The 72,089-nt window shown below is 44.6% G+C and overlaps 2 protein-coding genes across 4 annotated transcripts in view; both read left to right on the top strand.

Moving 5' to 3' along the window:
- Positions 1-8,398, top strand: part of ONECUT1 (one cut homeobox 1) — a 19,181-nt gene extending 10,783 nt beyond the window's left edge. The window contains exon 2 of the mRNA XM_083474903.1: positions 7,314-8,398. Coding sequence (XP_083331029.1) covers positions 7,314-7,597 — 284 coding nt within the window. The 3' untranslated portion in view covers positions 7,598-8,398. The remainder of the gene's footprint in view (positions 1-7,313) is intronic.
- Positions 8,399-39,914: 31,516 nt separating this feature from the next.
- SORD (sorbitol dehydrogenase) lies at positions 39,915-63,867 on the top strand. 3 transcript variants are annotated; one of them, XM_083475967.1, is made up of 10 exons: positions 39,930-40,229; positions 44,625-44,658; positions 46,707-46,839; positions 47,681-47,845; positions 50,466-50,625; positions 52,221-52,339; positions 54,398-54,463; positions 56,008-56,183; positions 59,771-59,892; positions 61,734-63,867. In XM_083475967.1, exons 4-10 carry the CDS (start codon positions 47,695-47,697, stop codon positions 61,897-61,899), a joined length of 960 nt encoding a protein of 319 aa, XP_083332093.1. In that variant the 5' UTR covers positions 39,930-40,229; positions 44,625-44,658; positions 46,707-46,839; positions 47,681-47,694; the 3' UTR covers positions 61,900-63,867. The 3 variants fall into 3 exon arrangements, with proteins under 3 accessions (XP_083332092.1, XP_083332093.1, XP_083332094.1); XM_083475966.1 differs by lacking the exon at positions 46,707-46,839 and having other exon boundaries at positions 39,915-40,229; XM_083475968.1 differs by lacking the exons at positions 39,930-40,229; positions 46,707-46,839 and adding an exon at positions 40,666-41,112.
- Positions 63,868-72,089: the final 8,222 nt, after the last annotated feature.

Here is a 72,089-nt window from a genome sequence, read left to right as displayed (position 1 = left end):
TTGTGTGGGATTCTGGAGCATCTTGTAGGGCACATAGCCAGCTCATCTCACAGAGCCCCAGTTACCCTCATGGATGACCTTTACCGGGAGAGGCAGGTGGGGAGTGAAGCCATGTCACTGTTGCTTGACCTCTCAGTGGCGTTGAATACTGCTGATCATGGTACCCTGATTCTGTGGGATGGCAGTCCAAGGTGCCATCCTTCTGTGATTCTGCTTTTACTTATGGATGCAGTTTCAGAGAGTGGCATTGGGTGGCTGCTGTGGGCAGGATTCCTGCGTAGCAGGGATGGCCCTCAGGGTCCCTTCCAACTCTACAGTTCTATCATTCTAGGACAACAGAGCTGTGGGGTGCTGCAGAGTATCTTCTGGTCCCAGTGCTCAGCCCCAAGTTGTTTAGAGTTCAGTATTCTAACTGCAGAACCTTAAACTTGGCATAGCAAACTGACAACCGTTGTTCTAGCTAATGCACCAGGTATTACCATTCTTGGGTTAAGTGTCAGGGACTGGGAAGAGGAGGAATGGTGGAGACTGCCTCCCCAGCCTGTGTCGGAGCTTGCGTATGACCGAGCTGAAATGGCTCTCCTCCACGTTGTACTTCAGAATCCATCGAGGCTCTGCTCTGACAGTGATTAACGACCTACACTTTTAATGAGGCTTCAGGCACACTCCCATTACGCAGAGTATCTAAACAGCAGCAGAAGGAGCTGAAAATATGTGCTACATCGCTACGTTTATTTCTAACTATGCAGGACAGAAAGAACATGCATCTGCTCTCTATGAGAGTCAGTGAAAAACTAGAAGAAAGAAACAGGAAATCAGTAACATCAACATCTGTCTCCCATCTCCCGTGAGACTTCCAACAGTCTGGAATGTAAACAGAGTCATGTGACTCCAAAAACTGCACAGTGGCATAACAGAAATCTAACAGCTTGACCCTTCCAGAGAAGAAGAAGAAGACAGTTCAGAATTACAACAGGGGTTTGAGGGAGGTCACTTCTCAGAGGAAGATGAGGGGAAAGGTTGAGAAATAATGGGAGAGGAGGAGGAATAAGCACCAGAGGGGGGACAGCTGATGGGACGCAGTGTCTTTAGAAAGCATTCCAGACCCCCCACTCCTTCCCAGAATCTGGCAAGCATTGAAAGTAGGAGAGCAGAGAGCTCAGAGGCAGAGGGTGCATCTCAGCACCCGCAGTGATGACACATGAAGGGAGAGAGGGAGGGGTGGAGACTCACTCGGGGCAATGCCATATTCAATAAAAAGCAGTTGGTAAGAACTTTTCCTTGTCTTATCCATTCCTGGCGACCTGCCGTGGAAGTTGGATTCACTGCCGCCAGACATTAAGACAGCTTGACCAGAGTGATTCAGGCACTGCACTAGTACAATACACTCTGTGTGGGGCTGCCCTTAAGGTCATGAGGCCATCACTGAAGAGGCCCTCCTGCAGCTGCTACAAGAGTGGGGTCTTTAGCGCAGAGACACCCACTGTATGGCACATCCCCCCCCCTGCTGATATTAGACATGTGCTGATAATTTTCAGTTTGGTAAAGACCTTTTTGGTTTGTGGGGAGAGGAGGAGGGGTATTTTACCCAACGCTTCCTCCTCTCATCACCCACTCCTTAGAAAACCACATGCAGGCCTCCTTCGATGCTTTAATGGCAACTGCGCTGATGCCAGAAGGGACTCTGCAGTTGCTTTTTGGCAGCGTCCTTGTGGCTGGTTGATTTATAACCTCCTCTCCTTGGGCTCATTTATTCTTTGTTAATGTTTGTCTACAAGTGAGGTTGGACAGTTGTTGCCCAGTAGTGGGAACAAGTCACCGGGGCCCTAATTCGGAACTTAGATAAGCATCAGTGGCAAATAAAACCCAAACCTCCAAATTCTGAGTGGTGGTGAAAAGAGACACTTCTGCTCCCACCAGGCTGCAAAAGGACCCCCAAAGAGGCTCCTCGGTTGCATGTGACTCCCCAAAAGACCACTTTGGAAACTGCTGCCAGATGCGTTGCTTGCAGCCAAATGCCATGGATCTCACCGTTTCTTACTTTGTTGGGGAAATGAGGGGGATCAGACACACCTTCATTCCAGGCAACGATCCAAAATGTTCCTTCTCCACCTTGCATTTGCCAGAGTCTGCGATGCGCATATGGCTATGCTTGACCTCTGAAAACCTGTTGCTGGGAATGGCAAGTGGGGCAGAGGACTGTGGGGGGAGGTTATTGTTATTGTTATTATTACGTATTTTGTGTTTTTACCTTGTATTTTTATGCTGTGAACCGCCTTGAGATCTATTGGTGAAGGGCAGTATACAGATTTAATAAGTAAAAATGGATGATACCAAGTGTTCCCCTGGCTGGCTACTGGGAGAACAGGGTGAGGGATTATGATGGGCTGCCTTCAGCCCAGCGGCAGAGCATGTCTCCAGGTCACCCAGGGGTGTGTGTGTGTGCGTGCGTGCTTGCCCAGGCCCTCACCATGTTTTATTCTGCAAAGAGAGAGGCTGTTTCAGACCAGAAGCAGATCTACACCTGGTCAAAGATTGTAAGTGACACGCAGGTGCATGGAGGAAGCAGGGGAGAGAGTTGGTCCCCAAAATGGAAAGAAAACAGGTGATTGGCCATTGTGGGAGGAAGCAGGAATTCTGGGAAGAAAATGATCTCTACTGCCACCATCCGTGGTTTCTTCAAAGGTGTTCCAGAACACCTAGCAATGCTCAGCAATGGTTCAGGTGCAACATCTCTAACCTTGAATCTGCACCACATGACTAAGTTTTCATTTCATCAAGCTTGAAATCAGGTCAACTCAAAATATTTGAGCCTTTGTTGTTGTTGTTGAAAAGAGGAACTTTTATGCTCCTCCCTCAGTGCATCAGTAACCATTTAGAGTTATTGGAGGTCAGTCGTTTATCTCGGTTCAACCGAAAGAGGCAGATTGTAGTGACATTGTCAGTATTTCTACTTCCTCTTACCTGGTAGAGTATGCCAGCCAGCCAGCTCCATTACCTGTTGGCAGAAGTTTCAATTCCATTAAATTGTTTGCCTATTTTCCGCTTGCCACATTGCCGGTGTTTCAGAACAGAGCTCAGAGAAGGCAACTTTGCCAGCAGCTATTATGAGGAAATGATTCGTTTAGCACATGGGTAGGCAAACTAAGGCCCAGGGGCCCAATCACCTTCTCAATCCGGCCCGCGGACGGTCCGGGAATCAGGGTGTTTTTACATGAGTAGAATGTGTGCTTTTATTTAAAACGCATCTCTGGGTTATTTGTCGGGCATAGGAATTCGTTCATTCCCCCCCCCAAAAAAATATAGTCCGGCCCCCCACAATGTCTTAGGAACAGTGGACAGACCCCCTGCTGAAAAGGTTTGCTGACCCCTGGTTTAGCATTTCCTACTTCTGGCACTAAGTTGGCCTCATTCTGTACACTTCACTAGAGAAAAAGAGGCACATGCCATTACTCTTTACATCTGTTTGTATGTATATGACCTTTTAAACTGTGGGTTTTTTATTGTTTAGTTTGTTATTATGTTATGTATTTTTGTGTTTTTGTACTGTAAACCACCCTGTGATGCTCAGATGAATGGCGGTATAATGATGATGATGATGATATGCAGAGGGCTGCTAGAATATTGCTGTTCTGACACCTCCAACATCTACTCAAATGGGAATAGATGAGTCACATTGAGCAGATGCCTCACTTTCCCTCTTTTGTTTGGCTGTGCTCCTCCTTTTATGCAATGAGCGTGTTCCATCTAGTGGACGACAGCAGCTAGCACAGGAAGCCAGAGCCTTTCATGCAAAGCTGTTTATTCTCTAAGCACTTGAGATGTTGCAACCAAAATTTTGCATGCTGGTTCCTGACATCAAGGACCATGTTTTTGTCTATGTCTGGATAAAATCAGACACCATTTCGAATCAAGAAGGCAGACTGAATCTTTCAAAAGTGCACTGATTCTGACCACTGATTTCAAGGCTGCGCAGAATTTTTTGGGTTTCTTATAATTCCCAAGCAATGCTAGATAGGAGGCTGGTAGTGCTGTCATACATTTGGTTTATTGATTACCTTGACTGCTTTGTGCAAACAGGTGGGAGAAATATACATGAAACTGATGTATTTTGGCTCAAAATTTGACCCAAAACACCCTAAATGAAGGTGAAAAGATAGCTGTAGATTTGCAATTGTAGATGGATGTCATTATCCCAATATGTGGCTCATGCACTGCTGTCTATAACTGGCTCTGCTCCATTTCCCAAACCACTATTTTGTCTCTGGCTTCCATGGGGAAGGGGTGGTACTAAAAAAAAACCCAAAAACCCCTCTAAGCATCCTAAAGTCTGCTCTGCCTCCATGGCCAGTGGTGGTCATGCCCTTGTGTTCATCTCCTGTTTGCTGGCTTCCCACTGTGCAAATAGGATGCTGGACTCAATGGGCCCCTGGCCTGATCCAGCAAGCTCTTCTTACTTTCTTATGCCCCATAGACAAATGAAGCTGTTCCTCCATTCATGCAAGTGCCTGAAGGGCCTTTTCAGTGGTGGCTCCGACCTGGTGGAATGCTCTGTCCCAGGAGACTAGGGCCCTTCAGGATTTAACCTCCTTCCGTCAGGCCTGTAAGACAGAGCTATTCCACCTAGCCTTTAATTTGAATTCAGCCTGATCTTTTATTTCGCTTCTCTTCCCTCCCCTTCCCCTTTTATGAAGATTACCTGCTCTGAGACCCCACAGCTAATTCTTCCCTGGCCTCCTCGCTGGCCCAAGTAGGACCAATTCAGCCAGCTAGCCCTGGTGATTATCTAATGCTTATTAGATGGATTTCCCCTAAATTGATTTTTGAACTTTGAATTTTATTGTTATTCATGTTTTAATACTGTGTTTTATGCTGCTTTTACAACTGTTTTAAATTTGTTGTTAGCTGCCCTGAGCCCGGATTTTGAACCGGGAAGGGCGGGCTATAAATAAAAAAAATGTTATTTATGATGATGATGATGATGCAAGCTGCTTGGTTCCTATATGGAGCTGCATCAAGCCGTGATCAAAAATGCAGGAAGAGAAAAAATTCTTTACTTGTTCCTCACAGTGTTTTTAAAGAGAACAAACTTTGCATGTCTAGAATCTGTACTTATGATAAGGAATCCTCTGGCCTCCAAGGAAGATGCTGCTTTGGCAGGGACAGCAACAACACACGCCTTGGAGACCAGATCTGCCACCTCCTTGGCAGCCTTCTCCCCAAATGCCATCTCCACAGCAGCACTACTGGTCTCCTTCCACCCCAGGGAGGTGGGGCGCCCTCCGGGGGTCTCCAGGTTTTTGCACCCACCCATGAAACGGCCTTTTAGTCACACTTCAACCGTTGAGTAAGGTTGATTTGACTCCCTCGCTTCCTCCTGAAGTAGATATTCACACCCCTCTTGTCCCTGATGTAGGTCTCCATTCACGCCTTCTTCCCTGGAAGTGGGGTGGCATTTTGTGTTTTCACCTCAGGTGCCAAAATGTCTTGGGCCGGGCCAGGGTTTGCGGGAGCAGAGCCTGCCAGTACAATCAGGTGGAGCTGAATGCTCCTACTTTACTTAAATATTCTTCATCAGTAAGAACAAGGCCACCACCTAGTGACCACCAAAGGGAACAATCATGCAAAATTATGGGAGCAGCTGGCTGAGGATGTTTATCATATTTATGCTGTCTAAAAATCATTCCTGGCCCCAGAAATTGTATGGAGACTGGGTGGAATGGGGAGGGGAGGGGGAGTCTACACTTCATAAAGGTAAGGGGTAAAGGGACCCCTGACCATTAGGTCCAGTCATGGCCGACTCTGGGGTTGCGGTGCTCATCTCGCTTTATTGACCGAGGGAGCCAGCGTACAGTTTCCAGGTCATGTGGCCAGCATGACTAAGCCGCTTCTGGCGAACCAGAGCAGCACACGGAAACACCTTTCACCTTCCTGCTGGAGCAGTACCTATTTATCTACTTGCACTTTGATGTGCTTTTGAACTGCTAGGTGGGCAGGAGCTGGGACCGAGCAACAGGAGCTCACCGCGTTGTGGGGATCCAAACCGCCAACCTTCTGATCAGCAAGTCCTGGGCTCTGTGGTTTCACCCACAGCGCCACCTGCATCCCTACACTTCATGACCACTTCCTAATCCTGCCAAGCCTGCAGCAGCCAGGGCAGAGGGTGGGGTGTTTCCCCCCTTTTGTAGTTCACTCCATTGGGAGGGCAAACAGCCATACTAGCTCCTGGGGCTGGTGTGGTTTTTCTCCCCAGTCTGGTAGATCTCTGAGGAATAGCAGGGAGAGCTTTAGCTGCTGTGGATCTAAGGCCTCCCTGATCTGCCCTCTGCAGAGCAGGCCCCAACCACTCAGCCACAACATCAGAGAGCAACTGAAGACCTCCTGAGGCATTTATCTTCCACCAGCCTGAAGGCTGGGCCATAGATACCAGGAGCACAGGAGTTTGGTAAACTGCTTGTGCCCCACCCCCTTACAATCAAGCTATATATAAATTTTATGGGGTGGGGGAAACAAATTTTGATCCCAAAATATCAAGAACTATTGTAAATGTCAGCAGTTACCACATTGCCGACATTTACTGTGGGAGACAGGGATTGAGAAATTTAAACTTCCTATCCCACATGTGTGGGAGAAATAAAGAAAGTAAATGGGCTGTGAAGCCTTTTGAGCAGAGTAAAGCAGTTATACATTTTGCAGTTTCCTAAAGCTTAGGAATAAGGCAATTACACCATTTTATGCCTTCTATTTGTGGTCTGTTGACCTCCCCTTCTTCACCTCCGTTGCAGAGAATGAACCACATGTTTTTAGTAAGATAAACAAAAAAGATTTACAGTGGTACCTCTAGTTATGAAGTCAATTCATTCCAGAGGTCCGTTCTTAACCTGAAACTGTTCTTATCTAGAGGCGTGCTTTCGCTAATGGGGCCTCTTGCTGCCGCTGCACCGCCAGCACACGATTTCCGTTCTCATCCTGGGGCAAAGTTCTCAACTCAAGGTAACTCTTCCAGGTTAGCGGAGTTTGTAACCTGAAGCATTTTTAACCTGAGGTGTTTGTAACTCGAAGTACCATTGTACTTACATTTCAATGCAGACAGCAAATGCAGTACAGGTGAGAAGTATCAAGGATTATCTTTTTGTTACAGAATTCCTGCCCAGAGGAGGAGGGGAAGTGACCACATAGAGAGTCCTCTCTAGGAAGTTCAAGAACTCTCTGTGTACTGGCCTGTCTAGCAAAACATGCATTTGTGATTTGGCTGCAAACCCCACACTTTGCACCGAAGTCAAGCCATAGTGTTGTGTTCTTTTTCATTTCAGCTTGCAAACGGAAAGAGCAAGAGCATGGGAAGGACAAAAGTAACACCCCCAAGAAGCCCAGGTTGGTCTTTACGGACGTCCAGCGCCGGACTCTACATGCAATATTCAAGGAAAACAAGCGCCCTTCCAAAGATTTGCAAATCACTATTTCACAGCAGTTGGGTCTGGAGCTCAGCACGGTCAGTAACTTTTTCATGAACGCGCGGCGGAGGAGCCTGGATAAGTGGCAGGAGGAGGGCGGCTCCAGTTCATCTTCTTCATCAAGCACTTGTACCAAAGCGTAAAGAATTGACCACAAACTACTCTTCGGTGGAAAAGCTTTAAAAATAACTGAACAGGACTTCAAGAAAGCAGGTTTATACTTCAACTCTTTTTAAAAAACGTTATTTATAAGCCCCAAAGAAACCAAAGACTTAACTTCACCTGATGATGACTTGGCTAGAAGAAACACACTTTAGTGGGATGATGGCTTGCAAAATGAAGAGACTGGGGAAAGAGGACAGGCTGCTGGCTTCACACCTTTACACCATGATCTCTTGTGCCCTATGTGGCCGGTTAGTGATCTGGAGGGCAGCCATTGCTTCTTACCAGTGATGAGGATGCTCTCGGATACGGCTCTTTGTTTCTACGGCAACACCATGGAGGTGAAAGATGTACATAGGATTCCGGGTGCCCACCAGCAGCGAGGAACATAGCCAGAGCTGGTCTCAGAAAGTACAACCATAACAGCATTGAGTCACATGAGTTCGTTTTAAAAAGTAGTGTGATTTTGCTCTTTTAATTGTTTGAACTTTTCCAGTTCAATACCTGGATACAAGTTCAGATAAGAAATTCGAATGCTTCCTGAACCAGTTGCATTCTCTTTGTTTGTTAAGGGATGTGTCCATTTTAAAAAAACCAAACAAACAAACAAACCAAAACAACCCCACAATTTCATTGTAAAACTATCAGGTAGGTACCAAAGAACACATTTCTAATTATATTGCAGGTATATTGTTGCAATGCTTTTAATACACCAAAGCTATTTTTACACAAAATTTTATGTAGAGATGTAAGGGTAAACACCTCATAGTTGTCAGGCATCCAGCTTTAAGCAAGACAAAGCGTTGTTCCAACTGTGGCAATTTCCTCTGCAGACAAGTGATACAAGACAGTAGTGTAGAGCCGATAGGATGGTAAACTACACTTTGTGGAGGACCCTGCATTTGTTGATGTGCAAACCCAGGGCTCCAGTAGGAATACTTGATAGTCGCCCCAAGTCAGAAAAGAGGCGTATACTACAGAAATTCAGGTTGCCCATGTGTGTCAAACTACCTTTTTTATTACTAGAAATTCTAGGCAAACAGCTGCTATGTCTCGCTTCTAGACAGTGTGCATTTTATTTACATATATATTTATGCTTGTAAAATTTAAATTATAATTGTTTAAAATACAGGCAACACCTTTTCTGCCCTAGCTAAAGTGAAGCCACAAGGCAACCGAGAGTTGTTGGGGTTCCCACTATCTCAGGGTAGAATCCTAGTCCATGACCTTAAACCAATGGAAGGAAGTTATTTTGAAGTCCGTGCAGATATTTTTTAAGAAGATATGGTTAAAACCAGGGAGGAATGCTAATGATATTGAAAGTAAATGAAGAAACCTCTGTTGCTTCCCTTAGGAAGCAGGCCTCACAATGTCTTCTTTTAGGATGGCAGGGGCAGAGGCAGTTTGGAGTGCCACCAGTTGTATGAAAGCTTAAACCAAATTTAACTTAAACCCACTTGACCTATTGCTCAAGATAAGCAACCCAGTGTCAACAGCACCATGACATTTCCCTAGTGTTGCAGGGATGACAGGATGGCATCGCAGTAAGCTCAGGATTTCATCACCAGCTGAAATACAGAATCTTCTGGGCTATGAATCAGATGGTGTATTTGTACTGAAGCCCATATAAGCTTGTCATTTGGGAATTATAGAGACCAAGAGCAAACCTCTTTTAGGCACCGCGAACAACTGAATCTGGCCCATTCCTCTGTTGGCACTTACTAAGTTGTTCCCTGGGTGCAGGGTTTTGTTTTTGTTTTTGCACATCTCTTTCTTATTTATTTATTTATTTATTTATTTATTTATTTATTTATTTGAGAGAGTTCTAACCAGATAAGATTTAACAGGCACATTGTTTTGTGAATGAAAAGTTTTGAATGCATGGTTGCAAGTAATTGTTCACCCATCTAATGAAAACTTCCATTTTACATGTAATGGAAGCAGCAGTGTTTACATTTGGTGACTTGGCTTGTCTTACACTTATTTATTTATTTATTTATTTATTTATTTATTTGAGAGAGTTCTAACCAGATAAGATTTAACAGGCACATTGTTTTGTGAATGAAAAGTTTTCAATGCATGGTTGCAAGTAATTGTTCACCCATCTAATGAAAACTTCCATTTTACATGTAATGGAAGCAGCAGTGTTTACATTTGGTGACTTGGCTTGTCTTACACTTATTTATCTATTTATTTATTTATCAAATTTGTATTACGCCCCCCCCCCCCGCCCCTTGTCCACAGATCTCAGGCCCATCCACAGCATAAAAAATACAAGATGAAAAACACAAAATGCATAGGACAATAGATATATAAATGTGCACGTATATCTCTTAGATCCTGGGATATTGATATGAAACACTTTCTTTTAGTAAATCAGGGTTGTAGTTAAGAGGATCAAGTTACAAAAACTGTCATGTTAAATCCATATCCCCCCAGCCCCAGCCCCCCCCCCCAAGGTAAACTCCTGTGAAAGGAGTGTGGTGAGGCCTACAGGGTGCAATGCAACAGGGCCAGACTTTGACCATATAGGTCATACCTTGGGTTAAATGTGCTTCAGGTTTAGCGTTTTCAGGTTACACTCCGCGGCAACCTGGAAGTAACGGAGTGCGTTACTTCCGGGTTCCGCCGCTCGCGCATGCACAGACATTCAAAATGACGTCCCACACATGCGCAGAAGCGGCAAATCGCGACGCGCACATGCGCAGACACAGGTTGCATTCGCTTCAGGATGCAAATGGGGCTCCGGAACGGATCCCGTTCGCATCCAGAGGTACCACTGTAAAATAAGCTTGGGGTGACTCTACAGAGACCGAGGAACACGTAAATATTTTGGAAAGCTCTTGACTGTGGGAAACTGTACCAAATACTCCACTGCCAACCTTTTCTCCCTAAAGAGGCTACTTACTGGCAGCACTTAGTATAACTTATTTTGAAAACAGGGCTTACACTTTGTTCCAGAGCATCAGGGTTGCTCACTGAGTATCTGAAAGAAGCAGATTGAGGGTTTCATCTTAATCCGAAGAAGTTGCGGTTCTGCCTTGCAGGGAGTTGTCTCTTCCAAGTCTACGATTCTGTGATTCTATGAGTGTTGAGGCCTGCAGTCAGGTCTTTAAGACTGCAGTCCCATGTACTCTGACCAGTCATACTGATCAGATGTGCACAGATTTCTGTCTCCAAATATGCTTTCAAAATATATTATGCAATAGAGACTGCGCACATTTCAGGGTATGGAATAAACTAAAACTTAAGTAACTGAATCGCAACTTAGCTTGATATTTCTGTCTGCCCCGCCCCACCCCCGTTGGGTTCATTAAAAAAAAAAAAGACAAGCCAGTTTTAACTTGCAATATGATTTGTGACTATTTCACTTTATGATTTTAAAATTTAGGAAAATGTTGCTTTTGTTAAACCTCGAAAATTCAGAAATGGAGGAATATTTAAACTACATTACCACAAGCTAGTGTTATTTCCTCTGTTATGTATTTTGAGACAACATGCTAAAACCAAAGAGAATAATACCAGCATACGCTTTTTACCCAATTATGCAATTTCAGTATCTCTCGCTAGATGTTTATATTTAGAATTCATTGACTTTCACAAGCGATTATTTGATTCGCCCCAAATTCTCTGTTCAAGATACAAGCCATCCTCTTTGGACAAATGTAATATGTGAACTGGGCAGTTGTGGATGCAGCCGTCAGCAATTTGTACCTTCGTAACAACTGGAAAAGGATCACAATGCCAGAAATTGCTGCCATACAGCTTATCTCTGTATCCATGTACACGCAGAACTGCCAGCTGAGGTCTGGGCTGCTTGTATGTATAAGAAAATGTATTTTGGAGAAACACCCCATATATTTTATAGCCTTTCTCACACAAATAGGTCTTAGTTATTCCTTTGGGAGCTGGCTTCCCTAGGTATGTCCTTCTGGGTGGCAAATGGGTTCTGCATGCATCATTCCCCAACGTCATTGACGTCATCTGCTGCGAGAATCTGCTCTTGCAACTTGCTTCCCCTCCTGCCAATCAATGCACTTCCCAGGTCTATGCAGGCACATTGGTCGGATCAGGCCCATAACGTTGTACTTTCCCAAACCCCGCTTCTCAAGTTGCCCGAGGCAATTTGCCACTGTACAATTTGAATGGCCATGTTTGCTTTGGTCAGCCAAGGGTCTTTAGTAAAGCCAAACCTGAAACTAGAATTTAACCCCTAAAACTTGAAGTGGCCCATTAAGTGGCGCAGGCTGGTTATCTCATTTTACTCTTGCAGAAACCTTTACAGCCAGCCTCTTATAGGCTGCTCCCACCCCCCACAATCCTTATAAGCCCCTATAATGTTGTACCTCCAAATTCTTATCATCTTGGGGGTTCTGTGAAGACACAGGCCACTAACACCAAAACATATAAATGGGTTAAAGTTGAGGTAGGTGGTTACTTTACACACATCAATATGCTTCTGAATACCAGTTGATGGGGGAGCAACAAGAACTTCAGTTTTCTTATGTGATAACTTTGCTGAAATCAGAAACAATGTAGAAATGACTAGCCACACTCCAGCTGCAGTAAAGGATTTAATTTACTGCTCACCAAAGTGTTAAAAGTTTGTTTTGAACTCAAATTATATCTCAACCCACACAAAAATGCTTTAAAAAATATATACCCCAAGCATTGCAGCAAGGACAGGCTTTCATTTTTCTACATACATGAAGCAAAACAGCAGAATTTCTTCTTTATTTTTAAGTTGCCTCCCTAGCTCTGTATCTCAGGCGTCGGCCCACGCAGCACATTGCCTTAACCACATGAATGGCCCCACTAATGGCAAAGGGAACTTTCATGACGTTCAATTCTATTGGGTGTGTGAGGTGTTTATATACTGTCAGGTGTCAGTTGGACTGGCCTTAAAGATTGCAGAATCTGGTCCAAGTCCACACAAACATTTTGCCCAAATGGACTGAAAGTCTATTGCTGGCTTTGCTTATACCAAAGAGTTCTAAGACACAGCTCTTCACCAGAGTTGAACAAACCTGTTCCTCACAAAGGGATAGACCCGTCTCCTCATTTTTTCTTCCTTTGGATGTGAACACTATGCATTTAATGAACAAAGAGAAAGCAACAAGCTATCTAACTGTGTTTGGGATGCATTCAATGGCCCTAGAGGCCAATTGGGAGTCTTTCTTTGGCTTTATGGGTTATTTATTGTGGGTTAGTTTTACAATGCATTTTGTAACTATTTCCTTTAAACAAAGAAGCAGAAAGGAAGGAATACTTACACTACAATTTAAAAAAGAAGAGGAAAAAGTGTGTTAAAGCTCTACTATTTATAGTGTGAACCAAAGATGCTACCTCACTCAATTTCCACTGGTGATTTTGATCGCATTGATGAAACCAAAGAATACCAAAGATTTTTCATGCACGGCCTGAGTCTGAAAAGGGAACTCATTCTGCTAAATCTTCCGTTTCAATTTACTTAGTGTGTAAATTTGTCTTCATTCATATCTGTAATAACCACACTGGCTTATCACAACCATGATGGCAACCGTGACAATAGAGCTCTAGGCAACCGTGTTGCAAACTTTATAAACTAGGATGAGTGCCTTGCTTGTACCAAAGTGTTAAACCGCTCTTGACCTCTTTATATCTCACCTTTGAATACCTCAGCCTAATAGAAAGGCCACTGATTAAAAATAAACGGAATAATTCTTCACCGTGGTGCTTTTTGCCATGCTATCATGCAATGAAACTTTCTTTGATACCAAAGGAAAAATACTTGTTTTGATTTCCACTTCCTTGCTGACAAACCAAAGGTTTCTTCTTTCCCCTTGCAAGTAGCTTGAGTCCTCTACCTAGACAGGCCGTGCCTTACTTTTATCAATTCCTCCAAATACCTCATATAATAATAAATCATTAGGGTTGTGTTGTATAAAGAATCTATGTGCTAAGGCAGAAGTTACTCGTTTGCTAATTGTCAAGGTTGTTTTGAAGGTTTTGTCTTATTTATTTGGGAAGTTTGATTTCTTTGTATGGATTATTTTGCTTGAGCTGGGGTTTTCATTCCTCCACCTGTTTTGCCAGAACTGCTCAATAACCCAACAAAGATCTTTCTTCAAAATGGGTTTGGGATGTTGAGGCTGTTGTTGTTGAATAGTTTAAGAAAGGGATTCCTCACCCCACCCCACCCCCCAGTGGTTTGAAGACTTTTTGTCAATGTCCTTTTTACAGGGTACAAACACAGACGTGTTCCTATTTTTTCTAATATTGTATGCTTTTAATTGAAATTATGATTTATATATGTTTATTAAACCAGAGCAGCTTATGACAAACTTGTATATAATAACCAATATTTTATGTTACAATATTTTGTGTTTCTGATGTTATGACCATCTGAAGTTCCATGTGCTTCACAAGACTGTTTTTCCCCAACTGGATCTTCAGCACAGTTTTAGCAAGTGCTTCAATGTGCATTATTCTGAACACTGCCAGGTTCCCCTCCCTTCCTCCAAGATAACTTGTACATGCCAAAATGAGTGTTTCAAGGTAGTACTTTTGTCACATAGAATGCAGAACAGCACTCTTAATGAAGTTTCCCCTCCCTTTAATTTATTTGCATTTTCCGTTAAAGGTTATTTTGCGGGCAAGACCTGCCCATCCAAAGAGCTTGACATTTGTTCCATTTTTAAAAGCACACACATTTGTGAGAGACTTTGCTTTTTGTTGTTGCTGTGATGGTGGTGGTTGTGTTCTTCTTCATTCATACAGATAAGAATAGCAGAAAGCAGGAAACTAAGCCAACGTGAAATTAAGGTGCTACTGGAAGGAATTTTTTTATTTTGACTATGGCAGACCAACACGGCTACCTATCTGTTAGGGGAATTGGAACTATCCTTCAGTAGACGAGTAACAGCAAACACCTTTAACAGGGCAAAGGCAATGCACTCAGATTTTCTCTGGCCATTGCAGGGGTCCCAGGAAATGCAGCCCACTTGTTATTACTAGATGGGTATCTCAGAATGAGGGAGAACATTCTTTCCCTTTCATCAGCTTGTAGGAATGTCCTGGAAGAATAATGTATCCATCACAAACTAGCATGCAAAAAATGCGGCAATATTTTGCATGCTGGTGGTGGGCTGTCCACAATGTCCTCTGGGATTTACATTCTGCCTGTGGGCTGTGTGCAAGCTCACATCTAGGGTGTGCCCCAGCTGCATATACAAGATGCACTTAGATCCCTCCTGGTGCCCATGCCAGGCCTGTGATCTCTGTCTCCTGGGTGCTGCTACACTGGAGGAGGAGGCTGAAGCCTGTATAGTCCCCTTAAGCCAACTCCTTTATGCTGAATACACCATGGCTGGACTCTGGCCTTTCAAGGGAGAAAAATTCTCCCAGGCTCAAATAAGGCTAAGGATTAGGTGCTCCCAACCTTCTAGGGAACAGACAGCTCATTTCCCTCCATTGACTATTTAATCACAGAAGAAGGCAGGACAATGAACACCGCACACCAGGGTACATTTTCACGAAAGTTTTCAAGAATCGGCTTGGAATGAAGTACAGGGATTTCAGAACTTGCCTCAAGTGGGGCAAAACTAATATAGACTGTAATTCATTTCAGATGTTGGGCATTTGGGAATACTGTGGGGGTATACTACACCCTCCCAAAGGCTGTCACCAGGCAAGTTTCTGCTGGATTGTGGCGCAAGGGATGATGACCACTATAGCTGGGCTGTCAGGGATAACATCCCCTCTGTCTCCTTTCTGGCACTGAATGAACTGTGGATAAATACCCCTTTAAATAACATGCCAAACTACCACGGAATACAAAGATTTACTTAGCTGGGGTGAATTCAGCTTTAAAAAATTTGAATGCCTATATAGAAGGTGAGAGGTGTGGTTGCAAAGAATAGGTGGGAAAGGAACAATCGCTTCCTTGCCTCTGATCAAGGAGTTATGTTTATTTGTATATTCTGTTTTCACCATTCTAAAGTTTGCATTGCCTATACAGTTTTAGGACTATAAAGGCTGATTGCTTTTAAAGAGCTGGTCTTGATCATTCTAAGGTATAAATTGAGTAAACATGCTTCCATTAAAAGGTCGTATATCAACTTAATACGAAATTCACATAATTAGTGTTCTTTCCCAGTGCATCTCATGCAATATATTGCTTGAATTAAACGGTGGTATGACTGGAACAGGATTGCAGCCTTAAATGAACATATTATGCTACAGTTAGTGAAATGGAGCAATAAAGTGGCTCTGACATTCATTACCCTAGAGTAATCTCATTGTTTTGTTTAATCCTTAAATGAACGCTGTGCAATGAGCTTGCTGTGGGTGAGAAAGTTTTAGAGTGCAATCCTATGCACACTTATGTGAGAAGAGGTCAGACTGAACTCAGCGGAACTTACTTCTGAGTAAACATGCATAGAATCAAGTAGCCAGTCCACTAGTCCAGGATTAGAACTGTACAAAGTAAAATACTGGCTGTGTTCCTGCTCCTTCCATGTACAGAGAGCCCAAGTCTGGATCAGCTCCTTATATCGTGCAACTCTCTTTTCCATTCTGCCCTTATGCCAAGGTGCCAGATTGCCAAAGGGGGGCACCAAGGACTTCAGGCAGCAGCAGGGCCAAAAGCAAATGCTTTCAGTTTGCTCTTGTGGTTGGTGCAGGCAGAGAGAAGCGGCCAAATGTTTGCTTGGGCTCTCCTGCGAGCTAAAGGAGTCGTGCATCAATGTGGAAATGAGAGCAACCCCCAGCCACCCAGCTACCAGCAGCCCTGCCTTGAGGCCCTCAAGTGGTTGAGGGCACACTTCACAACCCGGCAATACACCATTGGCATAAATAGGCTGAGTGAAAATGATGTGCTTTACTGAAAAGATTACCTCAGCCAGTTCTGCAGCCAGCACAAAATTCTGGCAACTGGCTCAGAAGTATAAAATAATAAAACAAAACAAGATAAAATACAGCAGCATGGTTTGATTTTCCTGATTGTTTGACACAGTAGAAGCAACATTGATGCCATAGGAAGGCCAGGACGTAGACAGATTCACGCAGTCATGGAAAGGCATTCACTAGCAAGGAAGGGCGATGTGCAGTGACTCCTGCTGTTACTGGCAGCTGCTGCAGCAGCTGAGCTACAAGTCGTGCAGGACCGAGGCCTCTTTCCACATGTTACTATAAAAAACTACATTCTGCACCAATGCACAGCCATTTTAGGTCCATTATCCTAACCCACAGAACTCAATGGGACTTATTTCAGAATAGACCTACATGAGATTGCTCTGTAAAAGAATAAACATTGTCCTTGCAAGTTGGGGTTGCATTGTTCATCACTTTTGTGTTTTGTGTCCAGCCAAAAGACATCCATCCGTCCATCCATCCTTCTGCCTTCAAAAGCTTGGATTTTGATATTCTCTTGTAACTTCATTGCATTTTCTCTCTTCAACAGCCTTTTTCTTTTCTATTTGTTTCTCTACCCGTCAGTTTCCATGCTCAAGTTAGTTTGATTGTTTGAAATGTATAGGAAGCCAAAAGACAATCAACAGATATAGTATCAGTCAACCCAAGGGAATTTCCCTGAATTAGAGAATGTTCTTCCATAGCAGTGAAAAACAGGAGGAAGTTTTTAAAAAATAAAAAAAGAATAAGTTGTCTCTTTTCTTTATAGAAAACAACTGTCATTTATGAATTGCTGCTGCATTTCAGTTTCAAAAGATACGGCTCTTGTCCCCAATTATTGAATTTCCCCTCTTTGCCAAGCATTTGTTCCTGTACTTCCATGTGCATCAGGAAGAAAAAGATAATGTACTAGGCATTGTTTTGAATTGTTTCCGTGTACCTCCTGCACTGTTTTCGGATTTATTTTTGTTCCTTTTTAAGCTTTGCTACTGATTTCACTTTATGACTTACAATATCATTGGCGGTGTTTGCTAAGCAAAAAAAGAAAGAAAGAACAAAAGCAAATGATGTCATTATGCTTTTCAGTGTTAAAAAAAATGTTTCAGCATTTATGTAGTCACAAAAATGTAGTAAATAAAAGGTTGGAATTTCCAGCACTTTACATTTAGTGGACTCTTGCGTTCTTCTGTTTGCCTAGGATTGGAGCACCTATGGCTACTTCTATGGTCAATGACGATAAAGGGTTGGGAGAAAAGTGACTCAACCCCCGTTAACAGAGGGATGGTGGAACTAACCACCCAGAATCTGTAAATGTTTGCAAACTTTTTCCTACCCTGCAGGGATGCCCGCCTTAGAAAACACTCTTGTCAATGGCATTCGTGACCGAAGATCTGTAAATGAAAAGAGGCTGCTCGCAATTGCCTGAGTCCTCCAAAATTCCTGGAGAAACAGGTGTGAGTGTGAACAGTGCCGGATTCACGTATAAGCTAAACAAGCTATAGTTTAGGGCCCCACTCTCTTGGGCCCCCCCAAAAACTAAAGAAAAAAATCCTGGATGTACATTTCCAAGATATAAGATAAAAAACAAATAAAATAAAACCTACATACAGTTAAAGCTTAAAAATTATTTCACTATTAATATACTTCTTCTTAATTGTAGTTTGCTATTAATATACTTCTTAATTGTATTTCAGTTCAACAATTACTTTGATAAAATACAAATTTTGTTATGTGCAAATGGCTTTAGATACCTATTAGGTCCATAAATTACCATACAGCATATATTCAACACAAAATAAACAGCGACAATTTGTTGCTGACAAATGGCAGCTGGACATATAAAGGGCCCCATTACCTTCAGCAGCTTAGGGCCTCATCAAACCTAAATCCGGCCCTGGGTGCAAAAATGACAGACCTGACCCAAATTCATTCCCAGTGAGACACGGGAACAGAAACACAAACTGAAATGGCACAAGCCATCACAAATTCAACAGAAAGGCTAAATTAGACGAATGAATTGTGTGAGGTGCCCCCTTAGAACCTGGACCGCCTACATGTCTTCGGACCGCTAGGTGGGTAGTGTGGGCCCAGGATGCAGAATCCTGAGGGGGGGGTGGAGAAAACCAGGTGCCCCCTGCATTCACCTTGAAAAAGTGGGGGGGGGTTTCAAGGGAAAGGGGAAAGTGAAAGTGAAAGTGAGAGTCACCTTCCCCTTCAATCTCACTCTCACCCTCCCTTTCACCCTCACCACGGTCTCTATCACGATACCCCTACTTCTGTTTGCCCTTCAGCTGAACACAATCTGGCTTCCCACCCCCTGCCAGTGGCCCAGATGTTTCTAAGTACAGTGGTACCTCTGGATGCGAACAGGATCTGTTCTGGAGCCCCGTTCACATCCTGAAGCGAACACAACCCGCGTCCTCACATCTGCGCGCGTGTGGGTCGCGATTCACCGCTTCCGCACATGCGCGTGACGTCATTTTGAGCATCTGCGCATGCGCGAGCAGCGAAATCCAGAAGTAATGCGCTTCGTTACTTCCGGGTCGCTGCAGAGCGCAACCTGAAAAGGCTTAACCTGAAGCGACTTCAACCCGAGGTATGACTGTACAGTGGTACCTCTAGTTTGTTCTGGAGGTCTGTTCTTAACCTGAAACTGTTCTTAACTAGAGGCGTGCTTTTGCTAATGGGGCCTCTTGCTGCCCCTGCGCCGCCGGCACACAATTTCCGTTCTCATCCTGGGGCAAAGTTCTCAACTTAAGGTAACTCTTCCAGGTTAGCGGAGTTTGTAACCTGAAGCGTTTGTAACTTGAAGTACCACTGTAATTCACAGAAGGCCAAGGTGGAACTGGCCTCTTCCTTGCCAAGTGATTTGATTTGTCTGGAAACTAAATGATGGAGATCTAACTAGCTGAGGGCTGGCTCAAGACATTTTGCTGCCAGAGGCAGAGTAGCAAACGGTACCCATTTCTCCAACTCATGGTGCACACTGCCAATGTCTGGTCAAGTTATTTGGCGTCGGAGACTGAAAAAGCCCACAAGGCTGGCTCAAAATGCGGTGTGCTTGTACATCAAAGTCACTTGTCTCAACAAATGAAACTGATCTGTAGAAAATGTAACTTGAAAAAAGTGACATTGCACATACTTTTGTAAACCAATAAATCTTTAATAAAAATACATTTATTTATTTTGTAAAGTCACTGTTCTGACCATGTATACCTGTATGCATACTAACAGTAAACTTGGGGCATGGGAAAATGACAGAATAGGGAGCTGAGATATTGTGACTCTTTCTGCTGATTTGACTTGATGGCATAGAGACAACTCAAGTAAGGTTGGACTGGAGGAGAAACAGCAGCCTCCGAGCCCCTCCAGACTGTTGTGGTTGTGGCTGCTACTGCTGTTTGCAGGTATATTCCACATCCTTGATGTGACAGCAAGGCACTAATTATGGTGGATTTATACTGGCCTCCCCACACATCATTCGACTTCCTTAGTCATTCCCCCAGTGTTACTGCATTTTTTGCTGTCTGGAGGGGCAGGCTAGCACTTTAACACAACCAAAAGAGGATGAAAAGGAAAGCAGAACACTTGTGAGATGAGAAGTTATGGGATTTCAGCAGGAAGTTGCAGGGTGTGAACCGACTGGAAGCAAAACTGTTTGCCTGCCCTGAAACCTTTGTAGGCAGAAATATCACTGAAAGTGGAATTGTGTATAACCACCCCGATAACATCATGAGCACGAATCATCAAGAATGCACATCTGAAGGGGGGCCCAGTCTCTTTCTCTTCTTACTTTTCTGAAGACATTATGGACAAGCTCATTTCCAAGGTCAACTCATAAAGGATGAGAATGGCCTCTAGGTGGAGCACTGAGAAAACAAATGAAAAGTAAGATGGATTGGGGGTGGGGCGGAGGGGGGAGAATGAAACATGAGTGAAACATGTGGTTTCACAGAAGATACTAAGGATAGCTGTGAATCGCAATTGCATCACTTCTGAATGTTGTCCATGTAATTTACAAAGTGCAGTTAAAAACTGAACATCCGCTCTGATCAACGTTTAAAAACTTTCCTTTTGTTGGAAATGCCAAGACTGTGCAACAAATGCCAGAAGGCTGTATCTGTGTTAGACTGTTGCAATAAGAACAACAACATATTTCATTGCCCTCGGTTCACAGATTATCTGGGTTTTTTATGCACACATGCGCACGCACACACACACACATTCCAAATTTTATTAGGACCAACTGACAGGTCACAATATAGTGAGCCGGCTTTCAAGTTTTCCAATCTATATCAGGCTAGAAGTTATACAAAGCAGGTGATAAGGGGAAGAGGAGGAACGCTGCCCTCCCCCACCCCTCAAAATTGGGTTGATGTTGTAACCATGAGGTCTGTATCTAGACTGAGTCCCATAATGTGGACATTGCAGACTTGATTAGATTAGCTTTTGTGCTGCAAGTCTCATGATACACCTAAGAGTCTGGGGCAAAGAGGCAATGGCTGACCTACATTTTTAGAAGTTTACCAATTACACAGATGTGTCTCCCGCCTTAAACAAATGATAGATTCCTTGTTATTTTGATAGCAGGAATCAAGAGAACCAGTCTTTGTAGTCGCAAAGCTGGAGATGAGTTTAACAAATTTTTAGTTGAAAGAAAGGGGTAGTATAAGGCAATGACCATCAACTTTGGGGGGCCCCAATATTGGGGTGGCCAAAGGGGCCTTGGCCTCTAGGAGTTGGCTTCTGTTGGAGAGGATGGGGATTCAATTCAGTTTGCATTTAAAGGTGAACTTGTCTACCTCAAAGGGGTAACCTCCAGGTCTGTCTGGCCTCAGGACTCCTGAACCACACCCCTCATGAGCCCAGCGTTGCAGCTTCCTTGAGTGCTTTTGGCGGGCTAGGAAAAGCCCCCAAAGTCTGCTAATGCTTCTTGCTTGCCTGGATGAAGGACAGTTGTAGAAATGACCTGACCTCACATAGGTACAATTTACATTTATGGCTCTGTTCACTTTTGCCTCTAGCCCCATCCTCCAGTGGAAGCCTGCTCAGAAGGAAATGTGTCTCCACCAGAAAAATATTCCCTGCCCTGGCCTGCAAATCAACCAATTGATCGAGAACATCAGTGACTGCCACAGCTTTGTGCAAATGCTCAGAGGTCAGCTCACACTGACAGCAAAACAGGGAGTGAGGGCTGGGTGGGCACAGTGGAATAATGTGGGGGGGGGATGGAGGGCCATGGCCACATTTTTGAAGGGGTACGATGAGGTGCCACCACAACAGGCTCCCTTATTGAAGCCTACAATCTGCTCACCAAGCCTGACCCTCAGCAAGCCTGACCCGTGGGTGGAAAGAGGAGAGTTACAGCAATGCTGCTGCCCACTTTCCTTAGCTGTGGCACACCGACCACAGCAGTTCCATTCCTGGGTCAGGCTTGACCTGGGAGGGGGGGCACAGCGGGCTCCCTCCATGCCTTGTGCCCCTTGGGAGCCAGGGCATGGAGCCAGTGTGGTGTAGTGGTTAAGAGCGGTAGTCTCATAATCTGGTGAACCGGGTTCATGCAGTGGCGTAGCGTGGGGGGTGCAGGGGGGGCGGCCGCACCGGGCACAACATCTGGGGGTTAGGGTTAGGGGGCGCAAATCCACGGGTTAGGGGGCGCAAATTACTTGCCTTGCCCCGGGTACTGACAACCCACGCTACGCCACTGGGTTCATGTCTCCACTCCTCCACATGCAGCTGCTGGGTGACCCTGGGCTAGTCACACTTCTCTGAAGTCTCTCAGCCCCACTCACCTCACAGAGTGTTTGTTGTGGGGGAGGAAGGGAAAGGAGAATGTTAGCCGCTTTGAGACTCCTTCAGGTAGTGATAAAGAGGGATATCAAATCCAAACTCGGGGACATGCCCCACATGCCCACCCAAGTGTCTCCTGCAGAGAAGCCTCACGGTTGCATCCTCCTCCACGTACGACACAAGAGGCAGAAAGGAAACACAAAGGTTAAGAAGTCTTCGGCCTCCATGTGCCACTCTCGTTGGTTCTTGACATCTCTTGAGCCAATGTCTTCCAAACAATCATTTTCAGTTTAGATAATGGAACAGGGAAGTCAACGAAACACAGATAGCCTTCAAGCACAAAAATTACAGGAGTCATCATGGACAAGGTCAAAACATGTAATTCAATAATGGCTTTAACTTGTTCTCTGCCCAGATACCTGAAGGGTTCCACATCCTTTTGCCTCTAAGGCCTTTGCATTCCTTGAGCAACTGACAGGCTAGCTTACGCGATGATAAATCTCCCTGTGTGACCCACTGGCCTCACTTTAATGGAAGCCCTGCTTTCAGTTTGCCTTTCTGGACATTCCAACTTTGCTAAATTACATGCAGGTGTCAAAATCAGAACACAGTGCATCCTTTCCCAACCTGGGAATTCCCCAAATGTTTTGGACTCCAGGTACTATCAGCCCTAAGGAAATGATGATGTGAGTTGCCAGGGGAAGACTGTGGTTCAATGATAGAGACTCTGCTTTGCATCTAGAAGGCCCCAGGTTCACTTACTGGCACTGCCAGGTAAGGCTAGGATTATAGACCTTTATCTGAAATCTTGGAGTGCTGTTGCCAGCCTGGGTGGATAACACTGAGCTAGGTAAACCAAGGATATGACTTGCCATAAGACAGTTTCCTAACTCTGACATGGAATGAAGCATGTTGGGCAACATTCATTCAATTCATTCACCTTCCACTTTTCCTCCAAGGATCTCAAGGTAGCATACGTGGTGAGGCAGTTTAGGCTGAGAGATAGTGATGGGCTCAAGGTCACCCTGCTGACTTCATGGCTGAGTGGGGATTTCTCTGTGGGTCTCCCCAGTACCAATCCTACACTGAATGGCAGGCCTGTAGCCCTCCAGATACTGCTGAACTACATCTCCCATCAGCCATGGCCATTGATCATGTTTGCTGATGGGAAGGTGGAAGATCCCCCACATCTCCTCTAGGCATTGAATCATGCTGGCTCCCATTGGTCATTGAGTGCCAGAGTTCTCATTCTGCTGTGGCTCATTTGGGTGTGATCGCTAAGCAAAGGCTTTCTCATGATGCCAATGCCTTGTGTCATCACTGGTGTCAGCTCTGGTGTGATGGGCGAGGCTCACCCTGGCTTCAGACCTAAGCCCTTCATTAGGGCAGCTCTAAGGCCCTGGGCACCAGTCTTTTTGGCAAAGGAAAATGCTGAAGATGGATGGGGCAATCCCGAGAACACTCTTTGAAAGCCACACCCCATTCCCTTATGAATGCCACCTTTCATCACTATTATGCAATTGCAATTATTATGACAACCACTCTTTGTCAAGAACCAAACGGTGAGTGGAAGTGCCTTTCTAGGAGAAATTACTGTGTGTGTCATGGAAAGCCTACTGTGGTTGGACCATTTGTGGGGTTCTGTAAATGTCTATGTGAAAGTTGTGGCAGTTTGGGTTGTTTTTTTAAAGGCCACATTCACACCAGTAAACCACTTTAACAATCACAGCTTAAAATATTTTTAAGCACCTGCATGGAACATTTTTGTTTAGGCAAGCCTATCCCTTCAGGATGAGAACAGAAATCGTGCTCCGGCAGTGCGGCAGCAGCAGGAGGCCCCATTAGCTAAAGTGGTGCTTCAGGTTAAGTACAGTTTCAGGTTAAATACAGACCTCCAGAACGAATTAAGTACTTAACCCGAGGTACCACCGTACTGCTTTATATTTTAAAGAAAAATCTCAAAGTAGTTTACAACCTACATTACAACATCAAACAAAACAATCCCAAAGAAAACACTACAGAAGAAAATTGGATATGAAGCATATATCCAAAGTGACACAATTAACAGGAAACTAAAATATTACCTTAAGAGATTCCAAAATAAGCACATTTAATACAACAAAATTAACAAAAAAGCCCCCTATCTTTAACATTTCAAAATAAAACGTAACTAAAGGACGTCAAATATAAAATGTACATTTAAGACAGCATAATGAGCAAGAGAATAAAACATTATCTTAAACATAGAACGCATTTGTTGCTGTTCATGGCAGTGGCAACTGTGGAAGCTCAGGCTCAGAGACCTGGGTCTGCACTAAGAGACCTGGTGCCAGACAGAGGCGCACAGGGACTTCAAGGTCACTTGGCCTGTATACTTGGTCCTGTATACCTGAAAGAGTGTCTCCATCCCCATCATCCAGCCCGGAAACTGAGGTCCAGCTCCGAGGGCCTTCTGGCGGTTCCCTCACTGTGAGAAGTGAGGTTACAGGGAACCAGACAGAGGGCCTTCTTGGTAGTGGCACCTGCCCTGTGGAACACCCTCCCATCAGATGTCAAGGAAATAAACAACTATTTTACTTTTAAAAGACACCTGAAGGCGGCCCTGTTTAGGGAAGTTTTAAATGTCTGCCGCTGTATTGTTTTTGATATTTGGTTGGAAGCCGCCCAGAGTGGCTGGGGAAGCTCAGCCAGATGGACGGAGTATAAATAAATTATTATTATTATTATTATTATTATTATTATTATTATTATTATTATTATTATTATTGGCACGTGGCTTCCACAGATACATCTCTTACTTCAACAACTCTCCATATTTTCCCTCCCTATTCAACCATACGGCATCTGCTCCTGGTTTTATTGTTAATTCTAATTGCTTTTAAATGTTTTCAATTCTTTGAAACTGTTTCTACTGCTAAAAAACATTAAGAAGAGCCTGCTGGGTCAGGCCAATGGCCCATCTAGTCCACTGTCCTGTTCTCACAGTGGCTAGCCAAATTCCTGTGGGAAACATGCAAGCAGGACCTTTGTTGTTGTTTTTTTAATTTTAATTTTTATTGGAAATTTTATTTACAACATAACATAACCCCCCCAATACAGAAATACAATAACCAAATACAAACAATACAAACAACCAAACGAAAGGCTTCCTTTATCCTGTATCTGGCCTCCTTATTTACTTCTTATAAGCTGTTTCCTTTATGAATAATTGTTAAGATTTTTCTAATTATAACTTAAATATCCACAAAGTCATTAATCGAAACAAGTCCAAGTATGTATTTTAGGACACTGTTTTGTGAAGTATTCTCTGCATTTCCCCCATGCTTTTTGAAACTCTTGTCTAGTGTGATTTCTAATTGCTTCAATTTCTTTTTTTCCAGTTTTTAGCAGTTAGGATCCTTGCCACTCCTGTGGCATAGAGGAGTCCTCTATGACTCTCCCCTTCTTTGGTCCCAGAAACCAGAGCGTTGGTACCTCTAATTGTGGAGGCAGAGCAAAACCAAGGTGGCTACTAGCCGCAGATAATCCTGCCCAATCCATTTTTGAAGCTATCTAAGCCGGTTGCCATCACTGCCTCTTGCAAGAGCAAGTTCCAGAGTTTAATTATGTGCTGTGTGAAGAATAACTTTCCTTTATCAGTCCTGAATCTTCCATCTCCCATATGATATGTGACGATCAATTGAGACAACCTCCCCAGACCCATGGAAACACCTCAAGAGACCTATTGGATTTGTCTTTAATATGCATTATAAACTGGTTCTAAGTAGTGATTCCAACTTTAGGCAGCTGTTATGCCCTTTTCGAAGAAATGACGGACTAGCTGCTATTGTTGTTGTTCACTACATTTTATGTTTATTACATGCGGAAAGGCATAAACATACATTTTCATTTTTAAAAAAGATCTTCTGATATTCAGCTCCAGCACGATGGGAGAGAGAAACTTTTCTGTATCCACATTCTCTTCGGCATGCATTATTTTATAAACTTCAATCATGTCAGCTCTTACTCACCTGAAACACCCCAAATCCCTCAGAGGGGGAGTCACTTCCATCCTCTTATTCATTTCAGATGTCCTTTTCCACATCTACAATATTATTTCTGCATAGATGTAGCTTTAGAAAGAATTGCTATCATTTAAATAGAAACACAATGCATCCCAATGTAGTGGGAAAGATTGTGGGATTGGGCAAACTGTTTGCCTGCCCTGCTCTGCTGTCTAGATGCAAACTGTTGATGGGCAACTTTAAAGTCTTTCCTGCTGGGAAATGATATACAATGAATTGAAAAGGATGTTCAAAATAACTTTTATTTTAAAAACCAGAAGCTTTTCTTTTGGGAATTATAGGGACAGAACAACCTAAATTGTACAGAAATTTATCTATTTATGCTACTACAGCAGCAAGAATGCTACTTGCCCCAAAGTGGAAAGAAGCAAAGGCCCTTGTAAAGGAAGAATGCGTATAAAAACTTGTGGAATTTTGCAGAAATGGCAAAACTTACCAGAAGAATAAGAAATCAAGGTAACAAACTTTTTATAAAAGAATGGAAATGGTTTATTGAATATTTACAGATAAATTGCAAACAGAAAAACATTAGCAGGATTCTTGTAATTATCTGCAGTTTTATAAGAGTATATATTTAAAGTAGATAATTAAATGAGCAAATTAAATGAATTTGGATATGCAGAAGATTAAAAAATATATCTTAAGAAACCACAGAAAGAGGGAGAAGGAAGTCAAATTTTGAAATGTAAAACTAATGAAATGTATAAACTTGAAAAGTATAAATAAAATCTTTCTTTTTTAAAAAAAGCCTCTTCTGCTCTGCTTTCTTAGGCAGTGGCGTAGCGTGAGGGGTGCAGGGGGGGCTGGCCGCACCGGGCGCAACATCGGGGGGGGCGTTCGCACTCGCAGCTCTCTGCCCCTACCTGGCTCACTCACTCTCTCTCACTGCAGTGATGGCTGTGTGAATCCGATCCGAGCCGCCGGGTCGCCACCCACTGTGGAGGGGGGGGTGCCAGGCGTGCAGTGCAGAGAGAGAGCGAGGGACTATCTGGGGGAGGGACAGTGCAGCGGCCGCCCAGCGCAGCGCTGAGCGCGGGAGAGAACCACACCAGACCAGACCAGGCAGCAGCAAGAAGAAGCTGGCAGCGGTGGCAGGTTAGGGGTTAGGGAGCGCAAATTACTTGCCTTGCCCCGGGTTAGGGGGCGCAAATTACTTGCCTTGCCCCGGGTGCTGACAACCCATGCTACGCCGCTGTTCATAGGGTTCTTTCTCTTCAAACTGGACTTGGACTGAATAGCCCTTCAAATAGAGAACTGCCCTCTGCAAATTAGGGCACAATGTATTTCTTCCTCTTCCATTTCTATCTGATGAATTCCAGAACAGAGCAATCATGTTCATTATTTCATCCCTAGGTGCATGACCTATTGACTTCTCATTTTGTAATATTGAATTCCATTCTATTTGTTATTTTATTGCATGAGTTCACCTTGTTCCTCACAGGTAGGTTCCTGATGCCTATCTTTATTTGCAATGCCTCTCAATTTCAATAGCAAATTTCATCACATCCCTTCTCCACAGCCACTAATGAAAATATCAGCTGTAACAAGGGCTGTCAACCGGTTAAGCTGACAGGTTTAGCCAATTTAAGAATTTCCATGTTGATGAAGACCCTGGCTTAAAAAAATTCTTTCATCTCTGTCGGCTACAGCTATTTTATCATTGGTCTTGATTCCCCTGGCCCCCTCCATATGTTTTAGGCCATGGGTAGGCAAACTAAGGCCCAGGGGCCGGATCCAGCCCAATCGCCTTCTAAATCAGGCCCGCGGATGGTCCAGGAATCAGCATGTTTTTACACGAGTAGAATGTTGTCCTTTTATTTAAAATGCATCTCCCGTTGCTCGGTCCCTGCTCCTGCCAACCTAGCAGTTTGAAAGCACATCAAAGTACAAGTAAATAAATAGGTACAGCTCCAGCGGGAAGGTAAACTGCGTTTCCGTGCGCTGCTCTGGTTCGCCAGAAGCGGCTTAGTCATGCTGGCCACATGACCCGGAAGCTGTACACCGGCTCCCTCGGCCAATAAAGCGAGATGAGCGCCGCAACCCCAGAGTCGGCCATGACTGGGCCTAATGGTCAGGGGTCCCTTTACCCAGTGCATTTGTGGTAGATTTATTCTGCTTTAGCTTCTTCTGAGATTCTCCTCCAGGGCTGCCACCTTATTGGTGTCTGGAGGGGCTATTGCACAACAAAAGCGGGACAAAAATAAACCAGAACATTTGTGGAATAAAATGTTGGGGGATTTCAGCAGGAAGTTACAGCCATGCACTGACTGGAAATGAAGCAGTGCGACCATCCCCAAATATTTTTTTTACATCATTTCTGTTTGTAACAAAATATGTTTCAATTTATTTTCTGTGTTAATAGTTTTCTTAGTCTTTATTTTTTTAATGAGTTTGTTTAATTAATTGATTTCCTGTGTGGGTTTCTGTTATGTACTGAAGTTCTCACCCTGGGCCAGCAGGGGGATACTGTAGATCGTTCAGGTCCACATATGCAAATAAGGGATCGAAAGTGACATTCAGTGATTGGATAGTTACAGAAAGTGGTTACTGTTGCGTTGTAGTGGAGCTCTATATAAGCAGGCTGGCTGAACCCTTCAGTTCAGTTCTGTTCTGGCCTGTGAATAAACAAGAGCTGTTTGAAGAATCGCTGTGTCGTCTGATATGTTCACCCACAACTTAACAGTTTCCCTTTCCTCTTCCTCCTCCTCTCTTAATGGGTAATGTGTGACTAATTGTTAAATTGTGTGGATAGATTGGATTTGTGGCAAGTTGGATACAATGATGATTAACTTGAGAGGTTCACCGAGTCACGTAGTCACAGTTTGAGTGGCATAACTGACTAATTAATAACTAGCTGTGTAAATCGTCAGACTTAAATGAACATTATGCTTGTGAGCAGCTGCTGTTTTTAACATTTGCCTTTCTCCCTCCACTTAGCTTTTTTAAAAAAGTAAAATTCATTTTTATTAAGCTTTTCAAGCAGAATTCAAATGATATAATATAAACATCAAAGCATGAAATATCAGCTGCAAACAGAGTACATTAACTGAGGACATATTTTCTTTTTAAAATAACATTTATTAAGTTTTCCAATTTAACAATCCAATAAAAGCCACCTTAAAAACATTCCAAATTATAAAATAATCAAACAGCCCGAATAATATGCCAAATTGTAAATCTTTGTTTTGCTTCCCATGCTCTGAGGTCGGGGGGTGGAGATCATCTCAAATTTGTTCTGCTTCAAAGTTAGTCCAGGTGGTTCCCATAAATCAATCCAATGTTAATCCTTCGTTCGTTTTTCACAGCCTCCGAGTTCATCCAGCAAGCGAGTTAAATCAAACAATATGTTCCTGTGTAGGTGTTTATCTTCCATGTCTTTCACTTTTGTTTCTTCATAACTAGAATTATCAGCTGCGACATGTCCCAAAATTGAGAAAATCTGGCTTTCTGCCACTTGTACCAGGCGTAGGTCCAAATCTATTCGTTTTAAGTGTGTCCAAAGTAGATAAGCCCGTAGTTTTGCTAGAAGCCCCAATTCCCCTGGTCCATTCTTGAAAATCCATTAAAAATAATTGCATCTTTATAAATCTTTTCCACGCAGGTAATAATAAGGTCTAAATAAGTCTCAAATACTGTAATACACTCCAGTCTCACTTGCTTACATAGTCCATCAGCAGTCCTTCCTGGGTTGTTGTTGTTGTTTTGCCAAATATAATAGCAAATACAGAATATATCAAAAGAAGCAAAGAAGGCTCACCCCCCCCTTCCAATCCAACATACCAGCTCCGTTATGATGATAATCCCTCTTCAACTCGAATCTTTTAGCTCCTCAGTGGCTGAATCAATTAGCAGAGTAGTTTATCCCCCCCTCACTCAAAGTAGGCCCGTTAATTAAATCCAAATTATTATCTTACGAAACAGGAGTTTGCTCATGGCAGGAACTTTGGAGAGCTGCCAAAGAGACACATGGTGCTTTCCACCCAGCAACCCCAGCTCTCTCATTCCTTTCCAGGTTGGGGGGTGGTGTTGGGCGATCTGCGGGTGAAGCTGCCCCCCCTGGCCCTCCCTCGGCCCCATCTCATCCTCAAAAGATTCCATGCAAAGCGGCTCCAATGTTATAATCAGCCCCCGCCATGGCGAGCCAAACCGGAATTTGTTGACTGAAGACATCTTTTCACCAGCACTGGTTACAATCTGTTTTATTCCTAGGCATTGATATTGGTTTATTGTAGAGTTTATGCACCGTTGAAAACTATATCTCAAGAATAATTAAAACCTGCAGTAAGGCTTGTTGGCATTCTGGAAGGTCCAGGGTTACAAATTGCTTTGATTCTTAGTGAGCACCAGTTGCTTCACTCGACCGTGGTTTATTGTGAAAGCCACTATAATTTCAGACACCAAAAGGAAACTCTTTGCTAGGTTTGAATGCCTGCTGGAAGGAAATGTCATCTTTCAACTTTGCCTTCTTCAAATATGGTGATGTATGAAAGGAGTTGGCCATTGTGCAAGAGCAAACCTTGGCTATATATAGACCACGCTTTTTGAGGAACAACACATGCCATACTCTTGCATTCATATCTAACACTATGCCAGAAACTGGGTGGGTTCTTTTCTTCTCTCCCAGCGTAAGTAAGTAAAGGTAAAGGTAAAGGGACCCCTGACCATTAGGTCCAGTCACGGACGACTCTGGGGTTGCGGTGTTCATCTCACTTTACTGGCTGAGGGAGCTGGTGTACAGCTTCCAGGTCATGTGGCCAGCATGACTAAGCCGCTTTCTGGTGAACCAGAGCAGCACACGGAAATGTCATTTACCTTCCCACCAGAGCTGTACCTATTTATCTACTTGCACTTTGACGTGCTTTCGAACTGCTAGGTTGGCAGGAGCAGGGACCGAGCAACAGGAGCTCACCCCGTCGAAGGGATTCGAACTGCCGACCTTCTGATTGGCATGTCCTAGGCTCTATGGTTTAACCCACAGTGCCACCCGCGTCCCAAAACATTCGTAGTAAACCATAAAGTCTGGCTTACCATGGTTTGTGAATGAAGCTAATGTGTTTCAAGAAGGATAAGGCTATCAATGTCTACTAGCCACAAGGCCTATGGTCTGTCTCCATTGTCAGAGGCAGCAGGGCTTCGCATAACAGTTGCTGGGAATAATAATAATAATAATAATAATAATAATAATAATAATAATAATTTATTATTTGTACCCCGCCCATCTAGGTGGGTTTCCCCAGCCACTCTGGGCGGCTTCCACAAAGACAAAAAATACACTAAGATGTCAACATTAAAAACTTCCCTGAACAGGGCTGCCTCCAGATGTCTTCTGGATGTCAGGTAGTTGTTTATCTCTTTGACATCTGGTGGGAGGGCATTCCACAGGGTGGGTGCCACTACCAAGAAGGCCCTCTGCCTGGTTCCCTGTAGCTTTGCTTCTCGCAATGAGGGAACCGCCAGAAGGCCCTTGGCACTGGAACTCAGCGTCCAGGCAGAACAATGGGGGGTGGAGATGTTCCTTCAGCTATACTGGGCCGATGCCATTTAGGGCTTTAAAGGTCAACACCAACACTTTGAATTGTGCTCGGAAACGTACTGGGAGCCAATGTAGGTCTTTCAAGACCGGTGTTATGTGGTCTTGGCAGCTGCCCCCAGTCACCAGTCTAGCTGCCGCATTCTGGATTACTTGTAGTTTCTGAGTCACCTTCAAAAGTAGCCCCACGTAGAGCGCATTGCAGTAGTCCAAGCGGGAGATAACTAGAGCATGCACCACTCTGGCCAGACAGTCCGCGGGCAGGTAGGGTCTCAGCCTGCGTACCAGGTGGAGTTGGTAGACAGCTGCCCTGGATACAGAATTGACCTGCGCCTCCATGGACAGCTGTGAGTCCAAAATGACTCCCAGGCTGTGCACCTGGTCCTTCAGGGGCACAGTTACCCTATTCAGGACCAGGGAGTCCTCCACACCAGCCCGCCCCCTTTAAGCTTTAAAGCCTTCTCTCTCTGTTGCAGTCGGAATCCCCCACTCCATGCCTGCTATTTGCAAAGGGAAGAAAGCACCCACTGGGGGCAGTGGAAACAGGATGCAAATGTACTGATGTGTGTATATGAGAAATACTAACACGATGAAAGTGGAAAGTTAAAATCGTCCATTGATTATGATTGCTTGTTTCGTTTATTACATTTAAATCCCATTCTTCCTCCCAAAGGCACTCAAGGCTCCAAACACATCTGCAATAAAAACACAATTAAAAATTTAAAAAGTATTGAAAACATTTAAGAAATGTCAAAAACATCTAAAAGCAATAACATATCTAAAACAAATTTGAGAACAGATGCCACCAAGTCATGTGTCTGGATAAGCCTGCCAAAACAGAAACATTTTCAGCAGACCTCTAAAGCCTAATATCTATAGGCAGGGAGTTCCACAGTACAGGTGCAGCCACTCTAAAGGAATGTCTCATTTCAAATGCAGAATGGACATGGTGTGATGCTTGTTGAGTGCAAGTTCCATGGTACACATTTATATTTGGTTGGGGCTCACTGATCGGTTGGCAAGGACTCACTGTACCATATGAAATGCCAAACCACAATGGCATTTTTATTTTTTTGGTGGGTTTCTGGACAGTGAAACCTATTACGTCATCACTGGCTCCTACATCATATCTAGATACGGTTCCTTTAAGGGGTGATTATTCAATGACAAACAGTGAATAGGGAACATGGCAGACAATACAAGCCAACTTAGTTTAAATATATGTCTATTTGGTCACCGATCACTTAGTAAAGACCTGACGTGCAATCTTTTTAAAAGCAAGCAAAGTACTGTGGCATATTTTTTCTGGGTGGAGCACCCGGACAACTGTACCTGTTGAGTAAACTTGTACATTAGTACTGCATCCTGTATCTTTTGCTGCTTAGTTTGCTGACGGGAACACTTCCATTTACAAATTATCTCACCCTGCAATTTAAACATTGCTACAAGCCAACAGAACAGACTTGGGTGGCGCTGTGGGTTAAACCACAGAGCCTAGGATTTGTCGATCAGAAGGTCGGCGGTTCGAATCCCTGTAACAGGGTGAGCTCCCATTGCTCAGTCCCTGCTCCTGCCAATCTAGCAGTTTGAAAACACATTGAAGTGCAAGTAGATAAATAGGTACTGCTCCGGCGGGAAGAATGGCATTTCCGTGCACTGCTCTGGTTTGCAAGGAGCGGCTTAGTCATGCTGGCCACATGACCCGAAAGCTGTACGCCGGCTCCCTCGGCCAGTAAAGCGAGATGAGCGCCACAACCCCAGAGTCGGTCATGACTGGACCAAATGGTCAGGGGTCCCTTTACCTTTACAAGCCAACAGGGGCTGGGCCCACAGGACAAGTTTAAGGGCCCTGCAAGCATCCATTTATCAGTTCCACAGGGCCCCAAGTGAGAAGTACAGTGATACCTCAGGTTACAGACGCTTCAGGTTACAGGCGCTTCAGGTTACAGACTCTGCTAACCCAGAAATAGTACCTCGGGTTAAGAACTTTGCTTCAGGATGAGAACAGAAATTGAGCAGCGGCAGTGTGAGGCCCCATTAGTTAAAGTGGTACCTCAGGTTAAGAACAGTTGCAGGTTAAGAACGGACCTCCAGAACGAATTAAGTTCTTAACCCGAGGAACCACTGTACAAGGCCAGGAATTCCAAGATTAGCGATGGATGATGCCACACAGGGAGGGGTGGGGGAGAAGTTTGATTCAGTTTTCATGTAAAGGCAAACCGACCCAATTCACACTTCTTGAAACAATGTGTGAAGAAAAACATAGACACTCCTGAAAATGCACACTTTTCCAGATTTTGCAATGCAATTCTCCAGCCAAGTGATGTGAGTGAAAATGCACACGCTGGTGTAAAGTGTGCATATATTTCTAAAAACGACATGCAAATATGAATTATACTAGAGAACTGCTTTGTAAAAATGTTTAAATTAGGCAAAATTGCATACAAAAACAGGTATATTAAGAGAAATATGCTGTAAAATGCAGATGAATTTTCACAAGAACTCGTTTAAAAAAATGTGGGAAACTGAATTTAAGATTGGAAAAATAAGAAATGGCGAGAAACCAAAATGGACAGATCTGACCATCCCTAAATAGAGGCAGGAGGCCAAGTTGTATAATCAGGAGCTGAAGTTGAAAGGGCCAGAAAAGAAGAGTAATTGAAAGCAGGCAGGCCCCAAATCCTAGGACAGCACTGGACTGTGCTCAGAATGAAAGCTCAAGTTTACAACCAGACCGCTCCATCCTGTTAGCTGACAAGTGTTTGTTGAAGAACTGGCCTTTGGCGTTGCAGATTAGACAGTGCCCTTGAGGCACACAGGCAGAGCTGCAAACCAGATAGGTCAGAGTCCTTAGTGAAAGTAAGGCAGCAGAAAAAGTCAAAGCTTGCCTCCCACCCAAGACCTTTGCAATGCAAGCCATTCCCTAGGAAAGGAAACAAAGGTTTGCTAGGGCCACAAATGACAAACTACCAGAACTTGTGTGCCTGCCAGTGAAATCAGTCAGGCTGGTGAGCACATGGCCTTCTCGGTGGCGACCCCACAGATATGGAACTCTCCGTTCAGTGTCATTTTGGCCCCTTCAGTTCTGGTATTCCAGAAGGCCTTTAAAAAACCACACCTTTTTCATTACTGGATTTCCTTAAGAAAATGTCAGTGGTCCATTTTTATATTAGAACCCAGAGACATATAATGAAGTTGAATGCTGGAAAAAGGACAAAAAAAGGAACAGTACTTCTTCACACAGCACTATGGAATTTGCTCTCACAAGTGGTAATGGCCACCAACTTGGATGGCTTTAAAAGATTAGACAAATTCATGGTGGATAAGGCAATCAATGGTTATGTTCTACCTCCACTGCCAAATTAATATAAAAATTGGGGTTTGGCTTTTGCTGCCCAACTCCCCATGGGACTCTGAGCCCCCTAAGTCCATGATTGGTCAGAAAAGAATGGATGGAGGCAGGATCCAGTGGAAAGCAAGGCAGATGTTTATTTTTCTGTTGCAACAGAGTTCCCTCCCCTCCTTCCCAAGAGGGAGAGACCCTGAACAAAAGTGTGCAGGAACCTCTAAACACTTTTGACATTGCCCAACCTCTTTAGCCAAAGCCCACCCCAAAATCATCATACATACATCATAGGAGGCAGTCTACAGCAGAAGTCCTGTCTGCCAGGATACCTGATAATGGTCGCTGATTGCATTGCCTCGGCAATCTGGCCATTCTTTTGTGATGGTTGAATTCTTTAGTTCCTGAATTCAGGTCACAGGCTGTTATGTACTGAGTTGAATATGATCCAAAATGCAGCAGTCTGATTGGTCCTAGAACAATAGGATTAAGAATGTAGCAGTCTGATTGGTCCTAGAATAGGATCCAGAATGCAGCAGTCTGATTGGTCCGCAGGAGCCACCCAATCCAACTCCAGGTGGAAGTGAATCCACAACCTGATTGGCCTAAAGGAGAATCCCAAAATTAGCCAATCATGTGGGGCCCATTGTGTAAATAATGTATATAAAGCAGACATTTCGGGGGAACTTCCATTCCTCGCTACTATGAGCTGAATAAAGAGCATGAAATCCACACTTTGAGTATATTTCTTAGGCTCACCCTATTCATACACAAATACACCCTTAAGACAGGATTTGTAAGCGAAAAGACAATGGGAAGGCTGTCCCCATTTGCCTCCCTTACTGCAGAGGAATATCTGAGGTAACTGGGAGAGTCAAAATGGCTTTAGGATGGCTCTCCTGTACTATTTCAGACACATGGTTTATATACCGTATTTTCCGCCCTATAGGGTGCATTGTTCCATAGGGCGCACCTAGCGTTTTTTTGGGGGGGGGGGGATAAATAAATACATAAATATTTTCCGACCCCAGCTCCCAGAACAGGCTGCTATCTGCAAGCCTTGCAAGCCCAGCGGGAACTCATGCCAGGCTCGCAAGGCTTGCGGACATCTGCCCGAAGCCCGGGGTGCGCTCCGGAGCGCGCCCCGGGCTTCGGGCTGCTGCCCGCAAGCCTTGGGAGCCTGGCGGGAACTCCCGCCGGGCTCGCAAGGCTTGCGGATAGCTTCCTGAAGCCTGGAGAGCGGTGCGCACCGACCCCTCTCACTCTCCAGGCTTCCGCGAAAGCCTGCATTCGCCCCATAGGACACACACACATTTCCCCTTCCTTTCTGGAGGGGGGAAAGTGCGTCCTATAGGGCGAAAAATACAGTATTTAGATATGTGTGCATTTGGGGAGTCCCAAGCAGGGAGAGTGCTCTCAGGCCCTGCTTGATGTTATCCCATAGGCATCTTGTTGACCACATAGGATGTTGGATTAGGTGGCCCTTTGGCCTGATCCAGCAGAGCTGTTATATCAATGACTGACTCTGAACAGGTGCTCTATGGCTCTTTGTAGAGACAGGCAATCCTGCGCCCATAAAACAAGAAGGTACTTGAATTGTCGTGAAGTGCAACCACTAAAGAAGCAGATCATGAGAGTGCACAAAATGGATATAGCCTATGATAGGTAATCTGGAAAATTATAGCATACGGTACAAAGGCTATAAAATGGATCATAAAATATTACTCATAACACGCACACACTCCCCAATTGATATTCTACAGCAGGTAGTCTACAAGAGGGCCCCTCCAACAAAATGTTGCAGTGTACCCCTCATGTGCATGTGTTACCTGAGCCTGTGGTTGAAAAATAAAGTACGGTAAGTATCAAAGACAGGAGTTTCTAATTCATGGTGTAGAGCACTCCCAGTTTAGGATTCCAGCTACTCTATGCTATTAATCCTCCCTGCTTGTTTTTAGTTTTCCCCCTCTGAACAGCCAGTCAGCATTCCACCGCCTTAAGTTCCCAAATATCATATCTACAAAAACAAATTATATCAGGTATCCATAAAGTCTCTGTTGCACTATAACTAGGTCAGCTACACATTCTGAGAGCCAGTGTGGTGTAGTGGTTAAGAGCGGTAGTCACGTAATCTGGGAAACCGGGTTCGTGTCTCCGCTCCTCCACATGCAGCTGCTGGGTGACCTTGGGCCAGTCACGCTTCTTTGAAGTCTCTCAGCCCCACTCACCTCACAGAGTGTTTGTTGTGGGGGAGGAAGGGAAAGGAGAATGTTAGCCGCTTTGAGACTCCTGAAGGGGAGTGAAAGGCGGGATATCAAATCCAAACTCTTCTTCTTCTTCTTCTTCTAGGTCAACTGCAGATCCCAGGATTATTTGGGAGAGCATGCTACAAATGTATTAAAGGTTATTGCATATATAAAATGTGCAGTTTTTAGTGGGCTTTGAGGGAGGCGGCCCCTTACGATTTCCACAGACACCCGTCCCCCACATATGTTTTGTACTTCTGTAAAGCTTGCAGTTTCTCTCAATAGGACAATGCTATATTGGCTTCAAAAGGACATACACTTGGATAATTGAAATCACCCTTACTATAAATGATGATAGTACAGTATATGATAGTCTATACTTTTATAAGACTATCTGATATGTTACATAGGTTTTAGATATATTATTTATTAAAATTGTATACCGCCCTTCATTCATTCAGTTATAGTGCAGCAGAGACTTTATGAAACGCTTTTAAGATACCCAGTATAATTCTTCTAAATTGTTACTGGGAAATTGGAAGGTGGGCCGAGAGACCTTCTGCCGCCTGCCCCCACCCCAAGCCTTGCCTCTCCATGCTATGAGGCAAAGATCACATTACCAAATATAGCAATTCACTGATAAACCTATCTATGTAAAGGCTCAATGGGAAAACTTTAGAAATTCATAAGAAATCACATTTTGGTATCAATCTTCTTAGTTCCAGTGGCATTTAGGACCCAGGAAAGTGAGGTGTAAGAGGAGGGGTGAGTGAGGCGACCATAATCTCCGAGATGTTCAGTCAAGTCCAGGGGTGATATTCTGCCTCAACTGTCAAACAGATAACCATCTCAATCACAATGCCTACCCGTCCCATAGTGGGATGAAGCCCAGAAAAGGCAAAAGGAGGTATTTGACTTGACTCAGGGACCAGGGAACTATAAATGTTTTCCTTTGTACTCTGATGGAGTATATTTGAGTGACAGGGCCATGCCTGGATCTCAGGTTCTACCTGAGACCACAACTTTTTCTGTGACATATCTATGATGTCTTGATGATGCTTCTGGAAATGTATTCTGGCAAACTTTGGGAAACTTTAAAATACTGATGCAACCATTGTTCAGGGCTTCTCTCTGCTTCTATGTGGTAGTTTGAAGTATTGTCGCAACAATAAAGATCAGGCCCACTGGCTGCTGTTTTGCTTCTATCTCCTGGCTGAAGTCTCTTGCTTGTGACCCCCAACCTGAACCTATGGAAGCAAAGGTTAGGCAATTGTGGGGCTGCTCCAAGGACTGCCTTATACAAAATCGACCCATAAGAGGAAGATACAAGCAGGGTTGGGAGCCTCAGATCTGCAAAAGCACACATACAAAATCCCTAAGGGTGGTGTAGTAAATCCCACCCCCACCCCCAAAAAGAGGACTGAGCTTGTTCAGCAGCCAGGGAATTACTGACTGAATGCTGAATGCTGCAGGCACCTGGTGAAAACAATGCAAAAAGAGGGGTGCTTGGAGCTGCGCAGAGGAGCAACGTCTTCTCCCAGCCTCCTATATATATATATATATATATATATATATATATATATATATATATAAAGATTTCGTCGTTTACAAAAATAAATGCTTTGTCTCTTTTTTCAAGATCGGTTTCTTTTGTTGCATGCAGTATTAGGTTAGGACCATTAGGTGTTGCATGCAGTATTAGGTTAGGACCACTGGCCTAGCTAGGGATGATGGGAGTTGTAGTCCCAAAACATCTGGAGTGCCGAGTTTGCCTATGCCTGCCTTTAACCGTTATGCTACATCTCACAAATAAATGAGGACGCCTTCCTTGAAATAAGAAACAAATGGCAACTCTAGCAGAGTCCTAATGTGAGAAGTGTACTCCATACACAAAGGTTTCTTCTTTTAATTCCTATTTCACCATCATAAAATTCCTGCATGGACAAAACTCCCCTGCAGGAATTAAGATGCAGTTGATACGTAAAAGTTCCATGTGGTAATTGCATCTCTCAGTTTTTCAATCTGTATACCCCTGTGCAATGGCTGTTTTTGGTGGTGGAGCAACAGCAGACATTGGAGAGCGCAAATTGGAAAGCTGCGTATAACAGGCTTTTGCACAAAATGCTGAACATCACAGATGGCTTGGATAAAGGATGGGGAGCCTGTGGCTTTCCAGATATTCTGGGACTCCAACTCCCATCAGCTCCAGTAAGCATGCATTCAGGGATGATGGGAGTTGTAGTCCCAACATCTATTTGGTGTGCTGGAGGGAAAGAGGAATGGTGAGTGGGGTGGAGTTCTGCTTCTATTCTTCCAAGAATGGAATATTCTTCTATTCTTCTAAGTCTGTGTGGGGTTTTGTGTGAGGACCCCCTTTTTTGCGTAAGCAAACACACAACAGGCAACGTGCCCTAGATAAGCACCACGAGGATGGCGCATGCAGGCCTCACAGGTAGAGAGAGGGGCAAGGCGGCGTCGCGCCACGGCTCCCCGCTCCACTGAGCCGAGGCCCGGCCGCGGGGGGCGAAGTCCGAGCTCTCCCGCTCCCCGCCGGCCGCCGAGCACAAAGTTCCCCGACCAAACAGAGGGCGGCGAGAAGCGGCCGGCTGCTGAGGAGGCGAAGCGGCTGCAGCGGCGGCGGCATTTGGAGGCGCGTCACCTCAGGGGACAGCGAAGCGCGCGGCGATGGCGGCTCCCGACGGCGCGAACCTGTCGGTGGTGGTGCACAAGGCCGGCGACTTGCGCCTGGTACGGCCCCGCTGGACTTTAACGTGCCGTTTTCCCTCAGGGAGAAGCGGCCTCGGGTGGGGCGGGGGCGCGCGGGCGTTGCATGGCGGCCTCCAACTCGGGGAGGGGGGCGGCTGGTCGCGGTTTCCTTTTGCCCGGGGCTGCAGCCTCAGCCGCCTTCATGCATGCACGTTGCAAAAAGGCCGGGCCTTTCGGCTTTGCTCGGTTTTTCCTTTCGAGCCGTGCCGGCGTGTGTGGCCCCGGTGTCGCCCGGCTGCAAACTTGCCCCCAGCTCGCCCTTGAAGCGAGAGCGGTGCAGCCGTGGCCTTATTTAAACGCAGCGTTTCCCTCAAATGTCTCTGGGTAGTGTAGTTTGCGCGTCCCGGAGTTGCAATGGCCTTGCGAGCCTTCACGAACTACAATGCCCAGAATGCTTTGAGAAAGGACTGTGCGCGCTTACCAGGGAGTAAGCCCCGTTGAGCACAGCGAGGCTGACATTCGAGTAAACAGGTGCATGCTTGCAGCATCAGGAAGCAATCCTGCCCTTGGGAGGCCCCTTGAATTCAGCAGAACGTTTTATTTCTGAGTCAGCATGAGTAGGATAGGGCTTTTAAAAAGTACTCAAATGTAGGATTATTGGTCTGTTTGTATTGTCTCCTATTGATGGCAGCAGCTCTCCTTGTCTTTCCCACTGCTTCCTTGAGGTTTCACCAGGGACTATTTCCATTCAGAACATGTGCTTGTAGTGCCGAGTGACAGCTTCTCCTAGAGAATAACCCAATCTAATGCTGTGGGTCTTACTTCTGAATAAATGTGCATAGAATTGGGCATTCCATGCCACTTGCAAAAATGGAGCATTTACTCATAAGTGAGTCCTGTGCTGTTTAGTGGCATTTGATCCCAGGTACCGTATTTTTCGCCCTATAGGACGCACCAGACGATAAGATGCACCTAGTTTGGGGGGGAGGAAACAAGAAGAAAAAATTCTGAACCCCAGAAGCCAGAACAGCAAGAGGGATCTGGCTTCTAGGATATCCTCTTGCTGTTCTGGCTTCGGGGACAGCCTTTGAAGCCTCCGCAGAGCAGCGGGGTGAAGGCACCCTGCTACCCTGCAGAGGCTTTGCGCAGCTAACCCCAAGCTAGAACAGCGAGACGGAGCGCTGCGCAGTGCTTCGTCTCCCTGTTTTCGCTTTGGGCTTAGCCTGCATTCGCTCCATAAGACACACATTTTCCCTTACTTTTTATAAGGGAAAAAGTGCATCTTATAGAGTGAAAAATACGGTAAGTGTGCTTAGGATAATATAGCTGCAAAAACTCCTTTGCAATTCAGGGCGAGGGAGTTCCTTGATGCATGACAGATTAATGGGCCCACTGCATAGACACTCTGCCTTTACCCAGCTTGTGAACACTGATTTTTTTCTCTCTTTATGGGTACACAGCATGTGCTCATGAGTTACATAGTATGACCCAAACCTTAATAGCTCCAGTGTATGACACATGAGGCCACCATCTTGCTGAAGCTAAGCAGGTCTGGGTCCAGTGAGTGCCTGGGAACCACATGGATCTCACCTTGGGTTCCAAGTTGGGAGCATACAAATGCATGCAGATAAATAAATCTTGTGCAGTTGATCAACTTGGGATGGAACATGAGCACCTAGCTGGATCCAAATGAAGGTCAATTTGGTTCAGAATCCTTCACCCCATAGAAGCTGACTAGATGACTCTGGGAAGCCATGAACAGGGAATGAAGGCAGTTGCCACCAACCACTCTTGCTCTATGGGTATGTCCACATCCATTGCATTCTCACAGCTCATTCTTGACGCTACGTACATACATTAGCCACAATTCATAGCGATCCTGTAGTTTCTTGACAAATACTTTTGTTTTATGTGTTTTTTTTCTTCTTAAACCTTCTACAGTCCAACTAGAAAACTTAAGCTGCATTCACTTTGTATTTGTGCACATTTGAGACAAGTCATTGCACATGCGCAAATGAGCATGCATGCACATGTGACAGCTTTATGAATGGGCAGTCCAAGAGTGGGTGGGTTGCTGGGGCAGGGAAACAAAAAAGGTCATGCGCGTTGGGTAAATACATCCCTGACCCCTCTCTGATGTGTTCAGAACTGTGCGAATGTGGCTTGAAACATAGCAGGTGGGGAATGACCTTGCTGTGTTTTAAGCCACTGCTGTGAAGTATCCTAAGCTGCTGTACTGTTCTTTTCTCATTTCCCGTGTGCTGCTTTCCTTGCGAGAGCTTTGGCTGCTACTGTGGAATTTTAATAAACCTTAACCTCTCTGATGTCTTGAATTCTGATAAGAAAGGAAGATTTACCACTGGAGTTTAGTCACAAGGCTGATAGTGAACTATTAGCATTTTCTCCGTAGTTATGGAATGTTGCTTTCCTCACAACAGATAGGTAATGATGAGCTTATGCACCATACATTTAAAGCATATGTTGTCCCCCAAAGCATCCTGGGAACTTTAGTTTACCCCTCAGGATTCTTTGGGAGAAGCCATGTGCATAACAACGATGGTTGGATGTGACCTATTTGCAGTAAGGGCGCCATCTTGGTGTGGGCAAATGTTTCTGGTTTCTTAATGCTAGGATCACATTTTTTTAAGAGCAGGCTAAAATCAGATGATTAGCTATTTGGGTGGTAAAGGGACCCCTGACCATTAGGTCCAGTCGTGGCCGACTCTGGGGTTGTGGCGCTCATCTTGCTTTATTGGCCAAGGGAGCCGGCATACAGCTTCCGGGTCATGTGGCCAGCATGTCTAAGCTGCTTCTGGCGAATCAGAGCAGCACACAGAAACACCGTTTACCTTCCCGCCGGAGTGGTACCTATTTATCTACTTGCACTTTGATGTGCTTTCGAACTGCTAGGTGGGCAGGAGCTGGGACCGAGCAACGGGAGCTCACCCCATCATGGGGATTCGAACCGCCGACCTTCTGATCGGCAAGACCTAGGCTCTGTGGTTGAACTCACAGCGCCACCCGCGTCCCATTTGGGTGGTAGCTCTAGCAAAAAGAACTTTTTGCTGTACAGTGGAACTTCCTCCCCCTCTCCCCTCCCCATGTGACCTCTCATTCTGTTCTAAAGGTTCATTTAACCCCCACTCCCACCCCCGAGCTTATTTACAGGGTGCGCGGGGAGATGAGTAGGCAGGGAGATTCCACCATGTAGCTAAAAGTCCTTGTGCCAGCAGAATTGTTAAGTTGGAAGCCACCAGTTGAGATTTTGTCATCCTGGACATGTATCCCTCACCCACAACCAATATTATGTTTGCTCACTGGCTAAACATTAAAGATTTACTTGCATGCTCCACTGCATTCCTACAGCAGTTTTAGGTATTTCATCACACTTTCCTTTTACTTATTACTCACTTTTCTTTAAATGGTGAAGACTGAGTTTGCAGTCCTATGGAACTCTTGTTTAGTCGTTTAGTCGTGTCCGACTCTTCGTGACCCCCTGGACCAGAGCACGCCAGGCACTCCTGTCTTCCACTGCCTCCTGCAGTTTGGTCAAACTCATGTTCGTAGCTTCGAGAACACTGTCCAACCATCTCGTCCTATGGAACTCACTGGGGCTTAATTCTGAATTGACATACATAGGATTGCCCCGTGAGTGTACTTTCTCTGAAGCTTTTCAATTTGAACATTGCATGTAGAATGTTCAAAAAGCTTGTTGCAATGAGGGCAGAAGGCAATCCTACTTGAGTCTTCATTGAAAGTGCTAAATTTTTGAACATTTCTTCTCAGAATTAAAGTGGTGCAGAATCAGAATTGACTTGGAAGGAAACATACAAACTTTCTGCTCATATTTAAGAACTTTACCATTTTTTGCCTAGTGGAAAGAGGAGTTTTTATAGGTTTCGTTCTGATATATTGACGTATCTTATTTCCCTGTGTAAAAATTATTGGGAAGCAACTAGGCAAAATCTTACATCAGGCTAGGAAGATTAAGGTTGCACTCCGAATTAACCCATTAATCCTAACTTAATAGTTTTTTTTAAAAAATAATCAGTTGAACTTGGTAGGATTTAATTCTGATTAGATTCAAGCTGGTGCCATGTAATAAGTTCATCCTCTTTGGATTCATTAGCACTACCCAGTCAATTCATCTAAGTTGTGTGCAAGCACAGTCCTTGTAGACATAGCTTCACAGCAATTGGAAGAAGTTGCTCATATTTCGACCCACAAGTGGCTCAAATACCTCTGTTTGCTTTATTCCCAGTTTTCTACCTCTGAATAGTGTTCTTCCAGTATAAGCCAAGCACTGTTGGCCTTTAGGATGGTGAGAAATTTGCTATAGTAGGCCACCTGAACCAGCCTTCAATATAATCCTAGACCTAGAGGAAGCAACAGAAAGTTTTCAAAAAGCTGAATGTTGTCTCCTTTGTTTCCTTGCAGGAAAACCGGCCAGTACCTGAACCAGGTCCCAACGGTAGGTCTGTTTAGGCTAGCTGTCATTCAGCTTGTGATTTTTTTTAACAAAATGTATTTTATACCTCTTGTCAGATGAATCATCACTATGTTGGTGCAAAATAAAGCCAGGCTCCTTGAGTATTCAGATTAAATCTTCAACCTCCGCTGAAGGCTAATTTATTGCCTTAGCAATACAGCTGGTTCAGTGAAAGGCATAATGGTAACCATTTCAATTCTTAATTACTGTGTTTTTTGCTCTATAAGACTCACTTTTTCCCTCCTAAAAAGTAAGGGGAAATGTGTGTGCGTCTTATGGAGCGAATGCAGGCTGCGCAGCTATCCCAGAAGGCAGAACAGCAAGAGGGATTGCTGCTTTCACTGCGCAGCAATCCCTCTTGCTGTTCTGGCTTCTGAGATTCAGAATATTTTTTTTCTTGTTTTCCTCCTCCAAAAACTAGGTGCGTCTTGTGGTCTGGTGCATCTTATAAAGTAACTCTTCAAGGCATAAACAGTCATAATATCCAGGGGAAATGTGTCCTCGTCCCGGTGCCAATTTTGTAAGTTCTTCTTTCTCTACGTGAAAGATGGAGCTCTCAGAAGCTTGCAGTAGATATCTCTGGCTAGGAGGAGAAAGCACCTTGCGATTTCTGCAGCCAAAGAACCAGCTGTTGTATCTTTCACATGTCTCCATTTCACATATTCTGCTGCTTGTGCATTGGAATGAAGGTTCACCTGCTGCAGGGGTTAGTTAAAGTAAATGTAAAGGGACCCCTGACCATTAGGTCCAGTCGTGGCCGACTCTGGGGTTGCGGCGCTCATCTCGCTTTACTGGCCGAGGGAGCCGGCGTACAGCTTCCGGGTCATGTGGCAAGCATGACTAAGCTGCTTCTGGCAAACCAGAGCAGCGCACGGAAACGCCATTTACCTTCCCACCAGAGCGGTACCTATTTATCTACTTGCACTTTGTTGTGCTTTTGAACTGCTAGGTTGGCAGGAGCAGGGACCGTCACGGGGATTCGAACCGCCGACTTTCTGATTGGCAAGTCCTAGGCTCTGTGGTTTAACCCACAGCACCACCCACGTCCCTGCAGGGGTTAGTTAGATGCTGCCATTTCTGTACTGTCTCATGCGGGGGGTGGAATGAGTGGCCTGAGTTATATATATGTTTATGTATGTTTGCTATGGCTGTCCATGTGTTTAGCGCACAAATCAAGGGAATGTTTTATGAAAGGCCAAAGGTCCTATTCAGAATTACTTGAGTTGACGGAGAAATCCTTGCCTTTGGTTACTCACTAATATGAGGTTCAAGAGTGAAGGGTCATTTGGCTGAGAGCCAAGCAGGAACAGGCATGACATAGCAGGCAGCGGAAGGCAAGAAGAGCAGTGTCAGTGGCAGAAAATTAGATTCATAGATGCATAGAATTGTAGAGTTGGAAGAGACCTTGAGAATCATCTAGTCCAACTCCCTGCAATACAGCTGTCCCATACGGGGATCGAACCTGCAACATTGGCACCATCAGCACCACATTCTAACAAATTGAACAAGATGGTTGATGGAAGTAGCCAGACTACAAATAGGATTGACACCTGTCTAGAGTGAAGTGGGTCCTAATTTTTAAGATGGAGGATGATGAAAGGGAGACCCCGGTCTAAACCCCTCCGAATGCATCAGCACAGAGGCCTCTAGTGGCTTACGCAGGTGTGAACCAATGAGGTCTGTGCGGTGCAAGCGTTAGGCGATTATGAGCAAGTGCAGCTCTTGCAGCAGATGGACTTTGCTCTTTGCCTCTGCTCTCTTTTGTTAGCCTTCCTCACACCTCTGCTCAGCAGTGCTACTGCATTTAACAGAAGCTGTTTTCTTACAGTTCTCAAACAATGCAGCCAAAGTATCAGGCAAACGAAAATCCAGAAAGTCAGCATAGAAAGGGGAGTCGTGGATTCATGTGTTTTGAGTTGGTAATACAGATATGCTGGGTTGCTTCCTATGACTTCATGCCTAAGTCTCAAGAAAAGCTAGTGAAATGTTCTCATATTTCTCTCCTTTTGCTTATGTTGATTCACCGCCAGCTCAACTCAAGGGAGGGAGTACAAATCATTAACCCATTGTTGTATGGAAATTAAGGACCTCTCCTCCCAGCGTTGAAGCCCTGTGCATTTGGCTCACCGTAGGTGCACACAAGACCCAAATAATGGCCCAGAGGTGAATTCCAATTAACTTCTCAAGTAAATTTGATTCTGAAATTTCTGTTCAATGTACAAGTAATTCAGCAAAACATGTACATCTCTGAAATGCAGTGAGATTTGCAGATAAACCAGAGACTTTTTGGTTCCTGAAATTCGTTCTGATTGTCCAGATACAATATCACTGATAGAATTCCAAAGGATGTGTTGTTACTGTATGAAAATAGGCAAAATCCAAGGATCCCCAGGCATTCAGCAGACATGGAGATGTCGGGCACCATCCTGGTGTCCAGTCAACTTCATTTGGTCACAAGTGACTAATAGCCACTTAAAATGTGCCTGGTGAATTTTGCATTCTGCTCATTGGACAACTCAGCACTTCTGAAGAAATAAGTGTGCATGCACACGAAAGCTCATACCAAGAACTAACTTAGTTGGTCTTTAAGGTGCTACTGGAAGGAATTTTTTTTATTTTGACTCCAGAAAATGGTAACTCTTAACCACTCGTAACAGATACAAAATAGCAAGCAGGTAGATTGATGGGCATACATGAATCAGCAGGTAATGTGAGATGGAAAACAGGTAATCTAGGCAACGGCTGTCAACTGGCCATGACTCAAACCTGCCTGCACTAGATATTACATCTTTGAAACATTCTAGGAGCCTTCTGGCAAGAAACCAGAAAAGAAATGTCAATATTCCAGACATTTCCACTTAGAAAATAACTAGAAACACAAATATTGAAAAGCCAAGTGATTTCCAAGCCGTCCACTGTTTTCTTGATATTGGTGTATTTGCATTGCAGACAAGAGATTTTCCCTGAGGAGATTTCACTCTCTGATTTGTCTCTTCTCTCCCAGAGGTGCTTTTGAAGATGCATTCTGTAGGGATTTGTGGCTCTGATGTCCATTATTGGACACATGGACGAATTGGGGATTTTGTTGTGAAGAACCCCATAGTGCTGGGCCATGAGGCTTCAGGAACAGTTGTCAAAGTGGGATCCGCAGTGACCAAATTAAAGACAGGTGAGCAGGGGCCTTCATTTATTCATTCATTTTTATTTTATTTAAACATGTACAGTGGTACCTCGCAAGACGAAAAACGCGCAAGACGAAAGAGTTTTCCGTTTTTTGAGTCGTTCCGCAAGACAAATTTCCCTATGGGCTTGCTTCACAAGACGAAACGTCTTGCGAGTTCTTGCGAGTTTGTTTCCTTTTTCTTAAAGCCGCTAAGCCGTTAATAGCCGCTAAGCCGCTAATAGCCGTGCTTCGCAAGATGAAAAAACCGTAAGACGAAGAGACTCGCGGAACAGATTAATTTCGTCTTGCGAGAAGAAGAGAAGAGAAGAAGAAGAGTTTGGATTTGATATCCCGCCTTTCACTCCCCTTCAGGAGTCTCAAAGCGGCTAACATTCTCCTTTCCCTTCCTCCCCCACAACAAACACTCTGTGAGGTGAGTGGGGCTGAGAGACTTCAGAGAAGTGTGACTGGCCCAAGGTCACCCAGCAGCTGCAGGTGGAGGAGCGGAGACACGAACCCGGTTTCCCAGATTACGTGACTACCGCTCTTAACCACTACACCACACTGGCTCTGTATACCACTGTATACCGCACTTCCTCCACAAAGCACCTTATAATCTCATGTAAAAAGCAACTCCACCAGACCGTGTTGTACAAGAATACAAAGTACAGTACAGCCAAACAATAAAAAAGCATAAAAAGTGGAGAACAGAATATAAAACATATTCCATAAATTTAAAAAAACAGTATTAAGACATAAAAAGCAACAAGCATTTAAAACTTCAGAAATAAAACCGGTGAATTTAGGGAGACTAGAGAGATAGGGAAAAAATGGAACGTTGGAAGCACGACTAGGTTGGGCCTTCACTTCTAATGGAAAAGAATTCCAGAGGAATGGTGCCACAGCACTACAAGCACATGACCAAATCCCAGCATGCAATGTGGTGCTTGTGGCACCATAAACAGACCTTCATCCACAGATCAAAGTGGCCATGGTGATTACATACCTCCTTTTGATGGCTGTTGAGATCTCTAGGATATATTAATGTCTTTTGTGGGGTGTATGTGGTGTTAGGTGAGAGGTAGGACCTCTGGTGGGGGACATGTCATACTCCTCCTGGGGTCATTTGTCCACCTTTGGTCCCCACCCTGCACTCAGCTCTCACCTGTGGCTCCTGGAAGCTGTCAGCATGCAACAGCGGCCACACCCAGGAAACGGCTTTGATTGGCCAGTTGAACCAGGTGAGGGTAGTTGATGGGTCTCAGACCTTCAGTGAGTTAGGGACTTTCCCTGCATGCGAAAACAGGCTCTGTCAGATTGAGCAGACGAGGCCAATAGTGGGTCCAATGGTCAAGATGGCGGTTTCTGCACATGCTGTAGAGGGAAGTAAGGGGCAGGTGAGGCTTATCAACCTGGGAAGGTAGCCCATTTAGGAGAAGGAAAGTTCTGATCCTAAACTTTTGTGTTTGGATGAAATGTCAGAAATCCTCAAAGGAAACTCTTTGTCAGACATCCGCCTCCTGAGTTTGGAACTGATGGAAACCTGATTTGAATGTTTTAATATTACAATGGAGAACATATAGCCCTCCAGATGTTGATGAACTACAGCTCTCATCTACCTTGACCATTGGCCACGTTCACCAATGCAAGTTGGAGTCCAACAACATCTGGAGCATGATCGATTCCCCATCCGTGTGCTCACTTAAAATCTCACTGACTTGTACCATGTACTCACTAGGTGACCTTAAGCATTCGATTATTATCTAAGCCACATCACCTGAAATATAAAGGTACAGTGGTACCTCTGGTTTCGAACACCTCTGCTTACGAATTCTTCAGGTTACGAGCTCCGCTAACCCGGAAGTAGCTGCTCCTGGTTGTGAACTTTGCCCCAGGATGTGAACGGAAATCATGCGTCAGAGGTGCGCTCGCAGCAGGAGGCCCCATTAGCTAAAGCGCACCTCAGGATAAGAACTGTTTCAGCTTAAGAACGGACCTCTGGAATGAATTAAATTCATAACCAGAGGCACAGGGGCTATTGGAAGTTTTACTGAGATAATATGTGTGAAAATGGCTTGGAGTTCACCTACGGATGCTAGGATGTTAAGCTGCATTGTCTGAAAATGTGATTTCCTAGTATGTTTTGATATATTTTGTGCTATAATAATAATAATCATCATCATCATCATCATCTATTAGTTATACCCCGCCCCGCTGGGCTTCCCCAGCCACTCTGGGCGGCTTCCAAAAAAATATTTAAATACTCTAAAACATCAAACATTAAAAGCTTCCCTAAACAGGGCTGCCTTCAGATGTCTTCTAAAAGTCTGGTAGTTGTTGTTCTCTTTGACATCTGGTGGGAGGGCATTCCACAGGGAGGGTGCCACTACCAAGAAGGCTCTCTGCCTGGCTCCCTGTAACTTGGCTTCTCGCAGTGAGGGAACCGCCAGAAGGCCCTTGGCGCTGGACCTCAGTGTCCGGGTAGAACGATGGGGGTGGAGACGCTCCTTCAGATATACTGGACCAAGGCCGTTGCAGTCTGATCTCTGATTCCAAGACACAGGTCACCTCTTTACATGACAATTAGTCCAGTCTCTTATCTTGTTGCATCCTTGATGTGTCCCAGGTGACCGAGTGGCTATTGAGCCTGGAGTTCCCCGAGAAACAGATGAATTCTGCAAAACTGGCCGATACAACCTGTCTCCAAGCATCTTCTTCTGTGCAACTCCTCCTGATGATGGGAACCTGTGCCGCTATTACAAGCACGATGCAAACTTTTGCTACAAGTTAGTTGCAAATACCTGTTATGGGAACACATGCTAGCCAAAGGGATTTTCTCCACTGAGTGTGGTTTTGCGCAAATTGTTATTGTTGATCTTGAAGTCCAGAAGTCTGCTGGTCCGGAAGTCTTGATCTTGCATATCTAGACTATACAATACCATGACTGGGGTGACAAATAAAATGGGAAACAGTATCTTAACCTAACAAGTGAATAGGGAAAATTGAGTGTGATTTTTGCAGGTGCTTTCTTGTTTTTAGTTCTAATTCAGGTGATATTTAAGAATTCCTATCAGCTTTTATGGCCTCTCTCATTGATATCTGACAGATCATTCTTTTAAATGTTGCACTTTAGACTTGAAGCAACTCAACAAGACCATTGTACGCCATTACTAATTATGGTGGGCACTGTGTGTTTTGGGATTATGCAGAGAATCCCATTTATATAAATGCTGAAAATACAGTGTTCTCACAAATATACTTTTTTGGGGGGTGGCGGCTTTCTGTTCCCCTTTCTTTGCCAAGGGTCTTCAGTCATAGATACACATTTTTGTATTAGTTCAGTTATGTCTTCTAAATATTTATCATGAGTTCTAGAGTAAAGGAATCCCAAAATATGGTACTATGCTAATCTTACTCAGGCCCCATCTGTACTATACATTTAAAGCAGTATCGTGCTACTTTAAACAGTCATGGCTTCCCCCAAAGTAGTTTCTTAAGGGTGCTGAAAACCATTAGGAGACCCCTGTGCCCCTCTCAGGGCGGCAGTTCCCAGAGCCTCTAACAGCTGGTAATGAATGGGAGGATAATGGATCCTTACCCAACGGCTTCTCACCTCCTTCCTCAGAAAAAACAAAGCTTTAGCCAGTGTTGAAGGGACCAAAAAAACCCCAACAACTCTGCCCTCCTTAGATGAGTAGACTAACTTGTGAATTTCAAGGCCCACTGGTCAACCTGGGAGGTCACAAGCAATGCGTTTGTCAAAATTCGCAGTAAGGAATTTTGCTCTTTCTTTAGACACTTAACAGCTATGCTTCAGCAGCTCTAAGGTTAATCGGCCAAATCCAAGTTATTATAGGATGACATTTCAAGGCAGAGGTGGGAACTTTGACCGGGTCTAAATGGACTTGGGAGGATATTTGTTATTCTGGAATCTGCCTCTCTACTGGTGTTTCTGATTCAGTAGATCAGTGGTTCCCAGTTAGCCAAGTACTGCTGACTGCCTGTTTTCGAAAAGCCAAGCTGTGTGCTAGTATGAAAGGTACCTTCTAGGAGCGACCCACCTGCTCACTTTTCCCATGTGGCCCCAAGGCCACTGCAAGAGGGGCTGCAGCCATGGCAGGAGAGATAGCAGCCCCCATCTACCAAAGGTGACTGAGCTGAGCAGCCCTTCCCCCAGATCCTGACACCAGGCTCCTGCCCTTCCCTGCCATGGGATGCTTAAGACACTTTACAGGGGGGCCACCAACCCCCTGGGTGGGTTATGCAGACCCACCGGGGTCCACGGACCATCAGTTGCGAACCACTACGGTAGATCATAACATTCTTCCATTACCATTCTGATTTTTGTGTGTGACATGTTTCTTGTCTTGTCTTGCTGCAGACTTCCAGACAATGTGACCTATGAGGAAGGTGCCCTCATCGAACCTCTTTCTGTGGGAATCCACGCCTGCCGAAGAGCCGGAGTGACTCTGGGAAGCAAGGTCTTAATTTGTGGTGCTGGTACGGAATACCCTGTTTTGCTGTTTTTCCAAGCTAAGTAGCCATCTCCGAGTCCAGTGGGCAGTGCATAATGTTCACATGGGGATATGTAGGACTTGCCGATCAGAAGGTTGGCGGTTTGAATCCCCGCGACGGGGTGAGCTCCCGTTGCTCGGTCCCTGCTCCTGCCAACCTAGCAGTTTGAAAGCACATCAAAGTGCAAGTAGATAAATAGGTACTGCTCTGGTGGGAAGGTAAACGGTGTTTCCGTGCGCTGCTCTGGTTTGCCAGAAGCAGCTTAGTCATGCTGGCCACGTGACCCAGAAGATGTACGCAGGCTCCCTCAGCCAATAAAGCAAGATGAGTGCCGCAACCCCAGAGTCGGTCATGACTGGACCTAATGGTCAGGGGTCCCTTTACCTTTACCTTTACCTTTACCCTTGGGCTGGTCCAGAGAATCCAGCTGGTGATTATTTTAAAGGTAAAGGGACCCCTGACAGTTAAGTCCAGTCGAAAACAACTCTGAGGTTGCAGCGCCCATCTCACTTTACTGGCCAAGGGAGCTGGCGTTTGTCCGCAGACAGTTTTTCCGGGGCTCACTGGGTACCTAACACTACTGTATATTTGTCCCTAGACAAAGAACTTTTTATTCTCCCAGGCCTTTTAAACTATTTCAGCTGCTGTATTATTGCTGCTTTATGCACTTATTCTTAACATAAAGGTAAAGGGACCCCTGACCATTAGGTCCAGTCATGGCTGACTCTGGGGTTGTGGTGCTCATCTCGCTTTATTGGTCAAGGGAGCCGGCATACAACTTCCAGGTCATGTGGCCAGCATGACTAAGCCGCTTCTGGCGAACCAGAGCAACGCACGGAAACGCCGTTTACCTTCCTGCCAGAGCGGTACCTATTTATCTACTTGCACTTTGACACGCTTTCAAACTGTTAGGTTGGCAGGAGCAGGGACCAAGCAACGGGAGCTCACCCCGTGGCGGGGATTCGAACTGCTGACCTTCTGATCGGCATGTCCTAGGCTCTGTGGTTTAACCCACAGCACCACCCATTCTTAACATGTTAGAATTAAAAGCAGTAAAACCAAATACCATCCTCAAAGATCCCTTCCTACAATAAAAAAAATAACATAACCGTATCCAGCAGTTTGAACAATTCCAGCAGCACGAGGTAAACAAAGAACTGAACTAGTGACAGCCTTAAGTGAAGGAATTTTAAAAGAGCCAGGTCTTCACCAACTACCTGAAGCAATATAGAGATGAGGCCTCATAGATTCACATGGCAAGGCATTCCACAACAGAAAAGGCCCTACCCTTGGATTGTGCTTTAAAATTATATTCCATTTTTCTTGTTTTGCTAATGGCTGAGCCCATGATTTCTTTGCTTGCTAACCCCAACTACCACAACCCCCTTGCCCAAGCCACCCACGTTTGCTCCTCACCAAAGCCACCTCAAGGACCTCAGCAAACCTCCATTTGCTGGCCAGGGCTACCCGCCCACCTGAGTCCCTTCTCTTCATCCCCCAGTGCTGTTGCAATGGCCCAGTTTGTTGTCATGTTGCAGTTTGCAGCGCCTCCTATTGGCAGTCACACAAACAGCAGCGTGACAACATCCTTAGGGAAATATGTACAGTGGTGCCTCGCAAGACGAAAAGAATCCGTTCTGTGGTTCTCTTCGTCTAGCGGTTTTTTCGTCTTGCGAAGCAAGCCCATTGACGGATTAGCGGATTAGCACTATTAGCGCTATTAGCGGCTTTTAGCGGCTTATCTGCTGATCGGATCAGCTGATAAGCGGCTTAGCGGCTTAGAAAAAGGGGGGAAAGGGAAAAAAACCCGCAGGAACTCGCAAGGCATTGTCGTCTTGCAAAGCAAGCCCATAGGAAATTCGTTTTGCGAAGCACCTCCAAAACGGAAAACCCTTTCGTCTAGCGGGTTTTCCGTCTTGCGAGGCATTCGTCTTGCGGGGCACCACTGTATTAGGAAAGATCTTCATCTTGTAAACCAACCTGGAAACAAATGTCAAAGGGTAGTAGAACACTTCCTTATTTTTCCTTTTGCTCATCTTCCAGGACCCATTGGACTTGTGACTTTGCTTATTGCTAAGGCAATGGGGGCTGCACAAGTGGTGATAACAGGTAAGTTAGATTTTCCAACTCTTTGACACCTTGTGCCGTAATGACACTCACTCTGGTCCCCTGGGTTTACATGGCGTTAAGTACTAGGGTTGTCAAAGCAAGTGCCAGGAAAAGATGAAGTGCAATGTGCTTAACTGCCCCTTGACAGTTAGGCCCAGTTCTCAGAGACTGTGGAAAAAGCAAAAGTGTTTGATTAAAACTTTGGTGTTATCTCAATATTTTCTATTCGTGCATATCACCAGTATCAGGCAAGCCAGTGGCCAGTCTCATCTACACATGAAGAGTCAAACTCCCAGAATAATAATTTACAAACTATGACCAGTTAGCAGCAATTAGCATTTTTCAGGAAAAATGCAAAATGCAATTAGCATTTTTCAGGATTCCTGCAGATTATTCTTGCAGAATCCCTTGGTGTTCTTGGTTTCATGAGGAGAGAGCAGGAAGCTCAGAAATACGATACGATATCTTTATTGTCATTGTCCCATGCAGAACAATGAAATGGAAGTTCACTGATTTGAAGTCTTGGTTGAAGCCTCAACTACAAGAAGTCTTGTGGTTCTTTAAAAAAGGTCGACCGTTGGTGGGAAAGGGGTTCTGGATTAGGTGGGCCTATTCCCTGACTGAGGAGGGTTGTTCTTGTCATCTTTGTATGATGCATTGAATATTATCCAAAGCTGGCAAATATATTAACCCATGTGGGGTGGGGGATGAAAATGCAGCTAGGGTCAAAATACCTTGTAAAGCAAAAGGTGAGATGATGTTTCAGTACAAAGCTCAAATATGCACAAGATAAGAACAATTTATCAGCAGATTTGATTCTGTACTGTGGGTTTTGTTAATAATTGCTTAACCCAAAGGATAAGGAACAGGGAGAATAAGAAGCCGCAGCCACATTTCACATTGCATACGTCCAAGTTACATATGCAGTCCTCTCTCTCGCTTCACCCACTTCCAAGATTCACCCAGCTTCAAAAACCAAAGGCTTATTTCAGAAACCCAGAATACAGACCTACAATTCTCAGCACCCTTAACAAATTATAGTTCCCAGTTCCTTTTGGGGAAGGCATGTGCTTTAAAGGGACGCGGGTGGCGCTGTGGGTTAAACCACTGTGCCGCTTGGGCTTGCCGATCAAAAGGTCGGCAGTTCGAATCCCCGCCACAGGGTGAGCTCCCGTTGTTCGGTCCCTGCTCCTGCCAACCTAGCAGTTCAAAAGCACGCCAAAGTGCAAGCAGGAAGGTAAACGCTGTTTCCGTGCGCTGCTCTGGTTTTGCCAGAAGCAGCTTAGTCATGCTGGTCACATGACCCGGAAAAACTGTCTGCGGAAGCGGACAAATGCCAGTTCCCTCGGCCTGTAAAGCGAGATGAGTGCCGCAACCCCAGAGTCGTTCGTGACTGGACTTAATGGTCAGGGGTCCCTTTACCTATGTGCTTTAAATGTATGGTGCTTTAAACGTATGTGCTTTAAATCCACAGTTACCCGCATGCTGCTCTGATGCTATCCTTGCCATTGTTTTTGTTATTTGTCTTCCCAACCCCCCTGTAGATTTATCAGCTCCCCGCCTTGCAAAGGCTAAGGAAATTGGGGCTGATTTCGCAGTTCAGATAAAGAGTGAGAGCCCAGAGGAGGTGGCCCACCTGGTGGAACAAGCGCTTGGTTGCATGCCTGACATCACGGTGGAATGCACCGGAGCCCAGGCCGCTATCCAGACGGGAATATATGTGAGTCTCTCTTAGCTCACCGGCATTAATTTTTCCTTGCAATGTGGAGATTATTGCTGTTGGAGGAAATGAGAGAAAACACACATGGAAATTATCCTTTTTATACTGATACGGAACGGAAGGGGGGGGGCTCCTTTCCCCCTTCCTTCTAGGAACATCCGAGGCCCCGCTTATTCCTATGGCCCCGCTTTAGCCAATCACAGCCATGCATTCGTCCTGCAGAAGCTAGCTCAGGGAGCTCCTGCACGCCTCATTTCACCCCTGACAAGCTGCTGACGAAACCAGGGACCTCCTGTTACAATGTATCCATTCTGTTTCTGCTTTTGCCCTATAGTACAGAATGGGTTTGAAATCATTGAAATCTTTAGAAATTGATATAAAATCAACCGTAACTCCGATTTCTTCGCTCTCAGTGCCATTCAACTCAGTTCCCCGTGGACGCCATGATGCTATCCCTACTTCCATAATCCCCGAAGCGGCAGGTCACGTACGCAGGAACTTCTTAATTCGCCAAACCTTCCCTCTAGGCAATATTAGGTGGCAGACGATGCATATCTCTGACCCATTGTCTTGCCACCACCGGTACTCAATAAATGTGTATCTATGTATATTTCCCGCTCCGCATATCCCCCCTCCCTCATCCGAAAATGCTAATTAATGTAATCCCACCTTTTCATAATGTATTCATGACGTATAAAGTATATTCATGATGTAACTTGTGAAACCCAACCTTCCCATAATGTATTCGTGACGTTTCATGCACTGTATTCTGGGATATGGAGGGAAATTTCAAAAGTTCATGTCACCCCTTTCTCTGGGTTCAATCTCGCCTTGAACCTGTTGCGCAATAAACTTGGATCTTCTGCAGTTTGCTCCTGCGTCCGGCTGAGCTCATTTTCTTCCGCAGGGACCCACGGACTTAGTCCGATGAGCTGGGTGGCAGAGTAACCCCGCACCCAGATTTTAGCCGTAACAATGCTGAGAGATCTTTATAACAGCATCTGACAAATGTATTGTCTGTGAAGAAGCTGCCTGTTGTGATAGAAGAAGAAGAAGAAGAAGAGTTTGGATTTGATATCCCGCCTTTCACTCCCCTTCAGGAGTCTCAAAGCGGCTAACATTCTCCTTTCCCTTCCTCCCCCACAACAAACACTCTGTGAGGGGAGTGGGGCTGAGAGACTTCAGAGAAGTGTGACTGGCCCAAGGTCACCCAGCAGCTGCATGTGGAGGAGCGGAGACGCGAACCCGGTTTCCCAGATTACGTGACTACCGCTCTTAACCACTACACCACACTGGCTCTAATTTCGAGGTCTTAGATATATGGTAATGTTCATAATCGCACATACATAGATCAGCACAGGAAGACCGACCTGAAGCCATTTTGATTCCTAAACTGAGCAAATGTTTTCTCTGCGAGGTCAAAGTAGGAAAGCCTCCCCATTGTCTTTTCCTTCACAAATCCTGTCTTAAGGGTATGTCTGTGTTTGAATAGGGTGTAAGCCTGTGACCTGGCCCAGGAACTAAGTATTTATCGTTACAAAAGACTGGCGGGCTCCCCAGGCAATCCAATCAAGTAACCTGCCAGACAGGAGATAAACAAGGACAGGAGAAAAACAACATTCAAATTTCTTTCACCAGAAATTTAATGATTTTCACCCCACAATCAACCTTACAATGAATCAATCTATGCAAGAAATACATTTTTTGGACACTACTATAAAAATACAGGATGGGCGCATAGACACCACCTTATACCGCAAACCAACTGACCGACAAACATATCTACATGCCTCCAGCTACCATCCCAAACATACCAAACAGTCCATTGTATACAGCCAGGCACTACGTTACAGCCGCATCTGCTCCAACTCTACAGACAGAGACTCTCACCTAAGAGATCTACAGCAAACCTTCTCAGAACTAAAATACCCAGCAGATGAAGTTAAACAACAGATCAACAGAGCCAGACTGATACCCAGAGAGAACTTGCTGCAAGACAGACCCAAAAAAGAAAATAACAGAACACCTCTAGTCATCACATACAGCTCCCAAGTTAAAACAGTACAACGCATCATCAGAGATCTACAACCTCTCCTGGACAATGACAGCTCTCTTTCTCAAGCTCTGGGAGGAAGACCTTTCATTGCCTACAGACAGCCACCCAATCTTAAACAACTCCTAACCAACAATAATACTACAACCAGACTTAACACAGACACTGGCACCAGAGCCTGCAATAAACCCAGATGCCAACTTTGCTGCCACATACACCCGGACAACACCATTACTGGCCCCAACAACATCACACATACCATCTCAGGACTATTTAATTGCTCATCGTCTAACATTGTGTATGCCATCAAATGCCAACAGTGTCCTTCAGCTCTCTATATTGGACAAACAGGCCAAACCTTACGCCAAAGAATAAACGGACATAAATCTGACATCAAGAATCACAAAACAGAGAAACCAGTAGGAGAACACTTCAATCTCCCAGGACATTCTATACAAGATCTCAAAGTAGCTGTTTTACTACAAAGGAATTTCAGAAACAGACTGGAAAGAGAAGCTGCTGAATTACAACTCATTACCAAACTTAAAACAATGGAAAAACCTGGGCTGAACAAAGACATTGGATTCTTATCTCACTATACATAACTAAACCATTTCTCACCTCCTCACCCCTTGCCTTCTCCTGTAAGACCTATTACAGTTGTTAAGAGTCGTCAACAGGCCCTCCCAGCTATCTGCCTATCTCCCATTCCCACCACCCTTCTGAGTAACACCCCTCCCCACCTTCTCACTATATAGAAGGATCTGGCAACTTCTGTTTCAGTGTATCTGAAGAAGTGTGCATGCACACGAAAGCTCATACCAAGAACTAACTTAGTTGGTCTTTAAGGTGCTACTGGAAGGAAATTTTTTATTTTGACTATGGCAGACCAACACGGCTACCTATCTACTATTCAAATTTCTGTTTAGACTGCCTTTTCTGTGATGTAGGTATGATGTATCTGAGGGGTGGTCTTAGGTTACACCCCTTCTGTGATGTATGTATGATGTTTCTCGGGGTGGTCTTGATCTACAGGGTGGCAATTTCAAAAGTCTTTATAAGGCCTTGCGGGCCATTTTTCTGGGTTCCTCCTCCTCTCCTGCGGGTGAGGGGAGCACCCTGTTGCAACAGATCAATAGCTGCTTTGCTTCTCAATATTCTCTGGTTGGCCTCTGTTATTCTCTTCTACTAATAGGGAACCTATGTAAGGACTCTATATGGGCTCTTGGATACCCCATAAGGGAAAAGGGCAATTTTTGGTTTACAGCACTGTCAATTAAGAACTTCAAAAAGGGCCCTTCTCCAGGGGACCCCAACCTCCTGAGGTTAGGTGAGATTTTTGCATGCATTGTCTGCTGCTGTTTCTCTTACAAGCTAGTTTGCATCGACGAAGCTGCCCTAAGATCCTCACCTCGGACTTTGTCCCAGTTTGCAAGGCTAGAAAGAGTTCTCCCCAAGTAGACGCAAAGAGTCCTCTCATGTCATCCTTGATTGGAGATGCGCATTTATTTTGTATCTCTCCTTTTGTCTTCAGGCAACACGTTCTGGAGGGACTCTGGTTTTGGTGGGGCTAGGACCTGAGATGGTCACGTTGCCCATTGTGAATGCTGCTGTGAGGGAAGTGGACATCCGAGGGGTATTTCGATACTGCAATACGTGAGTATTTTCTAGAGATACAGATGGTGGTTTTTTTAACTGATGCAAGGAGGAAAAAGGGAATGCCTCATTCCCCCCCCCCCCCAATTTTATTTATTTATTTTGGTTAAGTAAGTGGTACAGCAAAACAACAACAACAACAAAGAAAGGAAAAAAGATTGAAAACAATCCAAAAACACTGAAAGCAAATATTACATACTTATTATATAATACTCCACCCACCCACCCACAGCTTCCCTCCGCCACAATTCAACTTCTTTGAATCTCTATTTCCACCTTTATCTTTGCCTTCTCCAAATGTATCATTCTTTGTTTTTCTTTTATCTCTTCTCTTTTCCAAATTATAGATATACTTTACATTTTTATTCTAGGCATAGTAGCATATCTTTCTTAGAACAATATATTTATAATCTTCAAAACATTTCCATTCCTTTTTTAAATTTGCCTCGTTTGTAAAAGATAGATTTTGACACAGAGCCTCACATAAGGATGAATATGTAGCACATAAACTGCTTTGCAGAATATTTAAGCAGTGTCAGTGCGAGTTCAGATAGGGCTAGCCAGTGAAATCTGTATAAGAGATTTAGAGCCACCCTTATCCCTCCAGTGAGCAACAGAGGGCCAAGGCGTTGGACATTTGTAAAAGAGTCTCCTGGTTGTTGTTGTTATTTAAACAGCCACTGGGGAAAGTGCTTGAATTTTGATAAGGAGCGCATGCAAGGGAAGGAGAGTCTTAACCATTTCCCTTTGTGCTGTTTCCCCATTTGTAAGTTATTTAACAGCTACACATGAGATAGGCTTGCATATCTCCAGTGTCTCACTAAACATTTGGCCCAGAGTGCTGGGAAAGAAGAAAATGAGGGTCTTATCCACAGCACAGTGTTAAAACTGGGTGTAGTTTTATAGTTTGCAGATGGGCTTGGAGTCTGGGGCCTCCCAGAACTTGCTAAACTACAGCTTCCATCATCCCTCCCCATTGGCCCTGCTGGCTGGGAACGACAGAGTCCAGCAGGATTTAGGGGGTCATGGCTTCCCCACCCCTGGTTTATAGCTGTCACAAATCTGTGATGAGGAGCATGCATTCTATTGGAATGTCTTTATATTTGGAAAACTGTAATTTAAAAAAATGATCTAAAGAAGCATAGGGAAGAAGAAATTGCTACGTGTTTTATTTTTATTACAGTGGTACCTCAGGTTAAGTACTTAATTCGTTCTGGAGGTCCGTTCTTAACCTGAAACTGTTCTTAACCTGAAGCACCACTTTAGCTAATGGGGCCTCCTGCTGCTGCCACGCCGCCGGAGCACGGTTTCTGTTCTCATCCTGAAGCAAAGTTCTTAACCCAAGATACTATTTTGGGTTAGCGGAGTCTGTGACCCTCTGACATTAAGATGTCTCCATAGAAATCAAACTATGTTCCTACTTTACATTTTGGAAAGTTGTCCGTTGGCTGTGCATTCCAACACCTCTTTAGATGCAGTCACCAAATTCTGCATGATGGTTCCTGAGATCAAGGAGGAGGTTTTCATCTCTGATTGGATACAACTGAACACCATTCTGAATCAAGATGGCTGGCTAAGCCTTTGAATACTGCATTGTCTTTTTTGGTCTCTTAGAATTCCTGAGCAGAACTTTCTTATAGCAGTTTTCGTAGAATGAATAAAATTAAAACAAGTAAACCATCGAGGCAACAGGGAATTCAATGGCATGGCATGTTTAGCTGGTCCTAGTGCTTGACTCTACCAGCTGCTGTCTTCCTGTCCTCCTATCTCTCCATTTGTGTCGAAAGAGGCTACTTGAAACTTGGTGCTTTTGCAAATACCTTCCTTCTCTTTTCTTGCAGGTGGCCTATGGCAATTGCTATGCTTGCGTCAAAAAAAGTGAACGTCCAACCACTGGTGACACATCGCTTTCCTTTGGAAAAAGCTATGGAGGCTTTTGAGGCCACCAAGAAGGGGCTTGGGATAAAAATTATGCTGAAGTGCGATCCCAGCAACCAGAATCCTTGAAAAAAAACCAGAATGCAACACTCTGCTGCCCTGCCAATGAGGGTAGTTTGCTTCTAAAGGACACTCAGAGCCTTGAAACTGCATCACCTAGGAAACAAATTTCAGTGAAATTATAAACCTTATGCTCTCTTACCTAGAAAAGTTAGCGCCATTTGATGAAATGCTGAAATCAGTAGGAGGAATTTGATTATAGGTGTTAGAGCTGAAACACACAGAGCAGGCAGTTCAGCTTTTGCTGGGCAGTTCTGTTTTGGACTGCCTGTGTGAGTTCCCCAGATAACAAACTCCCTGGATAAACAAAACTGTTATATCCAGGAGGAAGGTTCTAGCCTAACCACCTAGCTTTGTATTTCTGGGGAGCTGTTTCATATGGCAGAACACTCAACTATGCATTACCCACCTGTCGTCTGAAATAGTTCAGCCCAGTAAGAGCTGTACCACGTCACTGCTCTGATTATATGTTTCTGCTATCGGATAACATTATGGACTTGTTCCTCTCATATTCTCCCCCCTCTCACCCACAACTAATGCAGATTTCACATCCACTTATATTCATTTCCTAAGCAGTCAGAACTTCTTTTTGATAAACATATGTAGATCCTAAGAACCTAAGAAGAGCCCTAGTCCAGAATCTTATTTTCCATAATGACCAGTCAGGTGCCTATAGGAAGCCCAGTAGGAAGTTGGTCACTGAGGACAGTAGACAGGGAACTCCTGCTATTGTTCCCCAGAGACTGGAATTTGGAGCCATCCTGCCTCAGACCCTGTGGCCCATTCATCAACACACACACACCAGTTGGTTCCTTGCATATTTCTTTTACTTAGATGTGGGCTTTTGAGCTGCTTTCTCTGTAACAAATGCCTGTGATGAGTGAAGGAGATAGAGTTGGGGGCATTTGGAAGTTTGACTAGCAAAGTTACATTCCATTCCACAGATATTTCATTTCTGGACGAAGGCTACCCCCAAATGTGACGATTTCAGTAACAGAGGAAGTACTTCTCCATTACGCAATTGTATGTGCCCTATGCTTGAAAACTTCTGCAATTCCAACCTAGATGGCTATCTCTTGGCGTACCTAGGGATGGATAAATCTATCGGTTTCAGTTTCTAGTTTTCCCAGTCCTTAAGTTCAGATTACTACATATCTCCATCACTTTGTGATATCTTTGGAAGCCCTTGTGGACATTGGTCAGCACTTAAGTGCACATTTCTCTTAATATACACATTTTTGCAAGCAATTTACCCTAATATTATTTTCACCTGTTGTTTTCACTGATATATGCATTTTGTGCACATTTTTTTTTTATGGGAAAACTGCATTGCAAAATTCAGATAATAGAATTTTGAAGGATAGATGCACCATTTTGGGAAGTGTGAATTGGGCAGATAACCAAATTTCTAGGAGCATCTCAGGGACTTCAACCATTTATTGCCACTAGGAAACAAAAGCAGGGGATGTTTGGCGCTTTGCCTGTGCACAGATGCCCTGTGCAAACATATCTCTCGTGTTCAAATATTCTGCATTGGAAACCTGCAGGGATTACCTAAGCCCTTGCTTTTCCACAAGTGCTGTAATGAGAGCCACTTCCTCATTGTATCAAAGGCTTGAAAGGCATGTCGACATGCTTCAGCAAGCAGCCAGATTAAAGGCTAGACTGTAATTCTGAAGTGTGAAGTGGCCACATACTTAACTGACAACCCAAGATCCTGTGCCTTCAGCAAGGGCCTAGGGCAGAAACCACTAATTATATATTTCATTCGCTGGGGTCATGATACACTGAGTCTGTCTTCCACTAGGCTGCCTCTGTTCACAGACATACCTTGAGCTATCAAAAGGAAATGCAAATAGGCAGAGTCTGTTGGAAGGGACTGGAGAAACCACTCTGACTGCTTTGAATTTTTAGGAAATGTTATTTAGTTTTAAAACTCGAGAGTAACTTGGAAATAAAGTAGCTGTACCGAGCAGATTTCTTTTTCAACTGAATGTCTTTACCACAATTAGTGATCAGTTCTTTCCAATGAGCTCCATTTTTCTACATGAGGCATTTTCACAGGCATTGGGACCAACCTTTTTCACATGTTCGGCTACTTTAATAGGATTTACTTGCCCCTTTTCCTGAATTCCCTCCCCCACATGTCCTCATCTTCTCTGATTCCTGAGGTACAGATGTCCTCGTTTCCAAATAAGGGCACCTGTATGCAGCACAACTTGCAGGGCTGGCCCAAGACATTTTGACACCCGAGGCAAACCACAAAATGGCTGCCCACCAGGGAAGAAGGGGCGAGTGAAGATCTATATCAGGAACAAGAGGGGAGTAAATACCTACATTGGGAACTGCTGCCCCTGTGAATTCTGCCACCTGAGGCAGTCGCCTCACCTTGCCTCATGGGTGGGTCGGGCCGGACTACTTGGGCTGAATCAATGTTTTCACCTGGCTGCTTTAGTGCAGCAGTGTCTCTGCGCAAATGTCGCAAGATGGAGTTTTTCCTTTAAAAATAAAAGGAAGGAAGAACCACATAAGAATGAAATGGAGACCATCTTTGAGTGGGTTAAAAAAAACTTGGAGGAACTCCTGGTGGGGGTGCAGAATGCAGACATGCTTGCCTGGGAATTTATCCTCCTACCTGGTGTCAAGGCCAGCAGATCAGTGGTGCATAGCTCCAGGTTTCCCCAGGGATGGTCTGACTCTCTTCTTCCTTCAGGGAGGAGCAATAGCAAAGCAAAGCAGGAAGACAATGGCAAAAGTTTTACCTGCTTTGTAATTATGCCAGCTACTGCTTTTCTACCGCAGCTGGTTGGGGTGCAGACACAGATTGTGTGATACAGGATAGCCTTACTGGGGTCCAATGCAATTGTAAAAGAATTTTGCCTCCTGAATGTGGACGAAGGTGGTTTTAAAGGTTTCCATATTTTATTCCATTGATCCTTGTCAATTTTTCCAGCCAGTCCCCCTTGCCATGTTTCTCATAGAATTTGCAAGCTGCCCATATCAGTTTTCATTAGTAATTATTATATTGAAATAAGTAGAACTGTCTTATGTAGCTTCTGGATGTAAGATTGGTTGGCTTTCCTTTTAATGGAGACCAGAAACCCTTTGACTCTGCGTGGATTCTGAACTACCAGGTGATGGCTTTTGAAGTCACCAAGTGACAAGAATCAAGTTGAAGTCAGTTTATGGACTCCATTACTGCCATGCACTGGATATGGTGCCCAAATCTAGCTGATCCATCATGGCCTCTACCACTTCAGACAAATTTGTCCTGTGCAATTCCTTCTGCTAAGTTAGTGAAACTCCTTGCAGAAAGGAATGGTGATTTGAGTGGGTAACCACAGCTTAAGGGAGTCATTCCTTTTTCTTTACTTTTGGTACTCATCCATGCCACCTTGCTGAATGACTGACTATTTGATCCATTTTAAATAAATACGGCACAAATACAATGATCGAGTTATGTAGGCGTAGGCATTTGGTGTTGCAATTGTGCCATGGCATGAAAACTGGGCGAAACTGGTTCACTATAAGTAAGTCAGCACTGTCCCTAAATAGGAGGGCGAAGTAGACTCATTCCCTCAACAAGCAAACTGTTTGGTATTTGCAAACCCCAAGCTTCACCTCCACTTACTCTTCCTCACTTCTGACTAAAGCTGAAAGTATAGGACTGAGGCATCAGGCATAAGCCTGCATTTTATTAATGTTTGATCAGGACTTGTATATTAGAGAGAGCCTAAAAGATTTTCAAATGTTTCAATGCCAGGCAGAGAAAACCTTGGCCATTCTCCTAAGACAAGGGGCCCCTTTTTTTGATTGATAGCAGAAAACAATTCTCAAAGTCATAAAAGCTGAAATTACAGACTAAAAGCAGGACATTGACCCTACATGTTACAGAAGATAACAAAGGCAGAGATAAATAATTAGGAATGGGCAAATAGTAAAATGATACCATGGGCCTCTCTTAAAACCTTGAGCTGTATTTTCTAAGGCCAGAGGTAAATGGGAGAAAAAACATCTAGCTGGGAAGTCTTTTTAAAGCATCTAGCTGGGAAGTCTTTTTAAAGCATCTAGCTGGGAAGTCTTTTTAAAGCTGTTTCTTCCTTAAACAGATAATGGGAAAAGCAGCTTGCTGAAGGGGAGGAGGCTTCTTCTGAAACTGTTTTAAACTGAGTCCTTTTCTTTCTTTCTCTCTCTACTTTAAAAAGGCCTTATTCCTTTTAAGAGGCTATCTGTGTTGTGTATTAAATATGTTGGCTTAAATGTAATTATGCAAAGGATTTAACAAATGCTAGAAGAGTTGTATTTATCTTGAAATTAAGTCAGCCACCAGTCCAGCCTCTTGCCAGACAAGAAGACGCCATCAAATGCTGTCCTGATATATTAGCTGCCAGACATTTGTTTAGAAACCTTCAAATGAAGGATATCTTTCAATGTTGATGTGAAACTCAAGATCCTTGACATATGTTTAAGATAAAAATTTAAGATTAACCATTTGTTTTAGAAGGCAATAGGGCAGGGAGGGCAAGAGGTGAGCTGGTAATTAAGATTCCTTGTTGAGACACATGTAAGATATATTACTACTTATTTGTCATTTATAGATGTAACAATATATAGCTGTTTGTGTTCCTTATAAGGACAGGAGGATGTGGGTGTATCTTTTAGGATTGGATATAGCAATCAGCCAATAGGAAATCCAACCAGGCTGATTGGACAGAGGCAGCCCAAGGAGGAGCAAAGGGGGCTGGATTAAGGGAATATAAGTGCTGGCCATAATGGCAGGAGGGCAGGCCAGAGCTTGGTAACCATATACCACTGTGCCTCTCATTTATTTGTCTGACAAATAAATAATTATTTTAAATTCTCTATTGCTGCGTTGAATATTTCATTCCAGCTAAGCGTTAACCACAAGCAGGGTGCTACATTTTATGGTGCCCTGTGACTCGGATAAGTGGTCTGCTGGAACGCAGCCCCTTCGCTCTACTGAGCAGGGTACAAGAGAGAGGATCTCTAAACTGCTTACCCAAGCGCGCACTGGTAAATTTTTCCAGGGGGAACGCAGAAGTCTCGTCTGTCTGATACCCTGCTCACTGGCGGCGACGGACCGGGGGGAAACGGAACCAACCAGGGGTAAGTGCACAAAGGGATTTTTGGCCCTCCAATTAATTGGGAGGAAGAGAAGTCTTGATCAAACTTCTGCGTCTCAGTAAGTGGGAACTGAGTACGCTAGGTGGTTGGGTATATCAGATGGTGGTCTGGTGGGGGAAAAGGGGAAGTTGGGAGGTAGTGTGTGGTGAAGTATCCAGCGCATTGTATGTGTGAGAAAGTACAGAGCAATCTGTAGCTGACCTGAGTGTGGAGTGGGTAGTACTTCGGTTCCCAGTGAGGCGACTCCATCTGGGCAAGGAAACCCACGAAGCGTGTGTGTGAGTGACTGAGTGGATACTTCACAGGGCCATACAATGGGAGTTGGGGGTTCAAAAGGGGAAAATACACCTCTTGAATGTATGTTAAATAATTTTAAGAAAGCCTTCTCAGGGGCATATGGAGTCAAAATGACGCCAGAGCGCTTGAGAACGTTATGTGAATTAGAGTGGCCGAAGCAAAATACTGAATGGCCATCTCAAGGAACCTTTGATATAAATTTAGTAAGCAAACTTTGGTCTAACATCGCCAAAGAAATTGGAGGGTGCCCAGAACAATTTTCATATATAGATTCCTGGCTGAGCACATTAAATAAAAATCCTCCATGGATAAGGGAATGCAAAGTCCAACGATGCAAATTATTGGCTGTAAAAGCCGAAGCCAGGAAAGGAATTTTGCCAAATAAACTCAAACCCATTTTTGAGGGACCAGAGGAAGAGCTGCTTCCACCTCCACCTTATGCTCCACATCGAAGGGAGCCTAATCCAAACCCTCCACCAGTTGTAACCCCAAGGCAAGAAAGTGGAATGAATAATGGGGCTGGAGTCACAGAACTTGATTCCTTGATAGATTATGATAAATATCTTCAGGAGGCATTGGAGGCCTATAATAAAGCCCAAGCAGAAGTGGTTATTCCATCTGTGAGTCCCAGTAGAACTCCATCTACAGTCTCTTTTAGTGAAACAACTGATTGCCTACCCCAAACCCCTGTACATCCAAATCCTAGAGAATTATTACAGAAGTTACAGGGAGACCTTAATCGGTCAGCAAGCAATACAGCCAGGCGTATACAGCTGCTAAAAGAACGCCTTGGGACAAATACCATCCCCTATGATTTAAGGCCCCTAGAGCAAAGCGAAGAGAAAGATCACGTAGTAGCCCCTCTCAGAAGAGTATTTGATGCACTTGAGGAGCCTGTGCTGGTTAACGGGCTACCTGGACCAAGGCCACCTCGAACTTCGACCCTGCAATATATTCCATTCACGACTACAGATCTGATGAATTGGAAAACACACACCCCATCTTTCGCAGAAAAACCTCAGGCTATGATGGACTTGGTGACTTCAATAATAAATACTCATAGTCCTACTTGGACAGATTGCCGCCAGCTCCTGAATACTCTGTTCACCACTGAGGAAAGGAGAGACATAATTGAAAAGGCACAGATATATTTGCGTGAGCAGGCCAGAGTGGGAAATATTTTTAATATTGACCGTCATCTCCAAGACAACTTTCCCTTGGAAGATCCTAATTGGGATCCAAACAATGTAATTCACCTGGCCAGGCTTACCACCTACCGCCAGACGCTTGTGCAAGGTATCCGCAGGGCATGCCAGAAGCCCACTAATATGTCTAAAGTCTCAGAAGTAGAACAGAAACCAAATGAGAGTCCAGGAGACTTTTTAGAGAGGCTGCAAGAAGCCTATCGTATATGGACTCCTTTTGACCCTGAAGCCCCTGAAAACAGCAGAATGATTACTGCTACATTTGTGGCCCAGTGCGCTTCTGACATTCGTAAGAAAATTCAGAAATCAGAAGGATGGGAAGGGATGCTGATGAGCCAAATTATGGCCATTGCACGCCGAGTTTATCGGAATAGGGATGAGGCTGAGAAACAAGAGAAGAAGAAGTGGCAGAAGGAAAAGATGGTAATGCTAGCCACAGCAGTGAAGCAAGACTACCGCCCCTTAAATGGAGGAAGAGGGCGGGGAAGGAATCCACCACTGGGAAGGAATCAATGTGCAAATTGCAAGAAGGAGGGTCATTGGAAGCGGGAGTGTCCTGAACCCCTGAGGTTGGAAGAAGTACGCCCAGGCCCAGGCCCAGGCCCAGGCTCCGGCCCAAGAAACCAGGGACGGGGACGGGGAATGATTCGAGATGGAAGATATCAGAGACCTGGACAAGGACGGAGTAGGGACAATGTCATTGGACTGGCAGAGGAGGATTTTACCCAAGACTAGGAAAGACCGGACTCCATAAAGTTAGGCTTCCAGGAGCCCACGGTCACGATTCAATTAGGAAGCCATTTAATAGACTTTATGATTGATACTGGGGCTGAATACTCAGTACTCCCAGAACTATTGCAGAAAAAGGCATCCAAAAGTGTAGTCATTAAAAGTGCCACTGGTCAGTCAGCTAAGAGGTCTTTCCTCCAACCTTTGGAATGCCAGATTGGGGGACATCGTTTAACCCATCAGTTTTTGTATATACCTGAGTGTCCAATACCTCTCTTAGGTAGAGATATGCTGTCCAAATTGCAGGCCCAAATCACCTTCACTCCTCGAGGTCCAGAAATGAAACTGCCATCAAAGGCAGCAGGAATAATTTCCCTCTCCGTACCTAAGGAACAATCATGGCGCCTAATGTCAGCCCTGCAAGTCCAACCCACATTGGATACAGAGTTAAACAAGCTCCTCCGAACTCTACAGGTGCCACCAGGAGTATGGGCCGAAAATAGCCCACCAGGAATGGCCAAGAATATAGCTCCAATTGTAGTAACCTTAAAACCTATGGCTACCCCTGTATCTGTAAAGCAATATCCTTTACCCCGGCGAGCAGCAGAGGGCATCCAGAAACATTTGGACTGCCTATTAAAATATGGTCTGCTTAAGCCCTGCCAATCAGAGTGGAACACACCCCTTTTGCCTGTTCGAAAACCTGGGACAGATGAATACAGGCCAGTGCAGGACTTGAGGCTCGTAAACCAGGCTATCGAGACCTTGCACCCAAATGTACCAAACCCATACACCCTGCTGAGTTTGATCCCACCAGAAGCAACATTTTTTACTGTATTGGACTTGAAAGATGCATTCTTCTGTTGCCGGCTGGCACCACAGAGCCAACCTATATTTGCCTTCCAGTGGGAAGACCCTTTAACAGGAACAAAAGGCCAGCTAACTTGGACGAGATTGCCCCAGGGATTCAAAAATTCCCCAACTTTATTTGGCACTGCCTTGGCGAAGGATCTAACAAGTTACCCCTCAATACCTGGAGAAAAGGTGGTTCTGCAATATGTAGATGACCTTATACTAGCAGCAAAGGATTTTGAGACCTGTAAAGAAGGTACAGAGGAACTGCTCCACTTGCTCTGGCAAGCTGGCTACCGAGTTTCCCAGAAAAAGGCACAGTTATGTTTAGAAAAGGTCAAATATTTGGGCTTTGACATCTCACACCAACAACGAGCATTGAGGCCAGAGAGGAAAGAAGCTATTTGCCTTATCAAGGAACCTACCACAAGGAAACAACTCAGAGGATTCCTGGGAACAGCAGGGTTTTGTAGACTATGGATACCTGATTTCAGCAGTCTGGCCAAGCCCTTACATGAAAGCACTCGAGGTGCAGAAAAGGACCCATTCGTATGGGGACCTGAGCAGCAACAAGCCTTTTTAGTTATCAAACAACGACTTATGGAGGCCCCAGCCCTTGGACTGCCTAATTCGGAAAAACCCTTTCAGCTGTATGTACATGAACAGAATGGGATTGCAGCGGCAGTCCTGACCCAGAGATTAGGAAGTTGGAATCGTCCAGTAGCTTATTTGTCAAAACAATTGGACTCAGTAGCAAAAGGATGGCCTCCATGCCTAAGGGCAGTAGCGGCCACTGCAAGCCTTGTCAAAGAAGCTGATAAATTTACCTTCGGCCAGACAATGTATGTGAATGTACCTCATGCTGTTCTGACACTCATGGAATATAAGGGTAGTTATTGGCTAACGAACCCAAGGATGGCTAGGTACCAAGGCCTATTGTGTGAAAATCCCAGGATTCATCTACGAGTAGTGAATATGCTCAATCCAGCGACTTTGCTGCCCCTACCAGAGGTAGATGATGAAGAATCACATGATTGTCTCCAAATAATGGATGAAGTTTATTCCAGTAGACCCGATCTGAAAGATGAACCATTGAAAAATCCAGATGTTGTATATTATACTGATGGTAGCAGTTACCTGCATGAAGGTGCCAGACGAGCAGGATATGCTGTGGTCACCAATGAGGAAGTTGTGGAAGCTGAAGCTTTGCCTGCTGGCACCTCGGCACAAAAAGCTGAACTTATAGGTTTAACTAGAGCTCTGCAATTGGCAGCCGGATGTAAGGCAAACATCTATACTGATTCTAAATATGCCTTCTTAACCCTGCATGCACATGGTGCTCTATGGAAAGAAAGAGGTCTAATAGGAGCCCACGGGAAGGCCTTGAAATATGGACCTGAAGTAGAAATCCTGTTAGAAGCAGTATGGGCTCCAGAACAGATTGCTGTAATGCACTGCAAAGGTCATGGACGAGGAAGGGATCCAATAACCAGAGGAAATCATGCTGCTGACAAAGCAGCCCGAGAGGCAGCCCAAAAGCCTGTGGGAGGATTTATAGCAGCCCTCATACCAGAGGTAGCTCCAGAAGAAGTTAAACCTCACTATACCCCAGAAGAGAGGAAGTGGGCTGAACAGGAAGGAGCAGTTGTGAAGGACGGTTGGATGATCCTGCCAGACAATAGGATTTATGTACCTCATCATCTAGCAGGCACAATTGTAAGAAATTATCATGAATCTACTCACCTTGGTGGTACTGCAACCAGAGAGAGTCTCAGTCGGAAGTTGTATATTATTAACCTATCACAATTAGCAACTTGCATTTCACAGAAATGTGTTCTTTGTGCTAAAAACAATCCCAGGCAGGGACCGGTACAACCTCCTGGAATCCAACATGTGGGATATGTCCCCATGGAAAGCCTAATTGTGGACTTCACAGAACTGGTCCCTTCTAAGGGATTCAAGTATCTCCTT

This window comes from Podarcis liolepis, assembly GCF_965112155.1.
Source record: "Podarcis liolepis genome assembly, chromosome: 14".
Classification (NCBI taxonomy): domain Eukaryota; kingdom Metazoa; phylum Chordata; class Lepidosauria; order Squamata; family Lacertidae; genus Podarcis; species Podarcis liolepis.
The sequence above is the reverse complement of the archived record's forward strand: the minus strand, read 5'-3'. Positions and strand labels throughout refer to the sequence as shown.

Coding starts and splice junctions, on each gene's coding strand:
- SORD (XM_083475966.1), top strand. CDS start 40,167: ATGGCGGCTCCCGACGGCGCGAACCTGTCGGTGGTGGTGCACAAGGCC. Junction 47,846..50,465: donor AGTGACCAAATTAAAGACAG/GTGAGCAGGGGC, acceptor GATGTGTCCCAG/GTGACCGAGTGGCTATTGAG. Junction 50,626..52,220: donor GATGCAAACTTTTGCTACAA/GTTAGTTGCAAA, acceptor GTCTTGCTGCAG/ACTTCCAGACAATGTGACCT.